The sequence below is a fragment of the Scyliorhinus torazame genome, chromosome 18 (genome assembly GCF_047496885.1).
Source record: "Scyliorhinus torazame isolate Kashiwa2021f chromosome 18, sScyTor2.1, whole genome shotgun sequence".
In the NCBI taxonomy this organism is placed as follows: Eukaryota; Metazoa; Chordata; class Chondrichthyes; order Carcharhiniformes; family Scyliorhinidae; genus Scyliorhinus; species Scyliorhinus torazame.
The window spans coordinates 24230275-24292745 of record NC_092724.1 but is presented as its reverse complement, the minus strand read 5'-3'; the positions used below and the strand labels follow the sequence as shown (position 1 = coordinate 24292745).

Here is a 62471-nt window from a genome sequence, read left to right as displayed (position 1 = left end):
AAGTCCCGAAAGACATGCTGTTAGGTGAAATGGACATTCTGAATTTTCCTTCTCTGTACCCGAACAGGTGCCGGAATGTGGCAACTAGGGGCTTTTCACAGTAACTTCACTGCAGTATTAATGTAAGCCTACTTGTGACAATAATAATGATTATTATTTTTAAAATGATGTGATCATTATCGTGTTATCGAGCAAGATTCATGTCACATAAGTACCAGGCAATGACCATCTCCAACAAGGGAGAAACTGATCTAACTCGCCTCACATTCCATAGCATTACTGACTCTCCCACTAACCCCCATTGGTTAGCACTGCTGCCTCACAGCGCCAGGCTTCAATTTCAACTTTGGGTGACTGTGGATTTGCACATTCTTTCCGTGTTCGCATGGGTTTCCTCCTGGCGTTCCGGTTTCCTCCCACAGTCGAAAGATGTGCAGGTTAGGTGGATTGCCAAGTTATTTGCCCTTTGTGTCTGAAAGGTTAGGTGGGGTTACTGGGTTACAGGGATAGAGTGGGGGCGTGGGCCTAGGTAGGGTGTTCTTTCGGAGAGTTGGGGACTCGATCAGCCAATCGACCTCCTTCTGCAACATAGTGATTCTATCAACATACCATTGGCCAGAAACGGAACTGGACCAACCGTATAAATATTGTGGCGACACGAGAAGGTCAGAGTCTAGGAATCCTGTGATGAGTAATTCATCTCCTGACTCCCCAAAGCCTGTCCACCATCTACTGGACACAAGTCAAGAGTGTGATGGAATACTTTCCACTTGTCTGGATGACTGCAGCTCCAACAACACTCAAAGAACACGACACCATCCAGGACAAAGCAGTCTGCTCGATTAGCACCCCATCCACAAACATTCCCCTGCACCACCCAACGAACAGTGGCAGCCGTGTGCACCATCTACAAGATGCAGCGCAGTAACTCCTTATAGAGCACCTTCCAAACCCACTACCACCTAGAAGGGCAAGGACAGCAGGTACATGGGAGCACCACCACCTGGAAGGTCCCCCACCCCTGAGTCAGTCACCATCCTGACTTGGGAATAAATCAACCGTTCCTTCAGTGTCTCTGGGTCAAAATCCTGGAGCTCCCTCCCTAACAGCACTGTGGGTGTACCTACGCCACATGGCCCGCACGGGGTTCTGGAGGGCATCTCACCGCCACTGTCGCAAGGGGCAATTCAGATGGGCAATAAATGCTTCACAGGCCAGGGTCCCAGGTTCGATTCCCGCAGCCTGTGAAATAATTAACATGGGCTTCGGTTGGGATCTTGCTGTTCCCAACTTTCCTGCAGCCTTTCCGACATCACCGAGCGGACACTTCAACACGATATTCAATTGGTGTGCTTGGGGAAGGCGCTAGGCAAATGCAGGTTGTCCAGTCGGGGGAGCGGAGTGAAGCGAATAAAGTGAGAAGAGGCGCCAGGGGGTAAGTGAGGGAAATGTGGGCGTCCGGAGCCGGGGATGAGAGAGAGAAAGAGAGGCCGGGGCGTGGAGCGGGAGAGGCCGGGGCGTGGAGCGGGGAGAGGCCGGGGCGTGGAGCGGGGAGAGGCCGGGGCCTGCGGGCGGGGACAGGCCGGGCGGAGAGCGCCGGGCCTTGTCGTTTGCCAGCTCCCGGTCAGAGCGGGGCACGAGCTGCCCCCCCCCCCCTCTCTCCCCTGCCCCCCCCTCCCTCTGCCCCCCTCTGCCCCCCCTCCCTCTGCCCCCTCCCTCTGCCCCCCCTCCCTCTGCCCCCTCTGCCCCCCCTCCCTCTGCCCCCCCCTGCCCCCCCTCCCTCTGCCCCCCCCTGCCCCCCCTCCCTCTGCCCCCCCCTGCCCCCCTCCCTCTGCCCCCCCCTGCCCCCCCCTCCCTCTGCCCCCCCCTGCCCCCCCTCCCTCTGCCCCCCCCCTGCCCCCCCTCCCTCTGCCCCCCCTGCCCCCCCTCCCTCTGCCCCCCCCTGCCCCCCTCCCTCTGCCCCCCCCCCTGCCCCCCCTCCCTCTGCCCCCCCCCGCCCCCCCTCCCTCTGCCCCCCCCTGCCCCCCTCCCTCTGCCCCCCCTGCCCCCCTCCTCTGCCCCCCCCTGCCCCCTCCCTCTGCCCCCCCCCCTCTGCCCCCCCCCTCTGCCCCCCCACCCTCTCTGCCCCCCCACCCTCTCTGCCCCATCCCCCCTCTCTGCCCCCCCCACCCTCTCTGCCCCATCCCCCCCCTCTCTGCCCCATCCCCCCTCTCTGCCCCATCCCCCCCTCTCTGCCCCATCCCCCCCCTCTCTGCCCCATCCCCCCCTCTGCCCCTTCCCCCTCTCTGCCCCATCCCCCCCTCTCTGCCCATCCCCCCCTCTCTGCCCCATCCCCCCCTCTCTGCCCCATCCCCCCCTCTCTGCCCCATCCCCCCCTCTCTGCCCCATCCCCCCCTCTCTGCCCCATCCCCCCCTCTCTGCCCATCCCCCCCTCTCTGCCCCATCCACCACCCTCTGCCCATCCCCCCTCTCTGCCCCGCCCTCTCTGCCCCCCTGCTGCCCTCTCTGCCCCACCTGCTGCCCTCTCTGCCCCCTTCCCGCCCTCTCTGCCCCCTTCCCGCCCTCTTTGTCCCCCCTCCCGTCCTCACTGCCCCCCTCTCTGCGCCCCCTCCCGTCCTCTCTGCCCCGCCCTCTCTGCCCCCCGCCCTCTCTGCCCCCCGCCCTCTCTGCCCCCCCGCCCTCTCTGCCCCCCCGCCCTCTCTGCCCCCCCGCCCTCTCTGCCCCCCCCGCCCTCTCTGCCCCCCGCCCTCTCTGCCCCCCCGCCCTCTCTGCCCCCCCGCCCTCTCTGCCCCCCCGCCCTCTCTGCCCCCCCGCCCTCTCTGCCCCCCCGCCCTCTCTGCCCCCCGCCCTCTCTGCCCCCCCGCCCTCCCGCCCTCTCTGCCCCCCCGCCCTCTCTGTCCCGCCCTCTCTTCCTCCCCCTCTCTGCCCCCCCTCCCGCCCTCTCTGCCCCCCTGCCCTCTCTGCCCCCCCGCCCTCTCTGCCCCCCCGCCCTCTCTGCCCCCCCGCCCTCTCTGCCCCCCCGCCCTCTCTGCCCCCCGCCCTCTCTGCCCCCCCGCCCTCTCTGCCCCCCGCCCTCTCTGCCCCCCCGCCCTCTCTGCCCCCCCGCCCTCTCTGCCCCCCCGCCCTCTCTGTCCCCCCGCCCTCTCTGTCCCGCCCTCTCTTCCTCCCCCTCTCTGCCCCCCCTCCGCCCTCTCTGCCCCCCGCTGCCCTCACTGCCCCCCCTCCCGCCCTCTCTGCCCCCCTCTCACTGCCCCCCCTCTCACTGCCCCCCCTCTCACTGCCCCCCCTCTCACTGCCCCCCTCTCACTGCCCCCCCTCTCACTGCCCCCCCTCTCACTGCCCCCCCTCTCACTGCCCCCCCTCTCACTGCCCCCCCTCTCACTGCCCCCCTCTCACTGCCCCCCTCTCACTGCCCCCCTCTGTGGTGAAGGAGCCAACACGCGACAGAGCATGGATTGGCACCCTGTCTTTTTATTATTCTGTGATATTAGTGGATGGAACACTGCTTATATTCGTGTACATTTCTTTTTCCTTCATCTGCAGGCCAGAATAATCCTCGTCAGGAGTCTAAAACGGGGATATGGTGTCTGTGAGGTGCGCTGAGCTGGTTGTGGTCTGCATCGGAACCTGCCCTGGGATGTGTCCGGATCGAGAGCGGATGAACGGCAGAGGCAGAAGCTACTTCACAAATTTGAAATCCTGGAGGAAACAGCGAGGGACCGGCTGCCCAAAGCTGACCCGCGGAGAACGGTCAAGGAATATTCACGGCCAGCCGCCGGGAAGGAGGCTGCGCAGCTTTGTGAACTTCGCCCAGCCGGCGTTCTCTTGCTAACTGTGCACTATCTGATTGATGAGATTGTCCCACGGCGCCAGGAGCCATGGGCAGAAATCTATGATTATGTGTTCGACCGTCTGCGCAGTGTGAGACAAGACATGACCATCCAGCAGGTCAGTGGGCCCACGGCAGTCACCATCCTGGAGAAGAGTTTGCGCTTCCTCCTCTGTGCCTCATACTGGCTATGTGAGGAACCCATCAGGTTTTCGATCCGAAGATTAACGATGTCCACGTGCAGGAGTGTTTCAGCTGGCTGCTTGCTAACTACTCAGTCGGGGGTTCTGAAAATGAAGCTGAGTTTCAGGCCCTTGCCATTCTGTATAACCTGGGTATGTAATGGGCAGCAAGTTAAACAAACCACTTGAATTGCTGATGTGACAGAGCAGGCGTCTGGGACACGCCAGAGTGAGGTGAATTGTAGCCTGAGAGGGTCCATTCATAATCCGCTGATGGTTCCACAGGAGTCCACTTTGTCCTTGTCAGTTCTGTTTGAGGTTCCAAGACCAACTCCAATGTCCTGCTCTTCTCGTACCCCTGCTTCAAATATTTATCCTGTAACTGCCCTGGGAGGGTTTGATGAGAACAGTGGTGTGGTTGTTGGAGGTCAATATTCTCAGTTCCAGGACTGAGCTGCTAGGACGCTACCCTGAGTTTCTCAGGGTAGCGTCCTAGGCCCGACCATCTTCAGCTGCTTCATCGATCACCGTCCTCCCATCATAGGATCAGAGGTGGAGATGTTCTCTGATGACTGCGCAATGTGCATTACCCAATGGGCAGCACTGTGGCACAGTGGTTAGCACCGTTGCTTCACAGCTCCAGGGTCCCAGGTTCGATTCCCAGCTTGGGCCACTGTCTGTGCGGAGTCTGCAAGTTCTCCCCGTGTCTGCATGGGTTTCCTCCGGGTGCTCCGGTTTCCTCCCACGGGCCAAAGATGTGCAGGTTACGTGGATTGGCCATGAGAAATTGCCCTTAGTGTCCGAAAAGGTGGGGTGGAGTTACTAGATTACGGGGATAGGGTGGAGATGTGGGCTTGGGTAGGGTGCTCTTTCCAAGGGCCGGTGCAGACCCGATGGGCTGAATGGCCTCCTTCTGCACTGTAAATTCTATGATTCGCGCTCCTCAGCTACTGAAACAGTCCATCCCCAAATGTAGCACGATCTGGACAATATCCAGACAAGTGGGAAATAATACGCCACACAAGTGGCAGGCAATGACTACCTCTAACATGAGAGAATCTAACCATCAGCCCTTGACATTCAATGGCATTTTCATCACTGAATCCCCCATTATCAACATCCTGGGGGTTACCATTGACCAGGATCTGGAAGAGCCAGATAAAAACTGTGGCTACCAGAGCAGGTCAAGAGGCTGGAAATTCTGTGGCGCGTAACTTACCTCCTGACTCCTCAAAGCCTGCCCACCACCTACAGGGCACAGGTCATTCACCTGCCTGGATGAGTACAGCTCCAACAACACTCAAGAAGCTTGACACCATCCAGGCCAAAGCAGCCCCGCTTGATGGCTCGCCTTCCACAAACATTCATTCCCTCCCCCACTGACACACAGTGGCAGTTGTGTACCATCTACAAGATGCACTTCAGGAACTCACCTAGGCCCCTTAGGCAGCACCTTCCAAACCCACGACCATGACCGCTACCACTCAGAAGGACAAGGGCAGCAGATACCTGGGAACACCACCACTTGGAGATTCGCCTCCAAGGTCACTCACCATCCTGATTTGGAAATTTATCACCATTCCTTCACTGTTGCTAGGTCAATATCCTGGAACTCCCTCCATAACAGCACAGTGGGTGTACCTACACCGCATAGACTGTAGCGGTTCAAGAAGGAAACTTGCCACCACCTTCTGAAGGGGCAATTAGGGATGGGCAATAAATGCCGGCCTAATCAGCGACACCCACAGCTCCATTAATGATTTTTTTTTACATTGCTCATAACCTGCTTTCAATTTGAGTATATACTCATCCTCCCTACTCTGTCGCCTATCATCTAACCCATCTCTTCACCAGATTAATAATTTATCGTCAATTCCAGGAAGTTTGATTTGAACTTACATTCTCTTATGTGGAATGTTGCCCGATGCCTTTTTGAAGTGTATCTAAAGTGGATCCACAGACACTACCCTGTCCACTTCCTCAGAAACAGAAATTACAGTCGTAACGCACAACCTACCCTTTATAAATCCCTGTTGGCTTTTTCAAATCGACTCAAATTTAATAATAATAATCTTTATTAGTGTCACAAGTAGGCTTACCTTAACACTGCAATGACGTTACTGTGAAGACCTCCTAGTCGCCACACTCCGGCACCTGTTCGGGTACACGGAGGGAGAATTCAGAATGTCCAATTCACCTAACAAGCACGTCTTTCGGGACTTGTGGGAGGAAACCGGAGCGCCCGGAGGAAACCCACGCAGACACGGGGGGGACGTGCAGACTCCACGCAGACAGTGACCCAAGTCGGGAATCGAACCGGGGTCCCTGGCGCAGTGAAGCAACAGTGCTAACCGCTGTGCTACTGTGCCGCCCCAAATTCTCTCGATGCTCAGTCACTCGGCCCTTCATTGTGGAATCTTCCTGTGTAGAATGCGACCACTTGCACCATCAGGCCTGTGCTGACTTTTTGAAAAGCCTTTAAAAAATAAAAATAAAAAAGATTTTGGTTATCCAATTCTTCTTTTTTTTTCCCAACTAAGGGGCAATTTAGCGTGGCCAATCCACCGACCCTGCACATCTTTGGGTTGTGGGGGTGAGACCCACGCAGACATGGGGGAGAATGTGCAAACTCCACACGGACAGTGACCCGGGGCCGGGATCGAACCCGGGTCCTCGCGCGCCGTGAGGCAGCAGTGCTAACCGCTGCGCCACCGTGCCGCCCCTGCTTTTTGAAAAGCTGCCCGGTTTTTCCCACTCTTCCCCCCCCCCCCCCCCCCCCCCCCCCCCCCCCCCCCCCCCCCCCCCAGTCCCGCTGTTCACCCCACTGCCCTGCAATTTCTTTCCCTTCAAGTATTTCATCCGATAACCCTTTATTGAAAGCTGTGGTTGAATCTGCTTCCACCGGTCACTCCAGCAACACCTTTCCGATCACAACAATTCACTGCTCAAAAAGAATTTTCACCTCCCTCGTTGATTCTTTTGTCAACCACCTTTCATCTGTGTCCCTCTAGTTACTGACCTCTCCTGCCACTGGAAACGGTTTCTGTCTATCTACTCTTATTGAAACCCCTCATGGCTTTGATTGAACCTCCTCCCTCCTCACCTTCTCTGCTCTAAGTAGGACAATCCCAGCTTCTCCCATCCCTCCACATTGACTGAAGTCCCTCATCTCTGGTATCAATCTGGTAAATCTCCTCCGCACCCTGGCAGACAGTTTTGCAATTTCCTGGTTTCTCTCGCATTTCTTAAATTCCGGAGTTACGTTTGAACTTTTTTAATCTAAAGAGACAAATCCGGAACCGAGAGCTTTTTGGAAAGATTACGGCTAAAGCATCCGCAATTTCCTATTTTCCTTTACGTCCCTGAGCTGAAAACTCTTCGGTCCCAGGGATTCGTCAGCCTTCTCGGTCATTAATTTTTCTGATGCTGTTTTCTTGTTGAAATGAAAATCGCTTATTGTCACAAGTAGGCTTCAAATGAAGTTACTGTGAAAAGCCCCTAGTCGCCACGTTCCGGCGCCTGTTCGGGGAGGCTGGTACGGGAATTGAACCGTGCTGCTGGCCTGCCTTGGTCTGCTTTCAAAGCCAGCGATTTAGCCCTGTGCTAAGCAGCCCCTGTTGACGTTAACTTTAGTGAATTCAGGTTCCCTAGTCTCTCTGGAACGACCGATATGTTATCCTCTTCATCGAAAGACTGGCATAAAGTCAATTGTCAATAAGTCTACCGTTTCCTTATTTTCACCCGCAATGTTATTCACTTTGGCTGATAAATGACCCACAATTCCTTGAGCAATCGCACAAGGTATCAACGAGGAGGCTACCTAAATCACAAAATGATTTATTCAAACACAGACGAGGTAAAACAGGAGGGCGGCACGATGGCGCAGTGGTTAGCACCGCTGCCTCATGGCTCCGAGGACCCAGGTTCGATCCCGGCTCTGGGTCACTGTCCGTGTGGAGTTTGCACGTTCTCCCCGTGGTTGCGTGGATTTCGCCCCCGCAATCCAAAGATGTGCAGGGTAGGTGGATTGGCCGCGCTAAACTGCCCCTTTAATTGGGAAAAGAAAACTATATACTGGCACAGCAATGCAATACAGGTCTGTACCCTCGACTCCGGGCTTACACTGAAGAGCCAGCTTACTCCCCGGACCCGCGCACTTTCTTGCCATTGGCCGAGGCTCACGCGCTTCCAAGCAATAGACCTCGGGCGGATTGCGTGACCCGCGACCAATCATCCCTTAAAGGGGCCACACTACCACACCTTGACGAGCTTTATCTAACTTTTGTGTTAATCTTGAGAGATTTGCCTCACTTTTCTGTTCTGTTATCTCTTCCAATCCCCTCGTCCACACTATTTATTGCACTTTCCTGTAGCCTTTCTTTTTTTAAAAAATAATTTTTATTAAAGGTTTTCATAAAATATCAATAACAAAATGAGAAAGAAAAAAGAACCCAACAGGGTTAAGTACAAAACACAATCTAAAAAAGCAACCCCCCAAACCCCTCACCCCTGTACCTAAATAATAAATTAACATTAACACTCCGACTTAACACAACAGGTGTATACACCCCCTCAGACCCTCCCAGTGTAAATAACATGAACAAAAATAAAGTAAACCCCCCCCCCGAGCTGCTGCTGCCATTGACCAATGTCTATCGTTCTGTCAGGAAGTCTAAGAACGGTTGCCACCGCCTAAAGAACCCTTGTACCGACCCTCTCAAGGCGAATTTCACCCTCTCCAATTTAATGAACCCTGCCATATCGCTGATCCAGGATTCCACGCTTGGGGGCCTCGTATCTTTCACTGAAGGAGAATCCTTCGCCGGGCTACCAGGGACGCAAAAGCCAGAATTCCAGCCTCTTTCGCCTCCTGCACTCCCGGCTCCTCTGCCACCCCAAATATTGCGAGCCCCCAGCCCGGTTTGACCCTGGATCCTACCACCCTCGACACCATCCTCGCTATGCTCTTCCAAAGTTCCTCCAGCGCTGGGCATGCCCAGAACATATGGGTGTGATTTGCTGGGCTCCCTGAGCACCTAACACACCTGTCCTCACCCCCAAAGAACCTGCTCATCCTTGTCCCGGTCATGTGTGCCCTGTGCAGCACCTTAAACTGTATGAGGCTGAGCCTCGCGCATGAAGAGGAAGAGTTCACCCTCCCTAGGGCATCTGGCCACGTCCCCTCTTCGATCTCCTCTCCCAATTCCTCCTCCCATTTACCTTTCAACTCCACCACCGAGGCCTCCTCCTCCTCCTGCATCACCTGGTAAGTTTCCGAGATCTTCTCCACTCCCACCCACCCCTCCCGAGAGCACCCTGTCCTGTACTGTGTGTGGCAGTAGCCGTGGGAATTCTACCACCTGCCGTCTGGAAACGCCCTTACCTGTAAGTACCTGAAGGTGTTCCCCGGGGGGAGCCCGTACTTCTCCAGCTCAGCCAAGGTTGCGAACTTCCCGTTCACAAACAGGTCCCCCAACTTTCGTATCCCTGCCCTGTGCCACCCCGAAAACCCTCCACCTGTTCTTCCTGGGGCGAACCGGTGGTTCCCCCGTAATGGGGTCCACACCGAGGCCCTAACTTCCCCCCTATGCCGCCTCCACTGCCCCCAAATTTTGAGGCTGCCACCACCACCGGGCTCGTGGTATACCTCCTTGGAGGGAGCGGCAGCGGCGCCGTTGCCAGCGCCCCCAGACTCGTACCCACACAGGACGCCGTCTCCAGCCTCTTCCATGCAGCCCCCTCCCCCTCCATCACCCACTTGCGCATCATTGTCGCATTGGCGGCCCAGTAGTACCCACAGAGGTTGGGCAGCGCCAGCCCCCCCTATCTCTACTCCGCTCCAGGAACACCCTTCTCACCCTCAGAGTCCCTCGCGCCCACACAAACCCCATTATACTCCTGTTAACCCGCCTGAAAAAAGCCTTCGGGATAAACACGGGGAGGCTCTGGAACTGGAACAAAAACCTTGGGAGCACCGTCATTTTGATTGACTGCACCCTACCCGCCAGGGACAGCGGCAACACGTCCCACCTCTTGAACTCCTCCTCCATTTGCTCCACCAGCCTTGTAAAGTTAAGCCTATGCAGGGCCCCCCAGCTCCTGGCCACCTGGACCCCCAAATATCTGAAGCTCCTCTCCGCCCTTTTTAGTGGGAGCTCGCCAATCCCCCTCTCCTGGTCCCCTAGCTGAACTACGAACAGCTCGCTCTTCCCCATATTGAGCTTGTACCCCGAATTCCCTAAGGATCCTCATTACCTCTGGCATTCCTCCCACCGGGTACGCCACATACAGCAGCAGGTCGTCCGCATAAGGCGACACCCTATGCTCCTCCCCACCCCGCACCAACCCCCTCCAGTTCCTCGACTCTCTCAGTGCCATAGCCAGGGGTTCAATCGCCAGTGCGAAGAGCAGGGGGGACAGGGGACACCCCTGTCTCGTCCCTCGGTGCAACTGAAAGTACTCGGACCTCCTCCTATTTGTGGCCACACTCGCCATCGGGACCTCATACAACAGCCGAACCCACCTGACAAACCCCTCCCCAAACCTGAACCTCTTCAGCACCTCCCACAGGTACCCCCACTCTACCCTATCGAAGGCTTTCTCAGCGTCCATCGCCACCACTATCTCCGCCTCCCCCTCCCCCTCCGGCATCATGATAACGTTCAAAAGCCTCCGCACATTCGCGTTCAACTGTCTCCCCTTCACAAACCCCGTCTGGTCTTCATGGATGATCTGCGGCACACAATCCTCAATCCTCGTGGCTAAGACCTTCGCCAGCACCTTGGCATCTACATTTAGCAAGGAAATCGGTCTGTAAGACCCACATTGCAGGGGATCCTTGTCCCGCTTCAGGATCAAGGAGATCAGTGCCCGGGACATCGTCGGGGGTAAAGCCCCCCCACTCCCTTGCCTCATTGAAGGTCCTAACTAACAGTGGGCCCAATAGGTCCATATATTTTTTATAGAATTTGACCGGTAAACCGTCTGGCCCCGGTGCCTTCCCCGCCTGCATGCTTCCTATCCCTTTGATCAGCTCCTCCAGCCCAATCGGGGCCCCCAGTCCCGCCACCAGTCCTTCTTCCACCTTTGGTAACCTCAATTGGTCCAGGAAACGGCCCATCCCTCCCTCCTCACGTGGGGGCTCGGATCGGTACAATTCCTCGTAGAAGTCCCTGAAGACCCCATTGATGCCAACCCCACTCCGCACCACGCTCCCTCCCTGTCCTTAACTCCCCCGATCTCCCTAGCTGCGTCCCGTTTCCGAAGCTGATGCGCCAGCATCCGGCTTGCCTTTTCCCCATACTCGTAGACCGCCCCCTGGGCCTTCCTCCACTGCACCTCCGCCTTCCTGGTGGTCACCAGGTCGAATTCGGCCTGGAGGCTACGCCTCTTCCTCAATAATCCTTCCTCGGGCTCCTCCGCATACCTCCTGTCTACCCTCACCATCTCCCCCACCAGCCTCTCCCTCTCCCCCCGCTCCCTCCGCTCCTTGTGGGCCCTGATGGAGATCAGCTCTCCCCTCACCACCGCCTTCAGTGCCTCCCATACCATCCCCACTCGGACCTCCCCGTTGTCGTTGGTCTCCAAGTACCTCTCTATACTTCCTCGGACACGCTCGCTCACCTCCTCGTCCGCCAACAGCCCCACCTCCAAGCGCCACAGCGGGCGCTGGTCCCTCTCCTCCCCCATCTCCAAGTCCACCCAATGCGGGGCGTGGTCCGAAATGGCTATTGCCGAATACTCGGTATCCTCTCCTCTCGCTATCAGCGCCCTACTCAAAATGAAAAAGTTGATTCGAGAATAAGCCTTATGGACGTGTGAGAAGAATGAAAATTCCCTAGCCCCCGGCCTTGCAAATCTCCAAGGGTCCACCCCTCCCATTTGGTCCATGAATCCCCTCAACACTCTAGCCGCCGCCGGCTTCCTACCCGTCTTAGACCTGGAGCGATCCAGTGCAGGATCCAACACCGTGTTAAAGTCTCCCCCCATTATCAGGCCCCCCACTTCCAGGTCTGGGATCCGACCCAACATACGCCGCATAAAACCCGCATCGTCCCAGTTTGGAGCATACACATTGACCAGTACCACCCTCTCTCCCTGCAACTTACCACTTACCATTATGTACCTACCGCCATTATCTGCCACAATGCTCGACGCCTCGAATAACACCTTCTTTCCCACCAAGATCGCCACCCCTCGATTTTTGGCATCTAGCCCCGAGTGAAACACCTGACCTACCCACCCTTTCCTCAGTCTTACCTGGTCTGCCACCTTCAGGTGTGTCTCCTGGAGCATGACCACATCCGCCTTCAGCCCCTTCAGGTGCGCGAACGTGCGGGCCCACTTAACCGGCCCATTCAGTCCCCTTACATTCCAGGTTATCAGCCGGATCAGGGGGCTACCCGCCCCCCTCCCCCGCCGACGAGCCATGACCCCCTCCTCGGCCAGCCACGCGCCCGCACCCCACACCCGGCCCGTTCCCCACAGCGGCATACCCCCGTCTCGACCCACCCCACTCGCTCCAGCTCCTCCTTGAACTTAGCAGCAGCAACTCGATTCTCTCCCCCCCCTTCCCCCCCCCGGCTATGACCCATCCTAGCTGGTTTACTCCCCCCATTGCACTTCCGCAAGTCAGCTGACTCCTGCTGACCCCGGCCACTCCCGCCTCCCCTTCGACTCCTCCCATTGTGTGGCACACCCTCCTCTCCCGCTCCCCATTTCCTATAGCCTTTCTTTTGGTGTTGTGGTATCTCTCCCCTTTTTCAGTCAACCATGGCTGGTTCATTTGGTAACGAGAGATGTTCTTCCTTCGGGGTTTAAACTCTATGCTGCATTTGGTTCAGCTGTTTAACGATCCTGCTCTCTTTCAGGTTCAGTGAAAGCCCTTCATCACGCATTGATCCTGCCCGACCACATCAAAGACTCGACTCACATGAAGTTGGCGTTTGGTATTAACCAAGCTTTTGGAGAGGGAAACTATGTACGATGCCTGCGAGTGATGCGCCGCCTGCCCTTCCTGCAAAGCTGCGCGCTTTATCGTCACATCGAGTTATTCCGCAACTGTCTACTCCGAGTATTTAACCACGGCTACAGCAGCCGCAACTGCCGCTACCCTCTCCAGAGACTAGCAAACCTGCTGGGCATGGACAGTCTGCCCTCGGCTGCTGAGCTCTGTCAACACCACAACCTGCAGGTGACGGGGGGCTCAGTGTGTTTCCAGAAAAGCTGCTACAGGGATCCCGGCCCCGGACCCAGGCAGACAGAACTGGGACTCGTCGGCAAAAAACAAAGAGACAGGACAAAGCCGAGCATCATCCATGGCCACTGACCTTCACCAGACTGAGCAGCAGCCTCCCCTCCTCGATCCACTTCAGCACTCCTCCTACAACAGACCTTTAGCACTAATCTGGCTCCATTCTGTCCAGTTTCAATGGCTTACAGTGTCCTGCCTGCATTGTGAGGGACTGTGGGTGGGCAATGAGGATTACTGACTGGACTTCTTCCACTGCTTCAGGTGGCTCTCAACCAATACTGAATTAGCGTCTGACTGGTGACAAGATGGTTGGTGTAGAGGAGAAGCAGTGCGGGCTCTATTCTCAGGTTAGGTTATGTAGAGAGAGCTTTACTCTTATATCTAACCCCGTGCTGTACCTGTCCTGGGAGTGTTTGATGGGGACGGTGTAGAGGGAGCTTTACTCTGTATCTAACCCCTGTGCTGTACCTGTCCTGGGAGTGTTTGATGGGGACAGTGTAGAGGGAGCTTTACTCTGTATCTAACCCCGTGCTGTACCTGTCCTGGGAGTGTTTGATGTGGACAGTGTAGAGGGAGCTTTACTCTGTATCTAACCCCGTGCTGTACCTGTCCTGGGAGTGTTTGACGTTGACATGGAGTTCTATTTCCAGGGCCAACATCATAAAATCTACACGAAAGACATTCAGAATGTTCCTGTTCTGACATATGGATTCACTTGGTTCTCGAAAGGGTTGAACACATCTCTGAGTCTGTACCTCTGGGAAGTGAATCTGAGCTGTTGCCCTGAGTGCCCTTTGACACTCCCCGCCTTTGACCCTCCCTCTCTCTGAATGAGTTTTCATTGCTTGAACACACTTACATTCTGATGAAATGAAACTTGAAGGAATATTTTGATCTAACATCTATAAAAGCTGTTGATCTGTGTTCTTCATTGTGTTACAATATCCTCACTGACCATCCCTGCGCCTGCCGTCCAGAAAGATGGAACTAGAGTTGACAACAAAAAAGTAAGACTAGTGGATCACTGTTGGTGTGGAGTTTACACATTCTCCTCATGTCTACGTGGGCTTCACCCCCACAACCCAAAGGTGTGCAGGTTAGGTCGATTGGCCATGCTAAATTTCCCCCTTAATTGGGGAAAAATAAATAACCGGGTACTCTAAATTTATATTTAGAAAAAAAAAAAGAAAAACTAGCATTTCTTGGAATATTTTCATACCTTCGGGACGTTGCGAAGTGCTTCACAATCAATGAAGTTCTTTAAGTGAAGTCACTGTTGCTACTTAGGAATACAAAAGCAAATTTGTGCACAGCAAGGTCCCACAAAGAGCAATGAAATAAATGACCAGTTCATTTTTTTTTTAGTTATGTTAGTTGTGGAATAAATATTGACCTCGAGGGAGAACCTCCCTGCCCTTCTTCGGACAAGTGGCTGCAGGACTCCATGAGTCCACTTGAAGGTGCTGAGGAGACCGCAGCTCACCCGATAAATGGCACCTCCAACAATGTAGCTCTCCCCCGGGTACTCCGTGTGTCAGCCTGGATTACGGGCGTGAGTCTCTGGAGTACAGTTGCTGAACCTGCTGAACCAGAATGAGAGTGCTCTCCCTTGTGCTGCAGGTAATGGGCGGGGAATAGTGGTACAGTTGAAAAATGGGAACCTGCTTTAAACCTAAAAAAGTTCCAAAAATAAATCCAATGTACTCCGGGTGTTGGAAATCTGAAACAGAAAAACAGAAACATGCATTAAGCCCTCGGCAGGAATAGTTGAAGTTTCTGGCAAATGAATAATCCTTGCACTGAAATTATCCTGACAAACCTTTTTTTAGATTTCCAAGTTGAGTGCTTCCAGTATTTTCCAGTTTCCTATTTCCAGTTCTCTCCAGTTTGGACAAACAGACATCCAGACTCGAAACGCCCGCTCCCTTCTCTCTCCACCGATGCTGTCAGATCTGCTGCGATTGTCCAGTATTTTCTGTTTTTGTTTCAGATTCCAGCACCCGCAATAATTTCCTTCTCTCCAGTATTGTTCTGTTTGTTTTGGACTTTTAGTGAATTGCATCTGGACAGAGGCAAGTGTCTCTATGCGAAGACAGGCTTGTGTCCTGGACGTTACTCTGGGCACAGAAACAGTGATGGTACACATAGCAACAAGGGTAAGGAAAACGGGGGCTCCAGATCTCACCTGAGATTTTGGTATCTTTTTTAATTGGATTGCTCTTTTCCTTCAATAGAACAAACATCAGATCAGGGGTTAGAAAAACAAAGGGTGCTTCTTCCAAAGAGGCACTTTGAAACATTCACCAGGATATTACAGTGAATCCTAATGAAGTTATTAACAGTCTAGGGTTGTATCAGGAGGGCATTTGCAAAAAAAGGGTCGGTGGAATTCTGATAACACCCTCCCCCAAAAGTCAATTAATTTTGTTAGGAAGCGGGTGATGGAGGGTGGCAAGGCGCAGTGCTTAGCTCTGCTGCCTCACGGCACTGAGGACCTGGGTTCGATCCCGGCTTTGGGTAGCTGTCCATGTGGAATTTGCACATTCTCTCCGCGACTGAGTGGGTCTCACCCCTACAACCCAAAGATGTGCAGGGTAGATGAATTGGCCACACTAAATTGCCCCTTAATTTTTTAAAAATAAATTTAGAGTGCCCAATTCATTTTTGCCAATTAAGGGGCAATTTAATGTGTCCAATCCACCTACCCTGCACATCTTTGGGTTGTGGGGGCGAAACCCACGCAAACACGGGGAGAATGTGCAAACTCCACACGGGCAGTGACCCAGAGCCAGGATCGAACCTGGGTCCTCGGTGCCGTGAGGCAGCAGTGCTAACCACTGCGCCACCGTGCTGCCCCTGATCTGATTGAATGATGAAACAGTCCTCACGGGCTGAATGACCTGTTTATGCTTTTAGCGTTTTTGTCCAACATGATGGTGTGTTTTTTTTCCCTTTCGTTTGCTTTATTCGAATTGTTAGATTAATGGGTGTGATAAATTTCTGTTTGATTGTTGGTGTGAAATTACTGTTTCATATGTAGACTTCTTGAAGTTGTTTTGTTTGCTCTGGCAAGTTCACATCCAAAACACCCTCGCAAAATAATAATCCTGTCTCCACCACTGAGATTGCAGCAGTTTATGGAGCCACCAGTTGGTGGTACTGTCTCCCCAAGAAACAAACCAGGAACCAGCAGCTGAAACCAAACATCGCACATTCTGCAAGGAAAACTACTGCTTCGAGACAACCGTGTTAAGTTGTAGATAAAGTCTGATTAATGTCTCCGAATTCGCAAAAGTACTTTGCGCAGTCGTGGCTATCTCTCGTTGATGGAAGTGTGTCTTCACCAAGGAGACTCTGATCGCCCCAGCTCTGGTACCCTGTGCTAATGCTACCCTGGCTGCCACTCTGTAAACCTCAGCTCATCCAATCCTGCCCATTTCTTTTCTTTACCCCATCACAGGATGTGGCCGTCGCTGGCAAAGGCAGCAGCATTTAGAAACATCAAAAATAGGAGTCGGCAATTTGGCCCTTTGAGCCTGCCATTCATTGTGATCATGGCTGACCACCCAACTCGGTAACCTGTTCCCGCTTTCCTCCCATATTCTTGATCCCTTTATCCCCAAGTGCTATATCTTTTTAAAAAATATTTTTATTCTCCTTTTTCACTTTTTTTTCCCAAATTCCCAAGTGCAATAAGTGTTTTGTGTTTTGTTTAGTGTTTTGGTCTCAACTGCTTTCTATGATAGCGAATTCCACAGGCTCCTCGCTCTGTAGATGAAGAAATTTCTCCTCATCTCAGTTCTACAAGGTCTATCCCATTTCCTCAGACTGCGATCCCTGGTTCTGGGCTCCCTCACCATTGAGAACAACTTTCCTGCATCTACCCCGTCTAGACCTGTTAGAATTTAATAGATCTCTATGAGATCCTCCTTCATTATTCTAAACTCCACCGAATATAATTCTAACCGATTCAATCTCTCCTCATATGTCAGTCCTGCCAGTCCAGGAATCAGTCTGGTAAATCTTCTCTGCACTCCCTCTAGAGCAAGAGAATCTGTTATAACCCCCACGAGGGCCATAGGGAAACCATTGTTAATCTCCCCTCGGACTCCTGGAGAATGAGCTTCCCAGATAAGGGGTGGAGACCCCCCAGCTGGAACTTGATACATACTAACATATAAAAGCCGGCCCAAAGCAGGGCCTTATGTGGTTCGTTCTCCCAACAAGGACTGCACTGGGAGTGAGTTGCTGCCTTGAGCAGAATATTGTCAATAGTTGAATAAATCTCCTGTTCCCTTACCACTGGTTTCCTCAAGTTAATGAAACATTCTTCCTCCGATAAGGAGGCCAAAACTGCACTCAATATTCCAGGTGTGGCCTCACCAAGGCCGTGTATAATTGCAGCAAGACGTCCCTGCTCCTGTACTCGAATCCTCTCGCAATGAAGGCCAGCATACCAGTTGCCGCCTTTACCTCCTGCTGCACATGCATGCTTACCTTCAGCGGTGGGTCTCGTCCCCCTCTCGATCTACAGCCATTCAGATAATAATCTGCCTTCCTGTTTTTGCTCGTTACATGCTCAAAGAATTCCAGTAGATTTGTCAAGCATAATTTCCTTTTTGTAAATCCATGCTGACTCTGTCCGATCCTGCCACTGTTTTCTAAGTGCTCTGCTATTAAATTTTTTTTATTGGACTCTAGCATTTTCCCCACTGTCGACGTCAGGCTGACTGGTCTATAATTCCTTGTTTTCTCTCTACCTCCCTTTTTAAATAGTGGGCTTACATTAGCTACCTTTCAATCTGTTGGAATTGTTCCAGAGCCTATCATAGATCATAGAATTTACAGTGCAGAAGGAGGCCATTTGGCCCATCGAGTCTGCACCGGCTCTTGGAAAGAGCACCCTACCCAAGGTCAACACCTCCACCTTATCCCCATAACCCAGTAACCCCACCCAACACTAAGGCCAATTTTGGACATTAAGGGCAATTTATCATGGCCAATCCACCTAACCCGCACATCTTTGGACTATAAATCTTGGAAGATGACCACCAATGTATCCACTATTTCTAGGGCCATTTCCTTAAGTGCTCTTGGATATAGATTATCAGGGCCTGAGGATTTATCAGCCTTGAATCCTATTAATTTCCCCAATCCCATCAATTTCCCCAACACCATTTTGCTACTAATACTTAGTTCCTTCAGTTCCTCCCTCACTGAATCCTGTGTTCCCCAACATTTCTGATATGTTATTTGTGCTCTCCTTTGTGAAGACCGAACCGAAGTATGTATTTAGTTTGTCAGCCGTTTCTTTTTTCCCCCATCATAAATTCTCCTTATTCTGACTGTAAATAACAATCTTTTTCTCTTCACGTACCTATAGAGGCTTTTACAGTCAGTTTTTCTGTTCCCCGCAAGCTTACGCTCATACTCTATTTTCCCCTTCTTAATCATTCCCTTTGACCCCCTTTGCTGAATTCGAAACTTCCCTCAATACTCAGATCTGCTGTTTTTCTAGCCAATTGGTATGTCTCTTCCTTGGATCTAATACTATCTCTAATTTCCCTGGGAAGCAATTTTCCCATCTTTCCCGTTTTACTTTTGCAGCAGACAGGACTGAGCAATTGTTGCAATTCACCCATGTGCTCTTTGAATGTTTGCCAGGTGTAACCCGTCCAGTTTGCACAGGCCCCACCTCCCTCAGAACCGGTCCCAATGTCCCAGGAATCTGAAACCCACCCTCGCGCACCATCTCTTCGGCCACGTGTTTATTTGAAACATCCTGCTATTTCTGCTCAGACTAGCACATGGTACTGACCGTGATCCTGAAATCACTACCTTTTGACGTCCGAATTTTCAACTCACTTCCGATATTCTGCTTTTAGGACCTCATCCAATTATTTAACCTCTGTCGTTTGTACCGATGTGTACCATGGCCACCGGCTGTTCACCCTCCCCCTCCAGAATGTCCTGTAGCCACTCTGAAACATGCTGAACTAGCACTAGGGAGGCAACGTACCACCCTGGAGTCTCATTTGCAGCCACAGAAACACCTATCTATTATCCTTGTAATTGAATCCCCTATTGCACTAGAGAGGGTGCAGAGGAGATTCATCAGGATATTGCTTAGGATGGAGCATGTTAGTTATGAAGAGAGGCTAGATAATGTAAGGATCCCCCATTAAACCTTGCTTGTTCCCTGTTTTCTCCTTCTTCTATTTCTTTTATCTTTATTATTACAATTTTTCTCCACGGACAATTAATGGGCCAATGCCTTTAATGTGGACTTTGCCTTTAATTCAACCAGAAGCCTCTGCTGGTTTAAACTGAAAGATTGACCTGTGACCTAAGGCAAAGCAGTCTGCATGAAGTTGCCTTTAATTCAAACAAGCAGATTCCAGAACAATTTGACTGACATCAATGATGACTCCGATTGATGGACTTGGCTGGCGGCCAATGAGCTGGGCTTTGCCGTTATCCAGTGGTGATTGGTTCTGACTTCTCAAGAATACTTCTCACCCCAGTAAGGCTGGGTTGTTTTCAGTTTTGTTTTGAGTTCAGCGCCTTGAAGAAGCCTCTCTGATTTTCTCTCTCTGTTATGATAAATTCCAATATAAGGGCTCTTCTCTCTGGGAAACCTGGGCATAGTCTTCCTCAGACTGCAGAAAAGTAAAGTCAGTCCGCCAGCTGGAAGCAGAAAGAAAGAGACCGGGATGCAAACCTGGAGCTGAAGACCCAGTTTAATGAAAAATAAAAGTGCCTCTCCAGGAGAGATCCTAGTGCTGTGAGTACTGAATGTATGTTCCTGCCGGAAGACCAACACCAACCATACATCGGTGGCTTCAATCACTCAGTTTGCTGGGAGGACAGCCTGCTGAAAAGAATCCAACATCAAAAGCAAGGACTCACATCTTTCTTTTTAAGTTAATCCTTATCATTTTCACCCCTTTCTGCTTGTTTGTCTTGTGTGGGGGGAGGGTGGGACAGTTAAAGGGGGTAGAAGGTTAGCTTGCCATTATTCTGTTCTAACTACTGCAACTTTCAACTTTATTTCTGTTGCAAATAAACATTAATTGTGTTTCAATTTACAAACCTGGTGAATAAATTATTGGGCAGCCAAGGGCCAAGGATTTGGGGAATTTTATGCAAATTATTGGTTAATTCACTTTTGTTGGGACTCTGGGGTCTGTGGGGCGGGAATTGACCACACACTAGCCCAGGGTGTTGGAACATAAGTTGGGGGCTTGTCCGGGATATTTGCAATGTTAGATGATGAATTTGGATTACAGAGTAAATTAGAAAGAGACACCTGGGGCGAGATTCTCCGACCCTCCACCGGGTCGGAGAATCGCCGGGGGCTGGCGTGACTCCCGCCCCCGCCAGTTGCCGAATTCTCCGGCACCAGTTATTCGGCGGGGGCGGGAATCGCGCCGCGCCGGTTGGTTGGCGGGCCCCCCGCACTATTCTCCGGCCCGGATGGGCCGAAGTCCCGCTGCTAAAATGCCTGTCTCGCCGGCGTAGATTAAACCACCTACCTTACCGGCGGGACAAGGCGGCGCGAGCGGGCTCCGGGGTCCTGGGGGGGACGCGGGGCGATCTGGCCCCGGGGGGTGCCCCCACGGTGGCCTGGCCCGCGATCGGGGCCCACCGATCCGCGGGCGGGCCTGTGCCATGGGGGCACTCTTTCCCTTCCGCCTTCGCCACTGTCTCCACCATGGCGGAGGCGGAAGAGACTCCCTCCACTGCACATGCGCGGGAATGCCGTCAGCGGCCGCTAACGCTCCCACGCATGCGCCGCCCGGAGATGTCATTACCGCGCCAGCTGGCGGGGCACCAAAGGCCTTTTCCGCCAGCTGGCGGGGCGGAAATTCATCCGCCGCGGGCCTAGCCCCTTAAGGTTGGGGCTCGGCCCCCCAAGATGCGGAGTATTCCGCACCTTTGGGGCGGCGCAATGCCCGACTGATTTGCGCCGTTTTGGGCGCCAGTCGGCGGACATCGCGCCGATACCGGAGAATTTTGCCCCAGGTTTGTAGTGATATAACAGGATGGCTCTGGAAGCTGCTAAGCGTTTTCTTGAGGTGGAAGACTTATCTCTGGTTTATTTAGAAAATAGAAATATCGCTTATTAGCACAAGGAGGCTTCAGTGAAGTTAGTGTGAAAAGCCCCTAGTGAAAAGCCTGTTCGGGGAGGCCGGTACGGGAAGGAGGTCGGTATGGGAAGAGCTATAAAAGAGCTTCGCAAAGAGATGCTATTCGAACTGGTAGGTGAACTCAAAATGGATGTACCAACTAGATCCATGAAGGCAGACGTAACTGAAGTGAGTGCTCAAAGTTTAAATTTGATGGAGATGTTAGGAGCATAGGGGAACCCACAAACCGGTGTAGCATCAGGGGACGTTTTCTGGGGTGGAACTTGAGCTGGAGAGAGTTTGGTTGCATTTAGAGCATGAACAGGAATTAAAAAGAATAGAAATGGAGATGAAGCAAAAAGAAATTGAACCGAAGCTGAAAGAAAGAGAAAAAGAAATGGAGATGGAAAGAGAGAGAGAGGGGAAAGAGAAAAAGCGAGGAAAGAGTGAAAGAGGAAGAAGAGAGAGAGGAACAAGAAAAAGAGAGAGACTTGCAGCTCAAGGCACTACAAGCGGGTGGGAAGCCGCCAGAATGGAGAGGGAGCTTGACCTAGAACAGAACCCAGTGGCGGTATGTTTGCATTTATACAGGCACTCCCAAAATTCAAAGAGAAGGAAGTAGAAACTTTTTCTAGGGCTGTTGAGAAAATAGCAACCCACATGGAGTGGTCCCGAGCAAAGTGGACATCATCCTGCAAAATAAATTGACGAGGCGGCACAGGGAATTTATGCTTCCCTGACAGTGCAGGAGTCCAAGGATTTTGAGACTAAAAAAGGCTGCTCTGGATGCATATGCATGGTCCCGGAGGCTTACTGGCAGAAGTTTCAGAATTTGAGGAGACAGCCAGGGCAGACTTGTGCATAATTTGAAAGGGTTAAACAGAACAATTTTAATAGTTTTGCTACGAGCATTAGGAGTCGAAACTACCTATGGGCCTCGGAGAGGTTACTCTCTTAGAGGAATTTAAGAATTCCCTACCTTCTATAATAAGAACCCATGTTGAAGACCAGAGCTTGTTTCTGCTGGGTGACCATCACCGTGGCTTTGATCACTCAGCGTACTGGGAGGACACACCGTCTGCTGAAAAGAATCCAACATCGAGAGCAAGGACTCATCTTTTAATCTTAATCCTTATCAATTTCACCCCATTCCACCCTCTGTGTTTGCTTGTCTGTGTGTGTGGGAGAGGGTGGGACAGTAAAAGGGGGGTTAGTAGGGTATGATGTGTTGGGTGCTCTGGATCCGTGGAACACATACAGGCCACCAACACTTAAAATAGTGCAACACAATTTTATTAAGTTAGAAACTGTTGAACATACTTTCACTGTGGGTTGACACGATGTTAGATTAAATTAAAGACCTATGCCTGTCCTAACCAGTCTATGCACTCAGCACATGGTGAAGGTCTGTGCCGTAAGCTGTAAGCTCTGTCCTTCTGAGAGGCTGCATCCCGAATGAGCGGGAACTCTGATGCCCCCTGTCGTTATAGTGAGTATGCTCTAACTGGTGATTGGCTGTGGTGTTGAGTGTGTTGATTGGTCTTGCTGTGTGTCCATCAGTGTGTGTGTGTCTGCACCATGATATACTGGTGTATATTATGACATCCCCCCCTTTTATAAAAGAATGTATGTGTGTGGCAATAAATAATGTATGGTGAGAATGTTCCTAACTACGTGTGGGGTGCGAAGACATATTTACAGGACTACGTACATGAGAACTAAGCTATTTACATGGGAAGGTGCCTGGTGCAGAGAAGCAGTATGCAACAAGAGTAACGAGGTCAACACTATATACAAACCAGGGAAACGATCAAACAAAGCAACAAAACAATTCAGACAGTCCATAGATTCAAAAATTTCATAAATTAAGTCTCTGAGGTGGGCGACAAATTCTGGTTGACCGCCTCAAGGGTGGCTCGAGAGCCGCCGATCCAGGAGCGGGCTGGACTGCGTCAGAGTCAGGGGGATGCAGAGTGACAGGGAGCTCTGCATAGTCCGTGGCAGGGTCAGCAGGAGGGCGAGGCGACAGTGGAGGATCACATGGCAAGCGTGGAACGAGACGAAGGGCGCGTCGATTGTGGCGCAAAATAGAGCCATCCGGTAGACGAACCAGGAACGAGCGGGGGAGCCACCTGCCGAAGGACAACAGCGGTTGCAGACCAGCCACCATCCGGAATATGGACGCGGACATTGTCATCTGGAGCCAGAGCAGGGTGATCAGCTGCACGGGAGTCATGAGCTGCCTTGTGCTGTGCACGAGATAGCTGCATCCGGCGAAGGACCGGAACGTGGTTGAGGTCTGGGACATGGATGGACGGCACCGTCGTCCTCAGGATACGACTCATGAGTAATTGGGCTGGCGACAGGCCAGTGGACAGTGGGGCGGAGCGATAGGCAAGCAAGGCAAGGTAGAAATTGGACCCAGCATCGGCAGCCTTGCATAGGAGCCGTTTGACTATATGTACTCCCTTCTCCGCTTTGCCATTGGATTGGGGGTACAGCGGACTGGATGTCACATGGGCAAAATTGTACCGCCTGGCAAAGTTGGACCATTCCTGGCTGGAGAAGCAGGGGCCATGGTCCGACATAACCGTGAGCGGGATGCCGTGTCGAGCAAAGGTTTCTTTACATGCACGAATGACTGCAGACGAGGTGAGGTCGTGCAACCGTATCACCTCCGGGTAATTCGAATAGGAGTCCACGATCAGGACATAGTCTCTACCCAGCACGTGGAACCGGTCGATGCCCATGCCCACCTTGGTCCATGGTGATATGACCAACTCATGGGGCTGCAGGGTCTCACGTGGTTGGGCCGGCTGGAAGCACTGACAAGTGGGGCAGTTGAGCACTGTGTTGGCTATGTCCTCATTAATGGCGCGCCAGTACACTGCCTCTCGGGCCCGTCGGCAGCACTTTTCCACGCCAAGGTGGCCCTCGTGTAGTTGTTCCAGGACAAGCTGGCACATGCTATGCGGGATGACAATGCGGTCCAGTTTTAGAACAGCCCTGTCTACTACCGCCAGATCCTCTCTGACATTATAGAATTGAGGGCATTGGCCCTTGAGCCACCCGTCCGTTAGGTGGCGCATGACACGCTGTAGCAAGGGGTCAGCCGCCGTCTCGCGCCGAATTTGGACGAGGAGTTCATCCGTGGCAGGTAGATTGGAGGCCGTGAATGCCACATGGGCGTCAACCTGGGAGACAAATCCCGCTGGGTCACGTGGAGTGTTGACTGCCCTGGAGAGAGCGTCAGCAATGATGAGGTCTTTGCCTGGGGCGTATACCAGCTGGAAGTTATATCGCCGGAGCTTGAGAAGAATACGCTGGAGGCGAGGCGTCATATCGTTCAAGTCTTTCTGTATTATATTGACCAGCGGGCGATGGTCGGTCTCGACGGTGAATTGAGGAAGTCCGTAGACATAATCGTGAAACTTAACCACACCGGTCAGAAGGCCCAGGCACTCCTTTTCTATCTGCGCGTAGCGCTGCTCCGTGGGGCCATCGCACGTGACGCATATGCAACGGGGGCCCATGATGAGGCCTCATCACGTTGAAGGAGCACTGCCCCAATGCCGGATTGACTGGCATCGGTCGAAATTTTGGTCTCCTTTGCTGGATCAAAGAAAGCTAAGACCGGGGCCGTAGTCAGTTTTGTTTTGAGTTCTCTTCATTCGCGCTCGTGGGCAGGGAGCCATTGGAAGTCTGTCGGCTTCCTGACCAGGTTCCTGAGAGCCGTGGTATGAGAGGTGAGGTTAGGGATATATTTCCCTAAAAAATTGACCATGCACAGAAATCAGAGGACCGCCTTCTTGTCCTCTGGTGTTTTCATAGCTGTGATAGCAGCTACCTTGTCCGCATCCGGCTGCACACCCAATTGGGAGATGTGGTCCCCGAGGAACTTGAGTTCCGTCTGACCAAAAGAGCATTTGGCCCTGTTGAGGCGGAGGCCCTGCTCGTGTGTATGTCTGAATACGCGCTGGAGGCGACTAACATGCTCCTGCGGGGTGGTGGACCAAATGATTATGTCATCGATATAGACGCGAACACCTTCAATTCCTTCCATCATTTGTTCCATAATCCTATGAAACACTTCTGATGCAGATATGATCCCAAACGGCATCCTGTTGTAACAATATCTGCCAAAGGGGGTATTAAATGTGCAAAGTTTCCTGCTGGATTTATCGAGCTGGATTTGCCAGAATCCTTTTGAGGCGTCGAGTTTGGTGACGAGCTTGGCGCGAGCCATCTCACATGTGAGCTCTTCGCGCTTGGGAATTGGATAATGCTCCCTCATGATATTGCGATTTAGATCCTTGGGATCAATGCAAATTCTCAATTCGGCGGAAGGCTTTTTTACACATACCATGGAACTGACCCAGTCTGTCGGTTCCGTGACTTTGGAAATCACTCCTTGGTTCTGGAGGTCCTGCAGCTGCTGCTTGAGGCGGTCCTTAAGGGGTGCTGGGACCCTGCGAGGTGCGTGCACCACAGGCGTGGCATTCGGTTTTAATAAAATCTTGTAGATGTACGGGAGCGTGCCCATGCCCTCGAAGATGTTGTGGTACTGGTTGATAATGGCGTTGAGCTGCGCCCTGAAGTCGGTGTCCTGAAAGGCAGACGCGTCAGCAGGAGAGAGAGAGTGAACTCTCTGAACTAGGTTCAACAGCTTGCGTGCCTGCGCGCCAAGCAGGGAGACTTTCGAGGAGCCCACGATTTCAAAGGGAAGGATGGCTTTGCGTGACCTGTGCATCATTTCAAGTTGGCATGAGCCGCTGGCAGCAATGGCATTGCCATTATATAATCTAATAGCTGGCAGGCTGATGGCAGGATGGCTGGTTTGTCACAAAGCCTTTGGAGGTCAGACCGCGCAATGAGATTGCCGGAGGCACCAGTGTCCAGGCGGAATCGTATTTGGGACCGGATGACCGTAAGGGTGGCACACCACTCATCGTCTGGATCGATGCTGTATACCGATAGAGGCTGGATTCTTTGCTTCGGGGACACCCTGTTTTTTGTAACGATACCGACTCGAAAAGGCGTCTTCGCGTCCTCGGTGTCAATATCGGGTAGCAGGTCCGAATCGGGCTCTGTGACCGTGGGTTGAATGGCCCGGACATTCCTGCGAGACTGACTGGAGTGATATGAGTTGGCAGGCTGAGCTGACCTGCATAAAGCAGCATAGTGGCCAAGTTTGCCACATCGCAGGCATCGTCGGGATTTGGCAGGGCATTGCTGTTTTAAGTGGGCGGAGCCACAGTTGCCGCACATTGTACCGTCAGTACATTCGCTGCGCCACCGCGCATGCGCGGTGCGGTCGTACGTGGTGCGCGCCTGCACAGTACGTTCGTCGTCGACGACGTCCCCTGGTTCAGTGTGCACAAGCGCGGGAGTCCGCGAAAAGCGCGCAAAATGGCCGCCCTCATCCAGGCTGAGGCCCTGGAGTTGCTCGATTGCTTGGACCCGTTCTGCCTCGCGGGGACCTTGCCGCGCCGTTTCAGCCGCTTGGATGTGGGAATACCGACTAGTGGCGTGTTCGTGTAGCACGCAGGTCTCGATGGCGGTTGCTAGGGTGAGCTGCTTTACCTTGAGGAGCTGCTGGCATAGGGGGTCCAGCTGAACACTGAAAACCATCTGGTCGCGTATCATGGAGTGGGAGGTGGGCCCGTAATTACAGGACTGCGCAAGGATGCGGAGGTGGGTGAGAAAGGAATGGAAAAGTTCATCCTTACCCTGCAAACGCTGTTGGAATACATCGCGCTCGAAACTTTCATTCACCTCGATGTCGCAGTGAGTGTCAAACTTAAGGAGGACCGTCTTGAATTTTGATTTATCTTCACCATCAGCAAAGGTGAGAGAATTGAAAATGTGGATGGCATGTTCCCCGGCCGTGGATAGGAAGAGAGCGATCTTCCTGGTGTCGGAGGCATCCTCCCGGTCTGTGGCTTCAAGGTCGAGCTGGAAGCGTTGTTTGAATATCTTCCAGTTGGCCCCCAGGTTACCGGTGATGCGGAGCGGCGGCGGCGGGCGGACGCAGTCCATTTTGCAGGATGGCTGGATGCTGGTGGAAGGCAGATCACTTGCAGGTGGGTCTAAGAAGTTCTAACATCCCTCAACTCCTGGTATCATGATGTGTTGGGTGCTCTGGATCCGTGGAACACATACAGGCCACCAACACTTAAAATAGTGCAACACAATTTTATTAAGTTAGAAACTGTTGAACGTACTTTCACTGTGGTTGACACGATGTTAGATTAAACTAAAGACCTATGCCTGTCCGAACCAGTCTATGCACTCAGCACATGGTGAAGATCTGTGCTGTAAGCTCTGTCCTTCTGAGAGGTTGCATCCCGAATGAGCGGGAAAACTGATGGCCTCTGTCTTTATAGTGAGTATGCTCTAACTGGTGATTGGCTGCGGTGTTGTGTGTGTTGGTTGGTCTTGCTGTGTGTCCATCAGTGTGTGTGTCTGCACCATGATATACTGGTGTATATTATGACAGGGTAGCTCACCGTTATTCTGTTATAATGGCTGCATTTGTCTGGGTGGCATGGTGGCACACTGGTTAGCACTGCTGCCTACGGCGTTGAGGTGGTAATCGAACCTGTGAAGTGAAACTAAATTGAAGGTGCTATACAAATGCAATGTTGTTATATGTGGCTGTTTGTTGTTGCATGGAGAGAGTGTGTCCTCCCTTGTGGATATGCAGGAGCTACTATTGTGGCTTTGGTTTACTTGGCTGCGCACTGCAGCCTCACAGCGCCGGGGACCCGGGTCGATTCCGACCTCGGGTAACTGTGTGGAGCCTGCACCTTCTCCCCTTGTCGGCGTGGGTTTCCTCCGGGTGCTGCTCTTCCTGCCCACAGTCCAAAGAATTGCAGGTTAGGTGGATTGGCCATGATAAATTGCCCCTTCACGTCCTTATGCTAGGTGGGGTTGCTGGGGAGTAGCCGAGGCAGGGTGCTCTTTCAGAGGGTGGATCCAGGCTCGATGGTCCGAATGGCCTCCTGCACTGTAGCGATTCTGTGATTCTCTCGGTGCAAGGCTGTGTTTCTGCCTGTGGCTCGACACAAACCGATTTCTGTACCGCGAGTGCTGAAGCCACAGGATCACCCTGCCTGTCCCCCAAACGCTCCTGGGGGAGACAGTGGCACTCAACCTGGGGAAAGGTTACCAACCCCAGCCAACAGTAGTATCGCGAGTGATCAGAAACTCCTTCATTCCACAGCCTTTCTGAATTCCAGAGATTGGGATCGGAGGTAGGCCTGTAAAGGGTTAAGGGGAAGGAAAGGAGCATGAGGATTGAGGCGAATTGGATAGCTCTTTGTCGAGAATGCAAGAACCAGGGCTGAATGGTTTCCCCATGGTGCTGCATCGGATACACCATAGTTTTAATTTTAAAAATGTTTTTAAATTAAAAAATTTTTTTTTTAGAGTACCCAATTCATTTTTTCCAATTAAGGGGTAATTCAGCGTGGCCAATCCACCTAGCCTGCACATCTTTGGGTTGTGGGGGCAAAACCCACGCAAACACGGGGAGAATGTGCAAACTCCACACGGACAGTGACCCAGAGCTTTGCAGGGGAAGGCCAGTCGATTTCGGCGTGAGAACAGCTGGTGAGTCAGTTTCAGCGGGAGCAGTGCGGAAGTGGTTGCTGGGAGGTAAGTCTGTCCTTTAAAAGCACTTGTCTTTGCAGGGGCAGGCCAGTCGATTTCGGCGGGAGAATCAGCTGGTGAGTCAGTTTCAGCGGGAGCAGTGCGGAAGTGGTTGCTGGGAGGTAAGTCTGTCCTTTAAAAGCACTTGTCTTTGCAGGGGCAGGCCAGTCGATTTCGGCGGGAGAATCAGCTGGTGAGTCAGTTTCAGCGGGAGCAGTGCGGAAGTGGTTGCTGGGAGGTAAGTCTGTCCTTTAAAAGCACTTGGCTTTGCAGGGGCAGGCCAGTCGATTTTGGCAGGAGTGGAGCTGGCTGGTTAGTCAATTTCAGCAGGAGCTGAGAAAAGTTTTTTAAATTAGTGTTTTAGGCGAGAACAGGAAGTCGACCCGCGGACGTCTGGGAAGACCCTCACCAATAAATTCTTGGTAGAAAGTTAGAGGAATGGCAGGGAAGGGAGTGCAATGTTCCTCCTGCAGGATGTTTGAGGTGAGGGATGCAGTTAGTGTCCCTGCTGATTTTACCTGCAGGAAGTGCTGCCATCTCCAGCTCCTCCAAGACCGAGTTAGGGAACTGGAGCTGGAGTTGGAAGAACTTCGGATCATTCGGGAGGCAGAAGGGGTCATAGATAGCAGCTTCAGGGAATTAGTTACACCAAAGATTGGAGATAGGTGGGTAACTATAAGAGGGACTGGGAAAAAGCAGTCAGTGCAGGGATCCCCTGCGGTCGTTCCCCTGAGAAACAAGTATACCGCTTTGGATACTTGTGGGGGGGGGGACTTACCAGGGGTAAGCCATGGGGTACGGGCCTCTGGCACGGAGTCTGTCCCTGTTGCTCAAGGGAAGGGGGGAGAGGAGCAGAGCATTAGTAATTGGGGACTCTATAGTCAGGGGCACAGATAGGAGATTTTGTGGGAGCGTGAGAGACTCACGTTTGGTATGTTGCCTCCCAGGTACAAGGGTACGTGATGTCTCGGATCGTGTTTTCCGGGTCCTTAGGGGGGAGGGGGAGCAGCCCCAAGTCGTGGTCCACATTGGCACTAACGACATAGGTAGGAAAGGGGACAAGGATGTCAGGCAGGCTTTCAGGGAGCTAGGATGGAAGCTCAGAACTAGAACAAACAGAGTTGTTATCTCTGGGTTGTTGCCCGTGCCACGTGATAGTGAGATGAGGAATAGGGAGAGAGAGCATTTAAACACGTGGCTACAGGGATGGTGCAGGCGGGAGGGATTCAGATTTCTGTATAACTGGGGCTCTTTCTGGGGAAGGTGGGACCTCTACAGACAGGATGGTCTACATCTGAACCTGAGGGGCACAAATATCCTGGGGGGGAGATTTGTTAGTGCTCTTTGGGGGGGTTTAAACTAATGCAGCAGGGGCATGGGAACCTGGATTGTAGTTTTAGGGTAAGGGAGAATGAGAGTATAGAGGTCAGGAGCACAGATTTGATGTCGCAGGAGGGGGCCAGTGTTCAGGTAGGTGGTTTGAAGTGTGTCTACTTCAATGCCAGGAGTATACGAAACCAGGTAGGGGAACTGGCAGCATGGGTTGGTACCAGGGACTTCGATGTTGTGGCCATTTCGGAGACATGGATAGAGCAGGGACAGGAATGGATGTTGCAGGTTCCGGGGTTTAGGTGTTTTAGTAAGCTCAGAGAAGGAGGCAAAAGAGGGGGAGGTGGGGCGCTGCTAGTCAAGAGCAGTATTACGGTGGCGGAGAGGATGCTAGATGGGGACTCTTCTTCCGAGGTAGTATGGGCTGAAGTTAGAAACAGGAAAGGAGAGGTCACCCTGTTGGGAGTTTTTTATAGGCCTCCTAATAGTTCTAGGGATGTAGAGGAAAGGATGGCGAAGATGATTCTGGATAAGAGCGAAAGTAACAGGGTAGTTATTATGGGAGACTTTAACTTTCCAAATATTGACTGGAAAAGATATAGTTCGAGTACAATAGATGGGTCGTTTTTTGTACAGTGTGTGCAGGAGGGTTTCCTGAAACAATATGTTGACAGGCCAACAAGAGGCGAGGCCACGTTGGATTTGGTTTTGGGTAATGAACCAGGCCAGGTGTTGGATTTGGAGGTAGGAGAGCACTTTGGGGACAGTGACCACAATTCGGTGACGTTTACGTTAATGATGGAAAGGGATAAGTATACACCGCAGGGCAAGAGTTATAGCTGGGGGAAGGGCAATTATGATGCCATTAGACGTGACTTGGGGGGGATAAGGTGGAGAAGTAGGCTGCAAGTGTTGGGCACACTGGATAAGTGGGGCTTGTTCAAGGATCAGCTACTGCGTGTTCTTGATAAGTATGTACCGGTCAGACAGGGAGGAAGGCGTCGAGCGAGGGAACCGTGGTTTACCAAGGAAGTGGAATCTCTTGTTAAGAGGAAGAAGAAGGCCTATGTGAAGATGAGGTGTGAAGTTTTGGTTGGGGCGATGGATAGTTACAAGGTAGCGAGGAAGGATCTAAAGAGAGAGCTAAGACGAGCAAGGAGGGGACATGAGAAGTATTTGGCAGGAAGGATCAAGGAAAACCCAAAAGCTTTCTTTCGTATGTCAGGAATAAGCGAATGACTAGGGAAAGAGTAGGACCAGTCAAGGACAGGGATGGGAAATTGTGTGTGGAGTCTGAAGAGATAGGCGAGATACTAAATGAATATTTTTCGTCAGTATTCACTCAGGAAAAAGATAATGTTGTGGAGGAGAATGCTGAGCCCCAGGCTAAGAGAATAGATGGCATTGAGGTACGTAGGGAAGAGGTGTTGGCAATTCTGGACAGGCTGAAAATAGATAAGTCCCCGGGACCTGATGGGACTTATCCTAGGATTCTCTGGGAGGCCAGGGAAGAGATTGCTGGACCTTTGGCTTTGATTTTTATGTCATCATTGGCTACAGGAATAGTGCCAGAGGACTGGAGGACAGCAAATGTGGTCCCTTTGTTCAAAAAGGGGAGCAGAGACAACCCCAGCAACTATAGACCGGTGAGCCTCACGTCTGTAGTGGGTAAAGTCTTGGAGGGGATTATAAGAGACAAGATTTGTAATCATCTAGATAGGAATAATATGATCAGGGATAGTCAGCATGGCTTTGTGAAGGGTAGGTCATGCCTCACAAACCTTATTGAGTTCTTTGAGAAGGTGACTGAACAGGTAGACGAGGGTAGAGCAGTTGATGTGGTGTATATGGATTTCAGCAAAGCGTTTGATAAGGTTCCCCACGGTAGGCTATTGCAGAAAATACGGAGGCTGGGGATTGAGGGTGATTTAGAGATGTGGATCAGAAATTGGCTAGCTGAAAGAAGACAGAGGGTGGTGGTTGATGGGAAATGTTCAGAATGGAGTACAGTCACAAGTGGAGTACCACAAGGATCTGTTCTGGGGCCGTTGCTGTTTGTCATTTTTATCAATGACCTAGAGGAAGGCGCAGAAGGGTGGGTGAGTAAATTTGCAGACGATACTAAAGTCGGTGGTGTTGTCGATAGTGTGGAAGGATGTAGCAGGTTACAGAGGGATATAGATAAGCTGCAGAGCTGGGCTGAGAGGTGGCAAATGGAGTTTAATGTAGAGAAGTGTGAGGTGATTCACTTTGGAAGGAATAACAGGAATGCGGAATATTTGGCTAATGGTAAAGTGCTTGAAAGTGTGGATGAGCAGAGGGATCTAGGTGTCCATGTACATAGATCCCTGAAAGTTGCCACCCTGGTTGATAGGGTTGTGAAGAAGGCCTATGGAGTGTTGGCCTTTATTGGTAGAGGGATTGAGTTCTGGAGTCGGGAGGTCATGTTGCAGCTGTACAGAACTCTGGTACGGCCGCATTTGGAGTATTGCGTACAGTTCTGGTCACCGCATTATAGGAAGGACGTGGAGGCTTTGGAGCGGGTGCAGAGGAGATTTACCAGGATGTTGCCTGGTATGGAGGGAAAATCTTATGAGGAAAGGCTGATGGACTTGTGGTTGTTTTCGTTGGCGAGAAGAAGGTTAAGAGGAGACTTAATAGAGGCATACAAAATGATCAGGGGGTTGGATAGGGTGGACAGTGAGAGCCTTCTCCCGCGGATGGAAATGGCTGGCACGAGGGGACATAACTTTAAACTGAGGGGTAATAGATATAGGACAGAGGTCAGAGGTAGGTTCTTTACGCAAAGAGTAGTGAGGCCGTGGAATGCCCTACCTGCTACAGTAGTGAACTCGCCAACATTGAGGGCATTTAAAAGTTTATTGGATAAACATATGGATGATAATGGCATAGTGTAGGTTAGATGGCTTTTGTTTCGGTGCAACATCGTGGGCCGAAGGGCCTGTACTGCGCTGTATTGTTCTATGTTCTATGTAGAGCCGGGATTCGAACCTGGGACCTTGGAGCCGTGAGGCAACAGGGCTAACCCACCGCCCCACCATGCTGACCGATAGTTTTAATTTTAAGTGTACATTTATTATTCACTAAGGGTGTGTAGAAGATTGAGGTAAAATAATGAGATTATGTTAATTGATGACTTTATTCCCAATGTGAGATTGCTCACATGCACTGAGGGTTTTGAGGACATGCTTCAGAGTCACTGTATCATTTATAACAGACATTGGAAACAGATTTTTTTCAGCAACTGCCTGCAAAGAATGTTATTGTCATTGAACAGCAATAATAATTTGAAATTAAAAGTCAAAACTTAAAATAACTTTTCTTTTCCTGTCTTGCTTGAAGTATTTACTACAGAGGCTCTGTAAGGCCAGAGAAGGGATTATTCACATCTTCCCTCCCACCACTTATTAAAGACATGTGTGTACTAAACACACTTGGAGCTCGCGCAACCAATCACTGTCACTTGTGTTTCTGTAGAAATTCCACAGCTGAAAATCACTTCCAGAAGGTTTACCCCAGTGACCCTGACTGGGTGTGAGCGGCGACCCTGACTGGGTGTGAGCGGAGACCCTGACTGGGTGTGAGCGGCGACCCTGACTGGGTGTGAGCGGCGACCCTGACTGGGTGTGAGGGATGACCCTGACTGGGTGTGAGCGCTGACCCTGACTGGGTGTGAGCGCTGACCCTGACTGGGTGTGAGCAGAGACCCGGGGCGTCATTCTCCGACCCCCAGCAGGGCCGGAGAATGGCCGTTGGCCGCCGTGAATCCTGCCCCCGCCCCCGCCGAAGTCTCCGGTACCGGAGATTGGGCGGGGGCGGGAATCGGGCCGCGCCGGTTGGCGGGACCCCCCGCTAAATTCTCCGGCCCGGGTGGGCCGAAGTCCCGCCCAGAAATTGCCTGTCCCGCCGGCGTAAATCAAAGCTGGTATTTACCGGCGGGACCAGGCGGCGTGGGCGGGCTCCAGGGTCCTGGGGGGGGCGCGGGGCGATCTGACCCCGGGGGGTGCCCCCACTGTAGCCTGGCCCGCGATCGGGGCCCACCGATCTGCGGGCGGGCCTGTGCCGTGGGGGCACTCGTTCCCTTCCGCCTCCACCATGGCGGAGGCGGAAGAGACTCTCCCCACGGTGCATGCGCGGGAAACTGTCGGCTGCCGCTGACGCTCCCGCGCATGTGCCGCATTTCCGCGCCAGCTGGCGGGGCAACAAACGCATTTCCGCCAGCTGGCGGGGCGGAAATCCCTCCGGCGCCGGCCTAGCCCCTCAATGTTTGGGCTCGGCCCCCAAAGATGCGGAGCATTACGCACCTTTGGGCCGGCGCGATGCCCGTCTGATTGGCGCCGATTCTGGCGCCAGTCGGCGCACATCGCGCCGTTGGGGGAGAATTTCGCCCCCTGACTGGGTGTGAGCGGCGACCCTGACTGGGTGTGAGCGGAGACCCTGACAAGGTGTGAGCGGCGACCCTGACTGGGTGTGAGGGATGACCCTGACTGGGTGTGAGCGGAGACCCTGACAAGGTGTGAGCGGCGACCCTGACTGGGTGTGAGCGGCGACCCTGACTGGGTGTGAGCGGCGACCCTGACTGGGTGTGAGTGGAGACCCTGACTGGGTGTGAGGGACGACACTGACTGGGTGTGAGCGGAGACCCTGACTGGGTGTGAGGGATGACCGTGAGTGGGTGTGAGCGGAGACCCTGACTGGGTGTGAGGGATGACCCTGACTGGGTGTGAGCGGCGACCCTGACTGGGTGTGAGCGGAGACCCTGACTGGGTGTGAGCGGCGACCCTGACTGGTGTGAGGGACGACCCTGACTGGGTGTGAGCGGAGACCCTGACTGGGTGTGAGGGACGACCCTGACTGGGTGTGAGCGGCGACCCTGACTGGGTGTGAGCGGAGACCCTGACTGGGTGTGAGGGATGACCGTGAGTGGGTGTGAGCGGAGACCCTGACTGGGTGTGAGGGACGACCCTGACTGGGTGTGAGCGGAGACCCTGACTGGGTGTGAGGGATGACCGTGAGTGGGTGTGAGCGGAGACCCTGACTGGGTGTGAGGGACGACCCTGACTGGGTGTGAGCGGCGACCCTGACTGGGTGTGAGCGGAGACCCTGACTGGGTGTGAGCGGCGACCCTGACTGGTGTGAGGGACGACCCTGACTGGGTGTGAGCGGAGACCCTGACTGGGTGTGAGCGGTGACCCTGACTGGGTGTGAGCGGCGACCCTGACTGGGTGTGAGCGACGACCGTGACTGGGTGTGAGCGGCGACCCTGACTGGGTGTGAGCGGCGACCCTGACTGGGTGGAGCAGCGACCCTGACTGGGTGTGAGCGGAGACCCTGACTGGGTGTGAGCGGCGACTCTGACTGGGTGTGAGCGGAGACCCTGACTGGTGTGAGGGACGACCCTGACTGGGTGTGAGCGGCGACTCTGACTGGGTGTGAGCGGCGACTCTGACTGGGTGTGAGCGGCGACCCTGACTGGGTGTGAGGGACGACCCTGACTGGGTGTGAGGGACGACCGTGACTGGGTGTGAGCGGAGACCCTGACTGGGTGTGAGCGGCGACCCTGACTGGTGTGAGGGACGACCCTGACTGGGTGTGAGCGGCGACTCTGACTGGGTGTGAGCGACGACCCTGACTGGGTGTGAGCGGAGACCCTGACTGGGTGTGAGCGGCGACCCTGACTGGTGTGAGGGACAACCCTGACTGGGTGTGAGCGGAGACCCTGACTGGGTGTGAGGGACGACCCTGACTGGGTGTGAGCGACGACCGTGACTGGGTGTGAGCGGCGACCCTGACTGGGTGTGAGCGGCGACCCTGACTGGGTGTGAGCGGAGACCCTGACTGGGTGTGAGCGACGACCCTGACTGGGTGTGAGCGGCGACCCTGACTGGGTGTGAAGGATGACCCTGACTGGGTGTGAGCGACGACCCTGACTGGGTGTGAGCGGCGACCCTGACTGGGTGTGAGCGGAGACCCTGACTCGGTGTGAGGGACGACCCTGACTGGGTGTGAGCGGTGACCCTGACTGGGTGTGAGCGGAGACACTGACTGGGTGTGAGCGGAGACCCTGACTGGGTGTGAACGGCGACTCTGACTGGGTGTGAGCGGCGACCCTGACTGGGTGTGAGCGCTGACCCTGACTGGGTGTGAGCAGAGACCCGGGGCGTCATTCTCCGACCCCCAGCAGGGCCGGAGAATGGCCGTTGGCCGCCGTGAATCCTGCCCCCGCCCCCGCCGAAGTCTCCGGTACCGGAGATTGGGCGGGGGCGGGAATCGGGCCGCGCCGGTTGGCGGGACCCCCCGCTCAATTCTCCGGCCCGGGTGGGCCGAAGTCCCGCCCAGAAATTGCCTGTCCCGCCGGCGTAAATCAAAGCTGGTATTTACCGGCGGGACCAGGCGGCGTGGGCGGGCTCCAGGGTCCTGGGGGGGGCGCGGGGCGATCTGACCCCGGGGGGTGCCCCCACTGTAGCCTGGCCCGCGATCGGGGCCCACCGATCTGCGGGCGGGCCTGTGCCGTGGGGGCACTCGTTCCCTTCCGCCTCCACCATGGCGGAGGCGGAAGAGACTCTCCCCACGGTGCATGCGCGGGAAACTGTCGGCTGCCGCTGACGCTCCCGCGCATGTGCCGCATTTCCGCGCCAGCTGGCGGGGCAACAAACGCATTTCCGCCAGCTGGCGGGGCGGAAATCCCTCCGGCGCCGGCCTAGCCCCTCAATGTTTGGGCTCGGCCCCCAAAGATGCGGAGCATTACGCACCTTTGGGCCGGCGCGATGCCCGTCTGATTGGCGCCGTTTCTGGCGCCAGTCGGCGCACATCGCGCCGTTGGGGGAGAATTTCGCCCCCTGACTGGTTGTGAGCGGTGACCCTGACTGGGTGTGAGCGGAGACCCTGACAAGGTGTGAGCGGCGACCCTGACTGGGTGTGAGGGATGACCCTGACTGGGTGTGAGCGGAGACCCTGACAAGGTGTGAGCGGCGACCCTGACTGGGTGTGAGCGGCGACCCTGACTGGGTGTGAGCGGCGACCCTGACTGGGTGTGAGCGGAGACCCTGACTGGGTGTGAGGGACGACACTGACTGGGTGTGAGCGGAGACCCTGACTGGGTGTGAGGGATGACCCTGAGTGGGTGTGAGCGGAGACCCTGACTGGGTGTGAGGGACGACACTGACTGGGTGTGAGCGGAGACCCTGACTGGGTGTGAGGGACGACCCTGACTGGGTGTGAGCGGAGACCCTGACTGGGTGTGAGGGACGACCCTGACTGGGTGTGAGCGGAGACCCTGACTGGGTGTGAGCGGGGACACTGACTGGGTGTGAGCGGCGACCCTGACTGGGTGTGAGCGGCGACCCTGACTGGGTGTGAGCGGCGACCCTGACTGGGTGTGAGCGGAGACCCTGACTGGGTGTGAGGGACGACCCTGACTGGGTGTGAGCGGCGACCCTGACTGGGTGTGAGCGGCGACCCTGACTGGGTGTGAGCGGTGACCCTGACTGGGTGTGAGCGGCGACCCTGACTGGGTGTGAGCGGTGACCCTGACTGGGTGTGAGCGGTGACCCTGACTGAGTGTGAGCGGCGACCCTGACTGGGTGTGAGCGGTGACCCTGACTGGGTGTGAGGGACGACCCTGACTGGGTGTGAGCGGCGACCCTGACTGGGTGTGAGCGGCGACCCTGACTGGGTGTGAGCGGCGACCCTGACTGGGTGTGAGCGGCGACCCTGACTGGGTGTGAGCGGTGACCCTGACTGGGTGTAAGGGATGACCCTGACTGGGTGTGAGCGGCGACCCTGACTGGGTGTGAGCGGCGACCCTGACCGGGTGTGAGCGGAGACCCTGACTGGGTGTGAGCGGTGACCCTGACTGGGTGTGAGCGGCGACCCTGACTGGGTGGAGCAGCGACCCTGACTGGGTGTGAGCGGAGACCCTGACTGGGTGTGAGCGGAGACCCTGACTGGGTGTGAGCGGCGACTCTGACTGGGTGTGAGCGGCGACCCTGACTGGGTGTGAGCGGAGACCCTGACTGGGTGTGAGCGGAGACCCTGACTGAGTGTGAGCGGCGACCCTGACTGGGTGTGAGGGACGACCCTGACTGGGTGTGAGGGACGACCCTGACTGGGTGTGAGGGATGACCCTGACTGGGTGTGAGGGACGACCCTGACTGGGTGTGAGCGGCGACCCTGACTGGCTGTGAGCGGAGACCCTGACTGAGTGTGAGCGGCGACCCTGACTGGGTGTGAGGGACGACCCTGACTGGGTGTGAGGGACGACCCTGACTGGGTGTGAGGGATGACCCTGACTGGGTGTGAGGGACGACCCTGACTGGGTGTGAGCGGCGACCCTGACTGGGTGTGAGCGGAGACCCTGACTGGGTGTGAGCGGCGACCCTGACTGGGTGTGAGGGATGACCCTGACTGGGTGTGAGGGACGACCCTGACTGGGTGTGAGCGGAGACCCTGACTGGGTGTGAGCGGCGACCCTGACTGGGTGTGAGCGGCGACCCTGACTGGGTGTGAGGGACGACCCTGACTGGGTGTGAGCGGTGACCCTGACTGGGTGTGAGCGGTGACCCTGACTGGGTGTGAGCGGAGACTCTGACTGGGTGTGAGGGACGACCCTGACTGGGTGTGAGCGGTGACCCTGACTGGGTGTGAGCGGTGACCCTGACTGGGTGTGAGCGGCGACCCTGACTGGGTGTGAGCGACGACCGTGACTGGGTGTGAGCGGCGACCCTGACTGGGTGTGAGCGACGACCCTGACTGGGTGTGAGCGACGACCCTGACTGGGTGTGAGCGGCGACCCTGACTGGGTGTGAGGGATGACCCTGACTGGGTGTGAGCAGCGACTCTGACTGGGTGTGAGCGGCGACCCTGACTGGGTGTGAGCGGCGACCCTGACTGGCTGTGAGCAGCGACTCTGACTGGGTGTGAGCGGCGACCCTGACTGGGTGTGAGCAGCGACCCTGACTGGGTGTGAGCGGCGACCCTGACTGGGTGTGAGCGGAGACCCTGACTGGGTGTGAGGGACGACCCTGACTGGGTGTGAGCGGCGACCCTGACTGGGTGTGAGCGGCGACCCTGACTGGGTGTGAGCGGCGACTCTGACTGGGTGTGAGCAGCGACCCTGACTGGGTGTGAGGGATGACCCTGACTGGGTGTGAGGGATGACCCTGACTGGGTGTGAGCGGCGACCCTGACTGGGTGTGAGCGGTGACCCTGACTGGGTGTGAGCGGCGACTCTGACTGGGTGTGAGCGGAGACCCTGACTGGGTGTGAGCGGAGACCCTGACTGGGTGTGAGCGGAGACCCTGACTGGCTGTGAGCGGCGACTCTGACTGGGTGTGAGCAGCGACCCTGACTGGGTGTGAGCGGAGACCCTGACTGGGTGTGAGCGGAGACCCTGACTGGCTGTGAGCGGCGACTCTGACTGGGTGTGAGCAGCGACCCTGACTGGGTGTGAGCGGAGACCCTGACTGGGTGTGAGCGGAGACCCTGACTGGGTGTGAGCGGAGACCCTGACTGGGTGTGAGCGGCGACCCTGACTGGGTGTGAGCAGCGACCCTGACTGGGTGTGAGCGGAGACCCTGACTGGGTGTGAGCGGCGACTCTGACTGGGTGTGAGGGACGACCCTGACTGGGTGTGAGCGGAGACCCTGACTGGGTGTGAGCGGCGACCCTGACTGGGTGTGAGCAGCGACCCTGACTGGGTGTGAGCGGAGACCCTGACTGGGTGTGAGCGGCGACTCTGACTGGGTGTGAGGGACGACCCTGACTGGGTGTGAGCGGAGACCCTGACTGGGTGTGAGCGGAGACCCTGACTGGGTGTGAGCGGAGACCCTGACTGGGTGTGAGCGGCGACTCTGACTGGGTGTGAGCAGCGACCCTGACTGGGTGTGAGCGGAGACCCTGACTGGGTGTGAGCGGCGACTCTGACTGGGTGTGAGGGACGACCCTGACTGGGTGTGAGGGACGACCCTGACTGGGTGTGAGCGGAGACCCTGACTGGGTGTGAGGGATGACCCTGACTGGGTGTGAGCGGCGACTCTGACTGGGTGTGAGGGACGACCCTGACTGGGTGTGAGCAGCGACCCTGACTGGGTGTGAGCGGAGACCCTGACTGGCTGTGAGCAGCGACCCTGACTGGGTGTGAGCGGAGACCCTGACTGGGTGTGAGGGACGACTCTGACTGGGTGTGAGCGGAGACCCTGAATGGGTGTGAGGGACGACCCTGACTGGGTGTGAGTGGCGACCCTGACTGGGTGTGAGTGGCGACCCTGACTGGGTGTGAGCGGCGACCCTGACTGGGTGTGAGCAGCGACCCTGACTGGGTGTGAGGGACGACCCTGACTGGGTGTTAGCGGCGACCCTGACTGGGTGTGAGGGACGACCCTGACTGGGTGTTAGCGGCGACCCTGACTGGGTGTGAGCGGAGACCCTGACTGGGTGTGAGCGGCGACTCTGACTGGGTGTGAGCGGAGACCCTGACTGGTGTGAGCGGAGACCCTGACTGGGTGTGAGCGGAGACTCTGACTGGGTGTGAGCGGAGACCCTGACTGGGTGTGAGCGGCGACTCTGACTGGGTGTGAGCGGCGACCCTGACTGGTGTGAGGGACGACCCTGACTGGGTGTGAGGGACGACCCTGACTGGGTGTGAGCGGAGACCCTGACTGGTGTGAGCGGAGACCCTGACTGGGTGTGAGCGGCGACTCTGACTGGGTGTGAGCGGCGACTCTGACTGGGTGTGAGCGGCGACCCTGACTGGTGTGAGGGACGACCCTGACTGGGTGTGAGGGACGACCGTGACTGGGTGTGAGCGGAGACCCTGACTGGTGTGAGCGGAGACCCTGACTGGGTGTGAGCGGCGACTCTGACTGGGTGTGAGGGACGACCCTGACTGGGTGTGAGCGGAGACCCTGACTGGTGTGAGCGGAGACCCTGACTGGGTGTGAGCGGCGACTCTGACTGGGTGTGAGCGGCGACCCTGACTGGGTGTGAGCGGCGACCCTGACTGGGTGTGAGGGACGACCCTGACTGGGTGTGAGGGACGACCGTGACTGGGTGTGAGCGGAGACCCTGACTGGGTGTGAGCGGCGACCCTGACTGGTGTGAGGGACGACCCTGACTGGGTGTGAGCGGCGACTCTGACTGGGTGTGAGCGACGACCCTGACTGGGTGTGAGCGGAGACCCTGACTGGGTGTGAGCGGCGACCCTGACTGGTGTGAGGGACGACCCTGACTGGGTGTGAGCGGAGACCCTGACTGGGTGTGAGAGACGACCCTGACTGGGTGTGAGCGACGACCGTGACTGGGTGTGAGCGGCGACCCTGACTGGGTGTGAGCGGCGACCCTGACTGGGTGTGAGCGGAGACCCTGACTGGGTGTGAGCGACGACCCTGACTGGGTGTGAGCGGCGACCCTGACTGGGTGTGAGCGGAGACCCTGACTGGGTGTGAGCGACGACCCTGACTGGGTGTGAGCGGCGACCCTGACTGGGTGTGAAGGATGACCCTGACTGGGTGTGAGCGACGACCCTGACTGGGTGTGAGCGGCGACCCTGACTGGGTGTGAGCGGAGACCCTGACTCGGTGTGAGGGACGACCCTGACTGGGTGTGAGCGGTGACCCTGACTGGGTGTGAGCGGTGACCCTGACTGGGTGTGAGCGGAGACACTGACTGGGTGTGAGCGGAGACCCTGACTGGGTGTGAACGGCGACTCTGACTGGGTGTGAGCGGCGACCCTGACTGGGTGTGAGGGATGACCCTGACTGGGTGTGAGGGACGACCCTGACTGGGTGTGAGCGCTGACCCTGACTGGGTGTGAGCGCTGACCCTGACTGGGTGTGAGCAGAGACCCGGGGCGTCATTCTCCGACCCCCAGCAGGGCCGGAGAATGGCCGTTGGCCGCCGTGAATCCTGCCCCCGCCCCCGCCGAAGTCTCCGGTACCGGAGATTGGGCGGGGGCGGGAATCGGGCCGCGCCGGTTGGCGGGACCCCCCGCTCAATTCTCCGGCCCGGGTGGGCCGAAGTCCCGCCCAGAAATTGCCTGTCCCGCCGGCGTAAATCAAAGCTGGTATTTACCGGCGGGACCAGGCGGCGTGGGCGGGCTCCAGGGTCCTGGGGGGGGCGCGGGGCGATCTGACCCCGGGGGGTGCCCCCACTGTAGCCTGGCCCGCGATCGGGGCCCACCGATCTGCGGGCGGGCCTGTGCCGTGGGGGCACTCGTTCCCTTCCGCCTCCACCATGGCGGAGGCGGAAGAGACTCTCCCCACGGTGCATGCGCCGGGAAACTGTCGGCTGCCGCTGACGCTCCCGCGCATGTGCCGCATTTCCGCGCCAGCTGGCGGGGCAACAAACGCATTTCCGCCAGCTGGCGGGGCGGAAATCCCTCCGGCGCCGGCCTAGCCCCTCAATGTTTGGGCTCGGCCCCCAAAGATGCGGAGCATTACGCACCTTTGGGCCGGCGCGATGCCCGTCTGATTGGCGCCGATTCTGGCGCCAGTCGGCGCACATCGCGCCGTTGGGGGAGAATTTCGCCCCCTGACTGGGTGTGAGCGGAGACCCTGACAAGGTGTGAGCGGCGACCCTGACTGGGTGTGAGCGGCGACCCTGACTGGGTGTGAGCGGCGACCCTGACTGGGTGTGAGCGGCGACCCTGACTGGGTGTGAGCGGCGACCCTGACTGGGTGTGAGCGGCGACCCTGACTGGGTGTGAGCGGCGACCCTGACTGGGTGTGAGCGGCGACCCTGACTGGGTGTGAGCGGCGACCCTGACTGGGTGTGAGCGGAGACCCTGACTGGGTGTGAGCGGCGACCCTGACTGGGTGTGAGCGGCGACCCTGACTGGGTGTGAGCGGCGACCCTGACTGGGTGTGAGCGGAGACCCTGACTGGGTGTGAGGGACGACACTGAGTGGGTGTGAGCGGAGACCCTGACTGGGTGTGAGGGACGACCCTGACTGGGTGTGAGCGGAGACCCTGACTGGGTGTGAGGGACGACCCTGACTGGGTGTGAGCGGAGACCCTGACTGGGTGTGAGCGGCGACCCTGACTGGGTTTGAGGGACGACCCTGACTGGGTTTGAGGGATGACCCTGACTGGGTGTGAGCGACGACCCTGACTGGGTGTGAGTGGCGACCCTGACTGGGTTTGAGGGACGACCCTGACTGGGTTTGAGGGATGACCCTGACTGGGTGTGAGCGGAGACCCTGACTGGGTGTGAGCGGCGACCCTGACTGGGTGTGAGCGGAGACCCTGACTGGGTTTGAGGGACGACCCTGACTGGGTTTGAGGGATGACCCTGACTGGGTGTGAGCGGAGACACTGACTGGGTGTGAGCGGCGACCCTGACTGGGTGTGAGCGGCGACCCTTACTGGGTGTGAGCGGCGACCCTGACTGGGTGTGAGCGGCGACCCTGACTGGGTGTGAGCGGCGACCCTGACTGGGTGTGTGGGACGATCCTGACTGGGTGTGAGGGACGACCCTGACTGGGTGTGAGCGGTGACCCTGACTGGGTGTGAGCGGTGACCCTGACTGGGTGTGAGCGGTGACCCTGACTGGGTGTGAGCGGCGACCCTGACTGGGTGTGAGCGGTGACCCTGACTGGGTGTGAGGGACGACCCTGACTGGGTGTGAGCGGCGACCCTGACTGGGTGTGAGGGGCGACCCTGACTGGGTGTGAGGGGCGACCCTGACTGGGTGTGAGCGGCGACCCTGACCGGGTGTGAGCGGTGACCCTGACTGGGTGTGAGGGATGACCCTGACTGGGTGTGAGCGGCGACCCTGACTGGGTGTGAGCGGCGACCCTGACTGGGTGTGAGCGGCGACCCTGACTGGGTGTGAGCGACGACCCTGACTGGGTGTGAGGGATGACCCTGACTGGGTGTGAGCGGTGACCCTGACTGGGTGTGAGGGATGACCCTGACTGGGTGTGAGGGATGACCCTGAGTGGGTGTGAGCGGAGACCCTGACTGGGTGTGAGGGACGACCCTGACTGGGTGTGAGCGGAGACCCTGACTGGGTGTGAGGGATGACCCTGACTGGGTGTGAGGGACGACCCTGACTGGGTGTGAGCGGAGACCCTGACTGGGTGTGAGCGGAGACACTGACTGGGTGTGAGCGGTGAATCTGACTGGGTGTGAGCGGTGACCCTGACTGGGTGTGAGCGGTGACCCTGACTGGGTGTGAGCGGCGACCCTGACTGGGTGTGAGCGGTGACCCTGACTGGGTGTGAGCGGCGACCCTGACTGGGTGTGAGGGGCGACCCTGACTGGGTGTGAGCGGCGACCCTGACTGGGTGTGTGGGATGACCCTGACTGGGTGTGAGCGGCGACCCTGACTGGGTGTGAGGGACGACCTTGACTGGGTGTGAGCGGTGACCCTGACTGGGTGTGAGGGATGACCCTGACTGGGTGTGAGCGGCGACCCTGACTGGGTGTGAGCGGCGACCCTGACTTGGTGTGAGCGGCGACCCTGACTGGGTGTGTGGGATGACCCTGACTGGGTGTGAGCGGTGACCCTGACTGGGTGTGAGGGATGACCCTGACTGGGTGTGAGCGGTGACCCTGACTGGGTGTGAGGGATGACCCTGACTGGGTGTGAGCGGTGACCCTGACTGGGTGTGAGCGGCGACCCTGACTGGGAGTGAGGGATGACCCTGACTGGGTGTGAGGGACGACCCTGACTGGGTGTGAGCGGAGACCCTGACTGGGTGTGAGCGGAGACACTGACTGGGTGTGAGCGGCGACCCTGACTGGGTGTGAGGGACGACCCTGACTGGGTGTGAGCGGCGACCCTGACTGGGTGTGAGGGATGACCCTGACTGGGTGTGAGCGGAGACCCTGACTGGGTGTGAGCGGCGACCCTGACTGGTGTGAGGGACGACCCTGACTGGGTGTGAGCGGAGACCCTGACTGGGTGTGAGCGGTGACCCTGACTGGGTGTGAGCGGCGACCCTGACTGGGTGTGAGCGGCGACCCTGACTGGGTGTGAGCGACGACCGTGACTGGGTGTGAGCGGCGACCCTGACTGGGTGTGAGCGACGACCCTGACTGGGTGTGAGCGGCGACCCTGACTGGGTGGAGCAGCGACTCTGACTGGGTGTGAGCGGAGACCCTGACTGGGTGTGAGCGGCGACTCTGACTGGGTGTGAGCAGCGACCCTGACTGGGTGTGAGCGGAGACCCTGACTGGGTGTGAGGGACGACCCTGACTGGGTGTGAGCGGCGACTCTGACTGGGTGTGAGCGGCGACTCTGACTGGGTGTGAGGGGAGACGCTGACTGGGTGTGAGGGACGACCCTGACTGGGTGTGAGCGGCGACCCTGACTGGGTGTGAGCGGCGACCCTGACTGGGTGTGAGCGGAGACCCTGACTGGGTGGAGCAGCGACCCTGACTGGGTGTGAGCGACGACCGTGACTGGGTGTGAGCGGCGACTCTGACTGGGTGTGAGCGGCGACTCTGACTGGGTGTGAGGGACGACCCTGACTGGGTGTGAGCGACGACCGTGACTGGGTGTGAGCGGCGACCGTGACTGGGTGTGAGCGGCGACTCTGACTGGGTGTGAGCGGCGACTCTGACTGGGTGTGAGGGACGACCCTGACTGGGTGTGAGCGACGACCGTGACTGGGTGTGAGCAGCGACTCTGACTGGGTGTGAGGGACGACCCTGACTGGGTGTGAGGGACGACCGTGACTGGGTGTGAGCGGCGACCGTGACTGGGTGTGAGCGGCGACCCTGACTGGGTGTGAGGGACGACCCTGACTGGGTGTGAGGGACGACCCTGACTGGGTGTGAGGGACGACCCTGACTGGGTGTGAGCGGCGACCGTGACTGGGTGTGAGCGGCGACCGTGACTGGGTGTGAGCGGCGACCGTGACTGGGTGTGAGCGGCGACCCTGACTGGGTGTGAGGGACGACCCTGACTGGGTGTGAGGGACGACCCTGACTGGGTGTGAGGGACGACCCTGACTGGGTGTGAGCGGCGACCCTGACTGGGTGTGAGGGACGACCGTGACTGGGTGTGAGGGACGACCCTGACTGGGTGTGAGCGGCGACCGTGACTGGGTGTGAGCGGCGACTCTGACTGGGTGTGAGCGGCGACTCTGACTGGGTGTGAGCGGCGACTCTGACTGGGTGTGAGGGATGACCCTGACTGGGTGTGAGCGACGACCCTGACTGGGTGTGAGGGACGACCCTGACTGGGTGTGAGCGGCGACCCTGACTGGGTGTGAGGGATGACCCTGACTGGGTGTGAGCGGAGACCCTGACTGGGTGTGAGCGGCGACCCTGACTGGTGTGAGGGACGACCCTGACTGGGTGTGAGCGGAGAACCTGACTGGGTGTGAGGGACGACCGTGACTGGGTGTGAGCGGCGACCCTGACTGGGTGTGAGCGGCGACCCTGACTGGGTGTGAGCGGAGACCCTGACTGGGTGTGAGCGACGACCGTGACTGGGTGTGAGCGGCGACCCTGACTGGGTGTGAGCGACGACCGTGACTGGGTGTGAGCGACGACCCTGACTGGGTGTGAGGGACGACCCTGACTGGGTGTGAGCGGAGAACCTGACTGGGTGTGAGGGACGACCGTGACTGGGTGTGAGCGGCGACCCTGACTGGGTGTGAGCGGCGACCCTGACTGGGTGTGAGCGGAGACCCTGACTGGGTGTGAGCGACGACCGTGACTGGGTGTGAGCGGCGACCCTGACTGGGTGTGAGCGACGACCGTGACTGGGTGTGAGCGGCGACCCTGACTGGGTGTGAGCGGCGACCCTGACTGGGTGTGAGCGGAGACCCTGACTGGGTGTGAGCGACGACCGTGACTGGGTGTGAGCGGAGACCCTGACTGGGTGTGAGCGACGACCGTGACTGGGTGTGAGCGGCGACCCTGACTGGGTGTGAGCGGCGACCCTGACTGGGTGTGAGCGGAGACCCTGACTGGGTGTGAGCGACGATCCTGACTGGGTGTGAGCGGCGACCCTGACTGGGTGTGAAGGATGACCCTGACTGGGTGTGAGCGACGACCCTGACTGGGTGTGAGCGGCGACCCTGACTGGGTGTGAGGGACGACCCTGACTGGGTGTGAGCGGCGACCCTGACTGGGTGTGAAGGATGACCCTGACTGGGTGTGAGCGGCGACCCTGACTGGGTGTGAGCGGCGACCCTGACTGGGTGTGAGGGACGACCCTGACTGGGTGTGAGCGGCGACCCTGACTGGGTGTGAGCGGCGACCCTGACTGGGTGTGAAGGATGACCCTGACTGGGTGTGAGCGACGACCCTGACTGGGTGTGAGCGGCGACCCTGACTGGGTGTGAAGGACGACCCTGACTGGGTGTGAGCGACGACCCTGACTGGGTGTGAGCGGCGACCCTGACTGGGTGTGAAGGATGACCCTGACTGGGTGTGAGCGGAGACCCTGACTCGGTGTGAGGGACGACCCTGACTGGGTGTGAGCGGTGACCCTGACTGGGTGTGAGCGGTGACCCTGACTGGGTGTGAGCGGAGACACTGACTGGGTGTGAGCGGCGACTCTGACTGGGTGTGAGCGGCGACCCTGACTGGGTGTGAGGGACGACCCTGACTGGGTGTGAGGGACGACCCTGACTGGGTGTGAACGGCGACTCTGACTGGGTGTGAGCGGCGACCCTGACTGGGTGTGAGCGGAGACCCTGACTGGGTGTGAGCGGAGACCCTGACGGTGTGAGGGACGACCCTGACTGGGTGTGAGCGGCGACCCTGACTGGGTGTGAGCGGTGACCCTGACTGTGTGTGAGCGGCGACCCTGACTGGGTGTGAGCGGCGACCCTGACTGGATGTGAGCGGCGACCCTGACTGGGTGTGAGCGGCGACCCTGACTGGGTGTGAGGGACGACCCTGACTGGGTGTGAGGGACGACCCTGACTGGGTGTGAGGGATGACCCTGACTGGGTGTGAGCGGCGACCCTGACTGGGTGTGAGCGGCGACCCTGACTGGGTGTGAGCGGCGACCCTGACTGGGTGTGAGGGACGACCCTGACTGGGTGTGAGGGACGACCCTGACTGGGTGTGAGCGGCGACCCTGACTGGGTGTGAGGGACGACCCTGACTGGGTGTGAGCGGCGACCCTGACTGGGTGTGAGCGGTGACCCTGACTGGGTGTGAGCGGCGACACTGACTGGGTGTGAGTGACGACCCTGACTGGGTGTGAGCGGCGACCCTGACTGGGTGTGAGCGGCGACCCTGACTGGGTGTGAGCGGAGACCCTGACTGGGTGTGAGCGGTGACCCTGACTGGGTGTGAGCGGAGACCCTGACTGGGTGTGAGCGGTGACCCTGACTGGGTGTGAGGGACGACCCTGACTGGGTGTGAGCGGAGACCCTGGCTGGGTGTGAGGGACGACCCTGACTGGGTGTGAGCGGTGACCCTGACTGGGTGTGAGGGGAGACGCTGACTGGGTGTGAGCGGCGACCCTGACTGGGTGTGAGCGGCGACCCTGACTGGGTGTGAGCGGTGACCCTGACTGGGTGTGAGGGGAGACGCTGACTGGGTGTGAGCGGCGACCCTGACTGGGTGTGAGCGGCGACCCTGACTGGGTGTGAGCGGAGACCCTGGCTGGGTGTGAGGGACGACCCTGACTGGGTGTGAGGGGAGACGCTGACTGGGTGTGAGCGGAGACCCTGACTGGGTGTGAGCGGAGACCCTGACTGGGTGTGAGGGGAGACGCTGACTGGGTGTGAGCGGCGACCCTGACTGGGTGTGAGCGACGACCCTGACTGGGTGTGAGGGACGACCCTGACTGGGTGTGAGCGGAGACCCTGACTGGGTGTGAGCGGAGACCCTGACTGGGTGTGAGGGACGACCCTGACTGGGTGTGAGCGGCGACCCTGACTGGGTGTGAGCGGAGACCCTGACTGGGTGTGAGCGGAGACCCTGACTGGGTGTGAGCGGCGACCCTGACTGGGTGTGAGCGGAGACCCTGACTGGGTGTGAGCGGTGACCCTGAATGGGTGTGAGGGACGACCCTGACTGGGTGTGAGCGGCGACCCTGACTGGGTGTGAGCGGCGACCCTGAATGGGTGTGAGGGACGACCCTGACTGGGTGTGAGGGACGACCCTGACTGGGTGTGAGCGGCGACCCTGACTGGGTGTGAGCGGCGACCCTGACTGGGTGTGAGGGACGACCCTGAATGGGTGTGAGGGACGACCCTGACTGGGTGTGAGCGGCGACCCTGACTGGGTGTGAGCGGCGACCCTGACTGGGTGTGAGGGACGACCCTGACTGGGTGTGAGCGGTGACCCTGACTGGGTGTGAGGGACGACCCTGACTGGGTGTGAGGGACGACTCTGACTGGGTGTGAGCGGAGACCCTGACTGGGTGTGAGGGACGACCCTGAATGGGTGTGAGGGACGACCCTGAATGGGTGTGAGCGGAGACCCTGACTGGGTGTGAGCGGCGACCCTGACTGGGTGTGAGCGACGACCCTGACTGGGTGTGAGGGACGACCCTGACTGGGTGTGAGGGACGACCCTGACTGGGTTTGAGGGACGACCCTGACTGGGTGTGAGCGGTGACCCTGACTGGGTGTGAGCGGCGACCCTGACTGGGTGTGAGCGGCGACCCTGACTGGGTGTGAGCGGTGACCCTGACTGGGTGTGAGGGAAGACCCTGACTGGGTGTGAGCGGAGACCCTGGCTGGGTGTGAGGGACGACCCTGACTGGGTGTGAGGGACGACCCTGACTGGGTGTGAGGGACGACCCTGACTGGGTGTGAGCGGCGACCCTGACTGGGTGTGAGCGGCGACCCTGACTGGGTGTGAGCGGCGACCCTGACTGGGTGTGAGGGACGACCCTGACTGGGTGTGAGCGGAGACCCTGACTGGGTGTGAGCGGCGACACTGACTGGGTGTGAGGGATGACCCTGACTGGGTGTGAGCGGCGACCCTGACTGGGTGTGAGCGGCGACCCTGACTGGGTGTGAGCGGCGACCCTGACTGGGTGTGAGGGATGACCCTGACTGGGTGTGAGCGGCGACCCTGACTGGGTGTGAGCGGCGACCCTGACTGGGTGTGAGCGGCGACCCTGACTGGGTGTGAGCGGCGACCCTGACTGGGTGTGAGCGGCGACCCTGACTGGGTGTGAGCGGCGACCCTGACTGGGTGTGAGGGATGACCCTGACTGGGTGTGAGCGGAGACCCTGGCTGGGTGTGTGGGACGACCCTGACTGGGTGTGAGGGACGACCCTGACTGGGTGTGAGGGACGACCCTGACTGGGTGTGAGGGACGACCCTGACTGGGTGTGAGGGACGACCCTGACTGGCTGTGAGCGGCGACCCTGACTGGGTGTGAGCGGCGACCCTGACTGGGTGTGAGCGGCGACCCTGACTGGGTGTGAGCGGCGACCCTGACTGGGTGTGAGCGGCGACCCTGACTGGGTGTGAGGGATGACCCTGACTGGGTGTGAGCGGCGACCCTGACTGGGTGTGAGCGGCGACCCTGACTGGGTGTGAGCGGCGACCCTGACTGGGTGTGAGCGGCGACACTGACTGGGTGTGAGGGATGACCCTGACTGGGTGTGAGCGGCGACACTGACTGGGTGTGAGGGATGACCCTGACTGGGTGTGAGCGGTGGCCCTGACTGGGTGTGAGCGGCGACACTGACTGGGTGTGAGGGAAGACCCTGACTGGGTGTGAGCGGTGACCCTGACTGGGTGTGAGGGAAGACCCTGACTGGGTGTGAGCGGTGACCCTGACTGGGTGTGAGCGGCGACCCTGACTGGGTGTGAGCGGCGACCCTGACTGGGTGTGAGCGGCGACCCTGACTGGGTGTGAGCGGCGACCCTGACTGGGTGTGAGGGATGACCCTGACTGGGTGTGAGCGGTGACCCTGACTGGGTGTGAGCGGCGACCCTGACTGGGTGTGTGGGATGACCCTGACTGGGTGTGAGCGATGACCCTGACTGGGTGTGAGCGGAGACCCTGACTGGGTGTGAGCGGCGACTCTGACTGGGTGTGAGCGGTGACCCTGACTGGGTGTGAGCGGCGACTCTGACTGGGTGTGAGCGGTGACCCTGACTGGGTGTGAGGGATGACCCTGACTGGGTGTGAGTGGTGACCCTGACTGGGTGTGAGCGGCGACCCTGACTGGGTGTGAGCGGTGACCCTGACTGGGTGTGAGCGGAGACCCTGACTGGCTGTGAGCGGCGACCCTGACTGGGTGTGAGCGGCGACCCTGACTGGGTGTGAGCGGCGACCCTGACTGGGTGTGAGGGATGACCCTGACTGGGTGTGAGCGACGACCCTGACTGGGTGTGAGGGACGACCCTGACTGGGTGTGAGCGGCGACCCTGACTGGGTGTGAGGGACGAACCTGACTTGGTGTGAGAGACGACCCTGACTGGGTGTGAGCGGCGACCCTGACTGGGTGTGAGCGGAGACCCTGACTGGGTGTGAGCGGCGACCCTGACTGGGTGTGAGGGATGACCCTGACTGGGTGTGAGCGGAGACCCTGACTGGGTGTGAGCGGCGACCCTGACTGGTGTGAGGGACGACCCTGACTGGGTGTGAGCGGCGACCCTGACTGGGTGTGAGGGACGAACCTGACTTGGTGTGAGCGGAGACCCTGACTGGGTGTGAGCGGCGACCCTGACTGGGTGTGAAGGATGACCCTGACTGGGTGTGAGCGACGACCCTGACTGGGTGTGAGCGGAGACCCTGACTGGGTGTGAGGGACGACCCTGACTGGGTGTGAGCGGAGACCCTGACTGGGTGTGAGCGGCGACCCTGACTGGGTGTGAAGGATGACCCTGACTGGGTGTGAGCGACGACCCTGACTCGGTGTGAGCGGCGACCCTGACTGGGTGTGAGCGGAGACCCTGACTGGGTGTGAGCGGCGACTCTGACTGGGTGTGAGGGACGACCCTGACTGGGTGTGAGCGGAGACCCTGACTGGGTGTGAGCGGTGACCCTGACTGGGTGTGAGCGACGATCCTGACTGGGTGTGAGCGGCGACCCTGACTGGGTGTGAGCGGCGACCCTGACTGGGTGTGAGGGACGACCCTGACTGGGTGTGAGCGGTGACCCTGACTGGGTGTGAGGGACGACCCTGACTGGGTGTGAGCGGAGACCCTGACTGGGTGTGAGCGGAGACCCTGACTGGGTGTGAGCGGAGACCCTGACTGGGTGTGAGCGGAGACCCTGCCTGGGTGTGAGCGGAGACCCTGACTGGGTGTGAGCGGAGACCCTGACTGGGTGTGAGCGGCGACCCTGACTGGGTGTGAGCTGAGACCTTGACTGGGTGTGAGCGGCGACCTTGACTGGGTGTGAGCAGCGACCCTGACTGGGTGTGAGCGGCGACCTTGACTGGGTGTGAGCGGCGACCCTGACTGGGTGTGAGCGGAGACCCTGACTGGGTGTGAGCGGTGACCCTGACTGGGTGTGAGCGACGACCGTGACTGGGTGTGAGCGGTGACCCTGACTGGGTGTGAGCGGTGACCCTGACTGGGTGTAAGGGACGACCCTGAATGGGTGTGAGGGACGACCCTGACTGGGTGTGAGCGGCGACCCTGACTGGGTGTGAGGGACGACCCTGACTGGGTGTGAGCGGAAACCCTGACTGGGTGTGAGGGACGACCCTGACTGGGTGTGAGCGGATACCCTGACTGGGTGTGAGCGGCGACCCTGACTGGGTGTGAGCAGCGACCCTGACTGGGTGTGAGCGGTGACCCTGACTGGGTGTGAGCGGTGACCCTGACTGGGTGTAAGGGACGACCCTGAATGGGTGTGAGGGACGACCCTGACTGGGTGTGAGCGGCGACCCTGACTGGGTGTGAGGGACGACCCTGACTGGGTGTGAGCGGTGACCCTGACTGGGTGTGAGCGACGACCGTGACTGGGTGTGAGCGGTGACCCTGACTGGGTGTGAGCGGTGACCCTGACTGGGTGTAAGGGACGACCCTGAATGGGTGTGAGGGACGACCCTGACTGGGTGTGAGCGGCGACCCTGACTGGGTGTGAGGGACGACCCTGACTGGGTGTGAGCGGAAACCCTGACTGGGTGTGAGGGACGACCCTGACTGGGTGTGAGCGGATACCCTGACTGGGTGTGAGCGGCGACCCTGACTGGGTGTGAGGGACGACCCTGACTGGGTGTGAGCGGCGACCCTGACTGGGTGTGAGGGACGACCCTGACTGGGTGTGAGGGACGACCCTGACTGGGTGTGAGGGACGACCCTGACTGGGTGTGAGGGACGACCCTGACATAGGTGTGAGCGGCGACCCTGACTGGGTGTGAGCGGCGACCCTGACTGGATGTGAGCGGCGACCCTGACTGGGTGTGAGCGGAGACCCTGACTGGGTGTGAGCGGCGACCCTGACTGGGTGTGAGCAGAGACCCTGACTGGGTGTGAGCGGCGACCCTGACTGGGTGTGAGCGGCGACCCTGACTGGGTGTGAGGGACGACCCTGACTGGGTGTGAGGGACGACCCTGACTGGGTGTGAGGGACGACCCTGACTGGGTGTGAGCGGCGACCCTGACTGGGTGTGAGCGGAGACCCTGACAGGGTGTGAGGGACGACCCTGACTGGGTGTGAGCGGCGACCCTGACTGGGTGTGAGCGGCGACCCTGACTGGGTGTGAGCGGCGACCCTGACTGGGTGTGAGCGGCGACCCTGACTGGGTGTGAGCGGCGACCCTGACTGGGTGTGAGCGGCGACCCTGACTGGGTGTGAGCGGAGACCCTGACAGGGTGTGAGGGACGACCCTGACTGGGTGTGAGCGGCGACCCTGACTGGGTGTGAGCGGCGACCCTGACTGGGTGTGAGCGGCGACCCTGACTGGGTGTGAGCGGAGACCCTGACTGGGTGTGAGCGGCGACCCTGACTGGGTGTGAGGGACGACCCTGACTGGGTGTGAGTGGCGACCCTGACTGGGTGTGAGCGGTGACCCTGACTGGGTGTGAGCGGTGACCCTGACTGGGTGTGAGCGGAGACCCTGACTGGGTGTGAGCGACGACCCTGACTGGGTGTGAGTGGCGACCCTGACTGGGTGTGAGCGGTGACCCTGACTGGGTGTGAGCGGCGACCCTGACTGGGTGTGAGCGGCGACCCTGACTGGGTGTGAGCGGCGACTCTGACTGGGTGTGAGCGGCGACCCTGACTGGGTGTGAGTGGCGACCCTGACTGGGTGTGAGCGGCGACCCTGACTGGGTGTGAGCGGCGACCCTGACTGGGTGTGAGCGGAGACCCTGACTGGGTGTGAGCGGCGACCCTGACTGGGTGTGAGCGGCGACCCTGACTGGGTGTGAGCAGAGACCCTGACTGGGTGTGAGCGGCGACCCTGACTGGGTGTGAGGGACGACCCTGACTGGGTGTGAGCGGAGACCCTGACTGGGTGTGAGCGGAGATCCTGACTGGGTGTGAGGGACGACCCTGACTGGGTGTGAGGGACGACCCTGACTGGGTGTGAGCGGCGACCCTGACTGGGTGTGAGCGGCGACCCTGACTGGGTGTGAGGGACGACCCTGACTGGGTGTGAGCGGTGACCCTGACTGGGTGTGAGCGGCGACCCTGACTGGGTGTGAGCGGAGATCCTGACTGGGTGTGAGGGACGACCCTGACTGGGTGTGAGGGACGACCCTGACTGGGTGTGAGGGACGACCCTGACTGGGTGTGAGCGGAGACCCTGACTGGTGTGAGCGGCGACCCTGACTGGGTGTGAGCGGAGACCCTGACTGGGTGTGATCGGCGACCCTGACTGGGTGTGAGGGACGACCCTGACTGGGTGTGAGCGGAGACCCTGACTGGGTGTGAGCGGCGACCCTGACTGGGTGTGAGCGGAGACCCTGACTGGGTGTGATCGGCGACCCTGACTGGGTGTGAGCGACGACCCTGACTGGGTGTGAGGGACGACCCTGACTGGGTGTGAGCGGCGACCCTGACTGGGTGTGAGCGAAGACCCTGACTGGGTGTGAGCGGTGACCCTGACTGGGTGTGAGGGACGACCCTGACTGGGTGTGAGCGGTGACCCTGACTGGGTGTGAGGGACGACCCTGACTGGGTGTGAGGGACGACCCTGACTGGGTGTGAGCGGTGACCCTGACTGGGTGTGAGCGGTGACCCTGACTGGGTGTGAGCGGAGACCCTGACTGGGTGTGAGGGATGACCCTGACTGGGTGTGAGCGGCGACCCTGACTGGGTGTGAGGGACGACCCTGACTGGGTGTGAGGGACGACCCTGACTGGGTGTGAGGGACGACCCTGACTGGGTGTGAGCGGCGACCCTGACTGGGTGTGAGCGGCGACCCTGACTGGGTGTGAGCGGCGACCCTGACTGGGTGTGAGCGGCGACCCTGACTGGGTGTGAGCGGCGACCCTGACTGGGTGTGAGCGGCGACCCTGACTGGGTGTGAGCGGCGACCCTGACTGGGTGTGAGCGGCGACCCTGACTGGGTGTGAGCGGCGACCCTGACTGGGTGTGAGCGGCGACCCTGACTGGGTGTGAGCGGAGACCCTGACTGGGTGTGAGCGGCGACCCTGACTGGGTGTGAGCGGCGACCCTGACTGGGTGTGAGCGGCGACCCTGACTGGGTGTGAGCGGAGACCCTGACTGGGTGTGAGGGACGACACTGAGTGGGTGTGAGCGGAGACCCTGACTGGGTGTGAGGGACGACCCTGACTGGGTGTGAGCGGAGACCCTGACTGGGTGTGAGGGACGACCCTGACTGGGTGTGAGCGGAGACCCTGACTGGGTGTGAGCGGCGACCCTGACTGGGTTTGAGGGACGACCCTGACTGGGTTTGAGGGATGACCCTGACTGGGTGTGAGCGACGACCCTGACTGGGTGTGAGTGGCGACCCTGACTGGGTTTGAGGGACGACCCTGACTGGGTTTGAGGGATGACCCTGACTGGGTGTGAGCGGAGACCCTGACTGGGTGTGAGCGGCGACCCTGACTGGGTGTGAGCGGAGACCCTGACTGGGTTTGAGGGACGACCCTGACTGGGTTTGAGGGATGACCCTGACTGGGTGTGAGCGGAGACACTGACTGGGTGTGAGCGGCGACCCTGACTGGGTGTGAGCGGCGACCCTTACTGGGTGTGAGCGGCGACCCTGACTGGGTGTGAGCGGCGACCCTGACTGGGTGTGAGCGGCGACCCTGACTGGGTGTGTGGGACGATCCTGACTGGGTGTGAGGGACGACCCTGACTGGGTGTGAGCGGTGACCCTGACTGGGTGTGAGCGGTGACCCTGACTGGGTGTGAGCGGTGACCCTGACTGGGTGTGAGCGGCGACCCTGACTGGGTGTGAGCGGTGACCCTGACTGGGTGTGAGGGACGACCCTGACTGGGTGTGAGCGGCGACCCTGACTGGGTGTGAGGGGCGACCCTGACTGGGTGTGAGGGGCGACCCTGACTGGGTGTGAGCGGCGACCCTGACCGGGTGTGAGCGGTGACCCTGACTGGGTGTGAGGGATGACCCTGACTGGGTGTGAGCGGCGACCCTGACTGGGTGTGAGCGGCGACCCTGACTGGGTGTGAGCGGCGACCCTGACTGGGTGTGAGCGACGACCCTGACTGGGTGTGAGGGATGACCCTGACTGGGTGTGAGCGGTGACCCTGACTGGGTGTGAGGGATGACCCTGACTGGGTGTGAGGGATGACCCTGAGTGGGTGTGAGCGGAGACCCTGACTGGGTGTGAGGGACGACCCTGACTGGGTGTGAGCGGAGACCCTGACTGGGTGTGAGGGATGACCCTGACTGGGTGTGAGGGACGACCCTGACTGGGTGTGAGCGGAGACCCTGACTGGGTGTGAGCGGAGACACTGACTGGGTGTGAGCGGTGAATCTGACTGGGTGTGAGCGGTGACCCTGACTGGGTGTGAGCGGTGACCCTGACTGGGTGTGAGCGGCGACCCTGACTGGGTGTGAGCGGTGACCCTGACTGGGTGTGAGCGGCGACCCTGACTGGGTGTGAGGGGCGACCCTGACTGGGTGTGAGCGGCGACCCTGACTGGGTGTGTGGGATGACCCTGACTGGGTGTGAGCGGCGACCCTGACTGGGTGTGAGGGACGACCTTGACTGGGTGTGAGCGGTGACCCTGACTGGGTGTGAGGGATGACCCTGACTGGGTGTGAGCGGCGACCCTGACTGGGTGTGAGCGGCGACCCTGACTTGGTGTGAGCGGCGACCCTGACTGGGTGTGTGGGATGACCCTGACTGGGTGTGAGCGGTGACCCTGACTGGGTGTGAGGGATGACCCTGACTGGGTGTGAGCGGTGACCCTGACTGGGTGTGAGGGATGACCCTGACTGGGTGTGAGCGGTGACCCTGACTGGGTGTGAGCGGCGACCCTGACTGGGAGTGAGGGATGACCCTGACTGGGTGTGAGGGACGACCCTGACTGGGTGTGAGCGGAGACCCTGACTGGGTGTGAGCGGAGACACTGACTGGGTGTGAGCGGCGACCCTGACTGGGTGTGAGGGACGACCCTGACTGGGTGTGAGCGGCGACCCTGACTGGGTGTGAGGGATGACCCTGACTGGGTGTGAGCGGAGACCCTGACTGGGTGTGAGCGGCGACCCTGACTGGTGTGAGGGACGACCCTGACTGGGTGTGAGCGGAGACCCTGACTGGGTGTGAGCGGTGACCCTGACTGGGTGTGAGCGGCGACCCTGACTGGGTGTGAGCGGCGACCCTGACTGGGTGTGAGCGACGACCGTGACTGGGTGTGAGCGGCGACCCTGACTGGGTGTGAGCGACGACCCTGACTGGGTGTGAGCGGCGACCCTGACTGGGTGGAGCAGCGACTCTGACTGGGTGTGAGCGGAGACCCTGACTGGGTGTGAGCGGCGACTCTGACTGGGTGTGAGCAGCGACCCTGACTGGGTGTGAGCGGAGACCCTGACTGGGTGTGAGGGACGACCCTGACTGGGTGTGAGCGGCGACTCTGACTGGGTGTGAGCGGCGACTCTGACTGGGTGTGAGGGGAGACGCTGACTGGGTGTGAGGGACGACCCTGACTGGGTGTGAGCGGCGACCCTGACTGGGTGTGAGCGGCGACCCTGACTGGGTGTGAGCGGAGACCCTGACTGGGTGGAGCAGCGACCCTGACTGGGTGTGAGCGACGACCGTGACTGGGTGTGAGCGGCGACTCTGACTGGGTGTGAGCGGCGACTCTGACTGGGTGTGAGGGACGACCCTGACTGGGTGTGAGCGACGACCGTGACTGGGTGTGAGCGGCGACCGTGACTGGGTGTGAGCGGCGACTCTGACTGGGTGTGAGCGGCGACTCTGACTGGGTGTGAGGGACGACCCTGACTGGGTGTGAGCGACGACCGTGACTGGGTGTGAGCAGCGACTCTGACTGGGTGTGAGGGACGACCCTGACTGGGTGTGAGGGACGACCGTGACTGGGTGTGAGCGGCGACCGTGACTGGGTGTGAGCGGCGACCCTGACTGGGTGTGAGGGACGACCCTGACTGGGTGTGAGGGACGACCCTGACTGGGTGTGAGGGACGACCCTGACTGGGTGTGAGCGGCGACCGTGACTGGGTGTGAGCGGCGACCGTGACTGGGTGTGAGCGGCGACCGTGACTGGGTGTGAGCGGCGACCCTGACTGGGTGTGAGGGACGACCCTGACTGGGTGTGAGGGACGACCCTGACTGGGTGTGAGGGACGACCCTGACTGGGTGTGAGCGGCGACCCTGACTGGGTGTGAGGGACGACCGTGACTGGGTGTGAGGGACGACCCTGACTGGGTGTGAGCGGCGACCGTGACTGGGTGTGAGCGGCGACTCTGACTGGGTGTGAGCGGCGACTCTGACTGGGTGTGAGCGGCGACTCTGACTGGGTGTGAGGGATGACCCTGACTGGGTGTGAGCGACGACCCTGACTGGGTGTGAGGGACGACCCTGACTGGGTGTGAGCGGCGACCCTGACTGGGTGTGAGGGATGACCCTGACTGGGTGTGAGCGGAGACCCTGACTGGGTGTGAGCGGCGACCCTGACTGGTGTGAGGGACGACCCTGACTGGGTGTGAGCGGAGAACCTGACTGGGTGTGAGGGACGACCGTGACTGGGTGTGAGCGGCGACCCTGACTGGGTGTGAGCGGCGACCCTGACTGGGTGTGAGCGGAGACCCTGACTGGGTGTGAGCGACGACCGTGACTGGGTGTGAGCGGCGACCCTGACTGGGTGTGAGCGACGACCGTGACTGGGTGTGAGCGACGACCCTGACTGGGTGTGAGGGACGACCCTGACTGGGTGTGAGCGGAGAACCTGACTGGGTGTGAGGGACGACCGTGACTGGGTGTGAGCGGCGACCCTGACTGGGTGTGAGCGGCGACCCTGACTGGGTGTGAGCGGAGACCCTGACTGGGTGTGAGCGACGACCGTGACTGGGTGTGAGCGGCGACCCTGACTGGGTGTGAGCGACGACCGTGACTGGGTGTGAGCGGCGACCCTGACTGGGTGTGAGCGGCGACCCTGACTGGGTGTGAGCGGAGACCCTGACTGGGTGTGAGCGACGACCGTGACTGGGTGTGAGCGGAGACCCTGACTGGGTGTGAGCGACGACCGTGACTGGGTGTGAGCGGCGACCCTGACTGGGTGTGAGCGGCGACCCTGACTGGGTGTGAGCGGAGACCCTGACTGGGTGTGAGCGACGACCCTGACTGGGTGTGAGCGGCGACCCTGACTGGGTGTGAAGGATGACCCTGACTGGGTGTGAGCGACGACCCTGACTGGGTGTGAGCGGCGACCCTGACTGGGTGTGAGGGACGACCCTGACTGGGTGTGAGCGGCGACCCTGACTGGGTGTGAAGGATGACCCTGACTGGGTGTGAGCGGCGACCCTGACTGGGTGTGAGCGGCGACCCTGACTGGGTGTGAGGGACGACCCTGACTGGGTGTGAGCGGCGACCCTGACTGGGTGTGAGCGGCGACCCTGACTGGGTGTGAAGGATGACCCTGACTGGGTGTGAGCGACGACCCTGACTGGGTGTGAGCGGCGACCCTGACTGGGTGTGAAGGACGACCCTGACTGGGTGTGAGCGACGACCCTGACTGGGTGTGAGCGGCGACCCTGACTGGGTGTGAAGGATGACCCTGACTGGGTGTGAGCGGAGACCCTGACTCGGTGTGAGGGACGACCCTGACTGGGTGTGAGCGGTGACCCTGACTGGGTGTGAGCGGTGACCCTGACTGGGTGTGAGCGGAGACACTGACTGGGTGTGAGCGGCGACTCTGACTGGGTGTGAGCGGCGACCCTGACTGGGTGTGAGGGACGACCCTGACTGGGTGTGAGGGACGACCCTGACTGGGTGTGAACGGCGACTCTGACTGGGTGTGAGCGGCGACCCTGACTGGGTGTGAGCGGAGACCCTGACGGTGTGAGGGACGACCCTGACTGGGTGTGAGCGGCGACCCTGACTGGGTGTGAGCGGTGACCCTGACTGTGTGTGAGCGGCGACCCTGACTGGGTGTGAGCGGCGACCCTGACTGGATGTGAGCGGCGACCCTGACTGGGTGTGAGGGACGACCCTGACTGGGTGTGAGGGACGACCCTGACTGGGTGTGAGGGATGACCCTGACTGGGTGTGAGCGGCGACCCTGACTGGGTGTGAGGGACGACCCTGACTGGGTGTGAGGGACGACCCTGACTGGGTGTGAGGGATGACCCTGACTGGGTGTGAGCGGCGACCCTGACTGGGTGTGAGGGACGACCCTGACTGGGTGTGAGGGACGACCCTGACTGGGTGTGAGGGATGACCCTGACTGGGTGTGAGCGGCGACCCTGACTGGGTGTGAGCGGCGACCCTGACTGGGTGTGAGCGGCGACCCTGACTGGGTGTGAGGGACGACCCTGACTGGGTGTGAGGGACGACCCTGACTGGGTGTGAGCGGCGACCCTGACTGGGTGTGAGGGACGACCCTGACTGGGTGTGAGCGGCGACCCTGACTGGGTGTGAGCGGTGACCCTGACTGGGTGTGAGCGGCGACACTGACTGGGTGTGAGTGACGACCCTGACTGGGTGTGAGCGGCGACCCTGACTGGGTGTGAGCGGCGACCCTGACTGGGTGTGAGCGGAGACCCTGACTGGGTGTGAGCGGTGACCCTGACTGGGTGTGAGCGGAGACCCTGACTGGGTGTGAGCGGTGACCCTGACTGGGTGTGAGGGACGACCCTGACTGGGTGTGAGCGGAGACCCTGGCTGGGTGTGAGGGACGACCCTGACTGGGTGTGAGCGGTGACCCTGACTGGGTGTGAGGGGAGACGCTGACTGGGTGTGAGCGGCGACCCTGACTGGGTGTGAGCGGCGACCCTGACTGGGTGTGAGCGGTGACCCTGACTGGGTGTGAGGGGAGACGCTGACTGGGTGTGAGCGGCGACCCTGACTGGGTGTGAGCGGCGACCCTGACTGGGTGTGAGCGGAGACCCTGGCTGGGTGTGAGGGACGACCCTGACTGGGTGTGAGGGGAGACGCTGACTGGGTGTGAGCGGAGACCCTGACTGGGTGTGAGCGGAGACCCTGACTGGGTGTGAGGGGAGACGCTGACTGGGTGTGAGCGGCGACCCTGACTGGGTGTGAGCGACGACCCTGACTGGGTGTGAGGGACGACCCTGACTGGGTGTGAGCGGAGACCCTGACTGGGTGTGAGCGGAGACCCTGACTGGGTGTGAGGGACGACCCTGACTGGGTGTGAGCGGCGACCCTGACTGGGTGTGAGCGGAGACCCTGACTGGGTGTGAGCGGAGACCCTGACTGGGTGTGAGCGGCGACCCTGACTGGGTGTGAGCGGAGACCCTGACTGGGTGTGAGCGGTGACCCTGAATGGGTGTGAGGGACGACCCTGACTGGGTGTGAGCGGCGACCCTGACTGGGTGTGAGCGGCGACCCTGAATGGGTGTGAGGGACGACCCTGACTGGGTGTGAGGGACGACCCTGACTGGGTGTGAGCGGCGACCCTGACTGGGTGTGAGCGGCGACCCTGACTGGGTGTGAGGGACGACCCTGAATGGGTGTGAGGGACGACCCTGACTGGGTGTGAGCGGCGACCCTGACTGGGTGTGAGCGGCGACCCTGACTGGGTGTGAGGGACGACCCTGACTGGGT

At 58.5% G+C, this 62471-nt stretch overlaps 1 protein-coding gene across 1 annotated transcript; it reads left to right on the top strand.

The window, feature by feature from the left end:
• The first annotated feature begins 3548 nt into the window (after positions 1-3548).
• Positions 3549-15810, top strand: sac3d1 (SAC3 domain containing 1). The gene is given in 4 exon segments (XM_072482393.1): positions 3549-3653; positions 3656-4030; positions 4033-4164; positions 12882-15810. Coding segments are annotated over 4 exon segments (1038 nt in total). The 5' UTR covers positions 3549-3580; the 3' UTR covers positions 13340-15810.
• Positions 15811-62471: the final 46661 nt, after the last annotated feature.